Here is a 72,089-nt window from a genome sequence, read left to right as displayed (position 1 = left end):
TTGTAAACCATTTAGAGAACACATCCAATCCCAGATGGCTCCTTAATTTTCTCAAGAAATTACTTTAAATCCTCAAACATTAACCAATGATAAGCTATATTGGCAAAGATATATGTGATGGATTAAAATTGATGTTTATAGCAGGTGGCCAAATTACATAAACCTGCTCTGCTATGAAAAAACACCAATCATAAACATAACCTGCCATTTTAAGGAAATAGTTGGATCCAATCTACTAGCTGTTGCTTTTAAAAAATTTTTTAACATTTATCTGACTATGCCCTACCAATATGCTAATATCCATCTGGGACATAATCCATAAAAACAATCCAAAGCTGCCCAATGGAATGATTATCCAACTTTCACTCCCCCAAAATAGTAGGTGAAAACACTCATAAAGTCATATTTTTCTCCTTTTTGTGTGTTTAATTTTACACTATTTAAGGAACTTTGAGGAAAATGTCACTATGGCCACAAGAAACATCCAAGCTGTCTTTATACTCTACTTGGATCTATTAAGCACTTGGTAAGATGGTGAATAAATAGTTTAAAGGGGAGAAAGCTCATATAGGTCTGGTAACAGGTCCCTATCTTATCAGAAAGGTAGAATATGGGACTTCAGGGAGAATTTGAACTGACCCCAAAATTCAAAGGTTTTATAAGCAACATAGATAGTTGAGCTGACTTTGGACCTCAGGAGATGTCCACGATTAAGTGATGGAGGTTAAAGAAGTCAATGCTGGTTTACAAATATGTCCACCAATAAACTTGTACTACCTTCTGACATTTCAGTTCCACAATGTAATGGCCCTTACAAAGGGCGAGAAAGGAAATCTTCCTAATAGTCAGAACCACATTCATTTTCTTTTCTTTTCCTTAAAAGACCTACAAAATGGACAGTGGATAATGATTTTCCCATTTCTCAGAATTTTGAAAGTAACAAAAACTGAGGCATTGATAACAAGTTCTGAATGAGAAGCAACAAACTTCTGGAAATGGCAAAAGTCTGAAAGTATTTGTGTTCTAAGTTAGTGCCCAACTGCAAAGCCTTTTCTCAGTAGCAAAGTAAAGCTGACAACCTTTTCTGTGAACATCAGTCAACCTTTTTCCAGTCATTTCAGTTTGAACAATGGGTTCATACACAAGACAGTCAAGGCATCAGATAAAGAAGCTAGACCTGTGGGCATAAAGGATAGTTTTCCCTTCAACAAGACTATTCCAGCTTCCACTGTTGTTAAACACATCACATGCCATCAGTGGTGATTGATACTGGCTCCTTGTGCCTCCATTCCCACTGGGATCTGCTCCCATGTTGCCTATTTCCATGATGGAAGAAGGAACATCCTTCACCAGAACAAACACAGTAGATATAAATTGCCTTCCTTGAGTGCTCTGCTTTTTTCAATAACTACTAACCATAGGCTAATAGTTATTATGGTTCTCTATAATGATACCTACTCAACCTAGCTTCTGGCCAAAGAACACTTTACCAGCAAGGAATGAGGGAGAGGTTCACACATCTTATCCCATACCACATCGCCTCAGGTTGGCTTGCTTGAGATAGCAGTGAAATATCCTATTAAAGAGTTATAGTGCTGGCTAAGTATTAATAATACCTCATTAGGGATGTACTGTCCTACAAGATTTGATGTATTTTCTGAACCAGCAACAAATATGATACTACCTTTTCCCATAGCCAGAATACATGCATCAGGGAACCAAGAGGTGGGGATGGACATGGTTCTTCTCTCCTGCAATCCTTAAGGGCCAGTCACAAAGCTTTGCATCCTGTTTTCCCCTTTTGGCTCTGTAGGTTTAGAGGACTGAATTTCTAAAAACTAACAATGAGTCCATTGAACTTGCCTAGTCACTTTGAATTCTTTATACCTTCAAGGAAATAAACAAAGGATTTGCATACTAACTGGAGAGAATTATACTGATTATCAAAGAGAAAAAAGAGTTGTGGCCACTTGATAAAGGCAAGAAGGATTCAAGGAATTCACTGAGTTGCTTCCTAGTACTCATATAGCTAATGAAAATGTTAACAAAGCAGAAAGAAAGCAGTCCAATGAAGGTAAAGCTCTAATAACTCCAGCCCTTAAAAAAGATTTTCATTACATCTTTAGATAAAAAAAATGATGATGAGACAAGGTATTTACTTAAGACAAAAGGAATGCATAGTGAGAAAGTGAATTCAAAATACTAATTGTGGGGCTGGCGTTGTGGCTCAGCAGTAGAGTGCTTGCCTAGCATGTGCAAGGCCCTGGGTTTGATCCTCAGTCCCATGTAAAAATAAATAAAAAAAATAAATTGTGTACAGCTACAACTAAAAAAACAAATATTTTAAAAATTACTAATATGGCTCTTTATTTATTTGTATGAATAAGGCATGTAGTAGTTAGGCGTATTTCTTTCTTTACTTTATATATCAACCCATCAATCCATTTTTTGCAAACCATTCTCTTCTAATGATGCATAATAGTAAAATTGGCCTTATAATTCAGCCTAAAAGTTATACAATATTAATGGAGAATTGGAACCAAGTCCAGAAAAAGAATGAATATCGCTCAGAGATAGATCAGTGGCGCACAGAACTTTGTATCCACCCCTCTGTGGAGAGGGTAAACTGGATGGCTATATAATGCAGAGTTATAATATCCTGTGGAAGATGAATTTGGGTGGTTGTTTTTGAAGCTCAAATATGCACAGAAGAGAGTCTATGGATTCTGAGTTGACAAAATTTGGACCAGTTCAGATTTAAGCTCAAGCTGACATCATTACTTTCCCTCTCACATATTTTTGTGTGCTTCAAAGGAGAGAAACTTGAAAATCCATTTCCCAGAGCTCTTTTAACTGGATGGTTACAGAATTAGTCTGCAAATGACCAACAGGCATTATGATGCAGAAGGAAGCAAAAAAAAATTGCTTTGTGGCAAAATTTTTAAAAATGCAAAGGAAGACAGGAGCTTCAATGTGAGAGGGCTTCCAAATCATTCACTTCAGGAGCTTCAGGCAACATGAACATTAGAGATTTCTGAGATTCAAAGTAGCATCCTGGTGAACATGAGGATCCTCTTTGGGACACTGGCCTCTGATATCAGCAGATAGGTTTCCCTGGCCTTTATCCCCACCCTTACTATGGCTACACCTGTAATTTCTTGATCCTAACCCCTTCTATTTGAATATTCAGAGTGGCTTCTGGCATCTGGACTGAAATCTACTCTTTTTTGTTGTTGTGGCCAAAAGATCTGACAAGAACAATTAGAAAAGGAAAAGTTTAATTTGTGCTCAAGGTTTCAGAGCTCTCAGTGCATAGATGGTTGGCTTCATTCCTCAGGGCCTTAGATGAGGCAGAACAACATGGCAGAAGTGGATGAAAGTTTCCACTGCATTGCACCAGGAATTAGAGAGTGAGTGAGTGAGGGAGGGAGGGAGGGAGAGAGCTCCATTCTTCAGATACAAAACATATACCCCCAAAATATATCCCCAATGACCCTTCCTCTCCCAACACACCCTACCTGACTACTGCCACTACTCAGTTAATTCTGTATCATCAGATTAATTTAGTGATTGGTTAAGGCTTTCATAACCCAATCATTTCACCTCTAAACCCTGCACTGTCCCACACATGAACTTTTGGTGGACACCTCATATTTAAACCATACATCTACCAATGGGAAAAAAATGCTATAAATTTAAAATGGCCCAAGTCTTCTTTTAGACAATTTTAAATGGAAAACAAACAACATCAAAAACTACATCAATGTTGGTCCTGGTGAAGTCCTAGATCAGGACTTCACGCTATGCAAATTGTCTTCCTCAAGCCTGTGCATATGGTGTAGAAAGGGTGTTGAATTTATTCAAAATAACTACTTTTCTCTTGTTACACTTTTTAATAGAAAATGAAGGGAAAACAGTTCACACAAGCATGAACTCAAAATCTTTAATCCAATGTCTGAACCCCTTCACAGTTCCTATTCACAAGGCAAGATAATCCTCTACAGATATCTCCATAGACTCCAGTGTTAATCTCAGAAAATTCATTATTAGTTAGATGGTATTACATTTAGTCTAACAACATATTTACTCTAACAACAACTGAAATATTTTATGAATTACCCATCATCTGAATTTATTTAAAATATGGCATTTAGTATGAGGTGATATTACATAATGACTGAGACTGTGGGAAAGGAGAAAAAAATTCCAGTCTCCTGGGCCCCAAAACATTTCATGCCAGTGACCCTAATTAAGGTTTTTATTTTAAAATTAGTCCTAAAATTAATGCTGATTTAGAACAGATTCTTATGCCTCCATGATTAAGGATAATACCTCCATGGGCAATCTGAACACGGGCTGATATCTAAGTATTAAAAATTCAATACAAAAGTCTTTTATGTTTGTGATTTTACATTTAGTTTTAAAGAGATTATCCCTGCTTAAAAGAAAATACTTCTGAGTGCCAAAAAGAAATGTTATGTGGTTAAATGCTCCTAGTTAAAGCATTTAGATATTTAATTGTTACAGAGAACCCATCATTCAAATCACTGAGTATTTATTCCCATTACATGTCTTAAAAACAAGACTAAGTTAAAGAAGTTATTCATTAAATATCTATTTAGTCTATAAGCAGTAAATGAAGGGCTGGGGTTATGGCTCAGCAGTAGATTGCTCACCACATACATACAAGGCCTTGGGTTTGATCCTTAGCACTACATAATAAAAATGAATAAATAAATTAATCAATTAAAGTTATTGTGTCCAAATACAACTGCAAAAAATAAATATTTTTGCTAAAAGAAGAAGTATATGAAGCTTTTCAAACTAAAAATAATCCTGGTCTCTTGCTATGTTTTCAGCAAGATGGCAAATGACATGCGATATGGGAAGAGCTAGACAGCCAGAGTGAACTCACTGTGTCATTCGGCACAGAGTCAAAAAATCTATCAAAAAATTCTATCAAGCTTCACGACTTTCTGCTATACAATGTGACACCTACATCTACTAGTTACATCATCTTTAGATTCCAGATAAGTTTTACTGTTGACATGTTCTTCTTAGCATCAAGTGACAAGAGAAAGTGTCCAGTAAAAGTCCTGTACTGCAAGCACTCCAGAGGCAGGACAACCTAATCTACACCCAAGGAAGCATTTGGGTCAACTGATAAAAATGTAGCTAGTGGCAACCAATCATGTGAGGCAGTTTCACAGATGGCAGAGTGCCTGAAATGATTCCATAACTCGGCACAGTTCAGCCTGAAACATGCAGGGACAAGGAGAAGAGCCAGAATAACAGCAGAGCAACCATCACTGTCAGAGATAGTGCAGAGGAGAAAATGTGAGTTTGAGAAAAAACGAATAAAACTGCAATCAGCAAATATCTCTAAGAAGTAGTATTTCCTAAAGGACAGAAAGCAGAGTGGGGAAGAGAAATGCTGAATATTTTTAGGCAATACCCTTAAGTCCTTTAAAATATAATGTGATTTCATGAGAAAATAATGATAACTGCCATTTGTTGACATTTAACTATATGCCGGGCATTGTATTGGGCCTATTATTTCATTATCTTTTTCTATCCTTGGAAGATCCAACACCTGAAGACACCCGTTATCATCATTTTGTACATGAAGACACTATGGTTTGGAAGCTAAGTGACTTGTCCAAATCACAACCAGCAAGAGTCAACATTTGATTCCAAATCCACCTGGCTTGCCGTCCAACCTCTCTTCTCATTGAAAACTGTGTGAACCCTATACTTAACAGTGTATATATACATATGTAAATACACTTAAACATAAACCAGTCATATGTACATATTCTCACAGTATCATTCATACACATATCTTAGGGCATTGTGACCACTGTGCTCAGCACTGTGAGGATAAAAACTAGACCATCTCTGTATTGGCTCATTTACTACTTTGAAAATCTGAGAAGGCATTAAAAATCATGAAGAAAGGGGCACATATTTAAGAGATAAATTGCAATAGGTTAGGTTAGAATATGCAAAACATTTGTAAACCTTTTCAGGAACTTTCATAATATTGCAGCCTTTTCCCTAGAGAAGGCAAATACTACATAAAATTATAAAGTGTAGAAATCAAGAAAGGAATTTGTAAATTTCTTTTATAGGAAAAAGTTTCAGTATTCAGTAAAATTGTAGTATCTCAAAGGTAATTTTAAAATTCTTTGATATTATTGCCACATAATAAGTAGCCTTTGGGAATATTGCAGGAGAGATAGGAAAGCACATAGTAACTATCCAAATTATTCATGAACTGAAGTTTGAGTTCCCAGATAAAGAGCTAAAATATATGTACGTTTCCAATAAAGAAACTTCCAGAGGTTGGTAAATACTGTTATTGTGTTTACTTGCAATTTGAAACTAAAAATGGAGGCATCTACATTGTATTCAAGATGATAATGAAAACATAAACTACCACTTTATTTGCCCACCTTAGTCAGCTCTCCTTTTAAAAATCTCTTCCATGCTCAACTTTAGTTAATGAAATCTAGGATAACTTTCCCTGTTAACATAAAGAGAAAAATCATGTTGATAAAGGGTTTCTGTGTCTGTAGGTGACATGAGAGCAAACCAGGATCTTCTCAGTACCTGCCAAGCTTCAGCAAATCCATAGCCTTCTTTGTATCCCGTTGTTCTCTAAACTAAGGGAATTGGATTAGGGTACATGTACAAATTTTCCAGGCCTTTCTTTTATGATTTTGGGCATTGAGCTGTTAACCAAGGATGACTTCAGAAAGTAGCTTTCCATGGGAATGTCATGTCCATGTCATGTACCTTAATTTCAGTTCTGGGTTATTTTGTTTTGATAGTGAACTCCATCACTTTTGTAACAGAAACATCAATATCTATTTGTTTAAACTGATATTGTGATAACTGACATGATGGAATTCTGTTACTTTGAAACCTCACATGGAAACTACCCTCTAGGTGTGTTTTAGAAATAATGCCCTGTCCATACATTTTAAATACCTGGCAATATCCTCTTTTCCTCTTTTAACAGGGGGGATCAGTTTCATTGGTCCTTTTCAATGAGGTAAATAAATACCTCATTCTTTCCAATCTCTCCTTTTATTTCCCAAATTTATTTTATATATTTTAACAAGTGACTTTGCTGAGCCTCTTGCACACTATGTGACCAAACTCAGTGTGACTTGAAAGTCTGAAAAGAAAGCTCTTGCATTTCCCTTTTGATCATTTGAAGAGTATGTCAATCTCTTTCTTATTTTAGCAAGAATAAGTCTGGTCACCACTGCCAGGTGATTATCAAATTTCTCTTGCTTTTGCAATAAGCATTTGAGATTTCAGCTAACTGAGGGAAGGCTCCCTGAGACTCTTGTAGCAGCTGGATTCCCTGAATTATCTTCATCTGGCCCACATCTCAGTACCTCAATTGAGCTAAGGCCTCACAGCTAGATTATAACATTGCCTTTGTGTAACATGAAAAAGTTTTGTATTTGTCTGTCAAATGTAAATTTACCAAGTCTGCCATCTACCAGATAGTTTTGAGGAAAGAATGCTTTTGGAGGTGATCTCGAGCTTTGAAGCAGCAGAGGTTTTTTGTTAGTGTTGTTTTATTTTCAAGCCACTAATTTAATCCATTCCTTTAAAAAAATCTGTTTTTCAGGTCTAGAACACTTAGTCTAGAAATTTCCTTTGTAATGGTCTCCATGTTGACAAACTATACCATAAATCCTGTTTACCATAATCCATATTATTTTAAAGAGTAATGCAGAATTTGGATAAATAACGCCAGACTATGGCCCCAGTTCCCACCTAGCACAGTAACCAGAAAATCATCTCCTTTGGGTGGTTCAGTGGAATATGACTAAACGAGAGAAAGGTACCTAGGGAAGAGCCCCTCCCTCACGTGCTTCCCCATCACTCTCCTCCCCTGTGGCCTTATGATAGCAAGTGCTCTTACCTCTGTTCTGCTAACCTACCACCTCTGCAGACCTGCTCTTCAATACTGATTTTACCTCTCATCGAATTACAAGCACACTGTTTAGAAGGACTTCATCGTAGCCAATAACACTGAGGATGTTCTCTAATGTAAGGGTTATTTTAATCACTGTATTTATTTGTCAGGGCTGCCATGAAACAAACTACCACAAACTTCTTTGCTTAAAATCACTGAAATTTACTTCCTTACTGTTCTGAAATGAAGATGTCATAAATCAACATGTCACAGGCTACAGTCCCCAAGTCCCTGGTGTCCTGATTCACTTCTTACACCTCTGGTGACTCCCAGCACATCTTGGCTTGGGAGCTCATCATTCCAATCTTTGCCTCTATCATCAGACCACTGCCTCCTCTTCTGTTTGGCTTCTTGTTGGTAGGTCTGCATGGAATCTCCCTCTGCCTCTATTTGATAAGGTCTCTTGCGACAGTATTAGAGTCCACCCAGGCAATCCAAGGTAATCTTTTCATCTCAAAATTTAGACCATCTGCAAATGACCCTTTTTTCCAAATAAGGTTAAAATATAAAAATTCCAGAGCTTAGGACTTGATATTTGGTGCAGGAATTATTCAACCTACTACAGTTCAACAGAAGTTCAGGGCCATAAAAATTTTAGCTCTTAGGATCCTTAGGCAAAAAAAAAAAAAAAAAAACAATTGACCTCCATGTTCACATATATCACACTATAAACTGTACTCTTTAATATTCCTTATTAACTATGAATATTTGTCCCAAGATGGGACATTTATCCTGTGAAATCCTCTACAAAGTGATCTCTGTATTTTATGTCATACCCACATCCTACTTATTATCTGAAACACTCATTTGTATATTGAAAACTATAGTTATTTTCAGACAGGCAGGGTATCTGACTGGGAATAGTAGAGGTAGCATTCTTTTCTTCATCAACTATTTCTTGAGTTCCCTACACTGTACCAACATCTCTTAGAGAAACTACCTTTAATGCCCAAACCCCTTACTTTCAATTTACCAAGGTGTCCTAGGGATTCTTAGGAGAACATTCTGGTAGCCTGTTTTACCAGCAAAGTCCTCAGTGGAGACAGACATATATGTAGTGAGATGGAGCCAAGTCTCTGAGAGATGAGGCCCACTTGATGTACCCCCTTGACATCCCCAAGTTTTGGGACATTAAATATATTACTGGAAAGTCCTAACAGAATTCCTTCAGGAAAGTATAAAGTCAGCCAGGGTGTCAGTGAGCAAATGAAGGTAGAATGGAATGATTTACATCTCCATCCCAGATTATATTCAGATAAGGAGGTTCCATAATCAATAGTTGACTATGGTGGGGGCTGAATTCCTAAGAAGAATAAACTAAAATCTTCTAAGTCTACAAAAAACCCAGTCTACTCTGAAGATTCAAAAAGTAGCACAAAGATTTTATTTTCAGACAGGCAGGGTATCTGAATGACAAGGTAGTTGGGCAGGGAGCCATGTGAAGGAAATCTTCCTGAAGAGAAGTCAGGAATCACATTGAGCCAGAAAAAAATTAAGCTTATTATTTTAATTATAAATTGAATGTATACTTATTGTAGATTACTTGGAAATGCATTCTGAAAGACTAAAATGAAGCAAATACCTTATTACTTAATTCTTTTATGGATATTGATTATTACATAGTATATAGTCCTAGATATAAAAATACTAGAAAAGGACTCCTGACACATCATAAATAATTGTTATTAAATTATATGTATAAACAGCATAGTTTGTCATACATAAAAAATATTAAAGCATATGTAATTTTTATAATAATTTGCAAGTCAAAAAGATTATACCAATTTATATTCCCATTGCCATATCCTTTCACTATCATTTTACCAGAAATACTTCTCTGGATCCCATTTGAAGTTTGTAATGAATCCCAAGTTCTATCCATCCATCAACACCAATCACCTACTTCTAGTGTCTGTGCTGCTGTCAGCTGTGGCACTAGCTGTATTTCAGTCCCTCTAACTGATCAATCAGAAATGATCCAATGTTCCAACAAGCCCTCTCTAAATCTAATCCATTAGGGACATTCAGGACACAGCTAATACTTTCTAAAATGTGGTTTTAAGATAGAAAGATTGACACAGAAACAGACAGACAGCACATATGTCCACATCAAAATGAGAATTGTTCTGCATGGTTTGGTATCCTCTACAAAAAAACTTTCTTTTACATAAATCTTGTCCAACACAAAAGTAGCAAAGTTACCTTTCTATTTCATCAAGCACTTAAGAGACTGTTACTATAAACATTTGCTTCTCCATCCCACATTGTAAAAGACACTTTTGATTTAATACATAGACTTGTGTTGCAGTTGCCTTCCACTTAACATAAGGACGATTTATAACAGCTAACTTACAAATGTGTTCTGCACACAATCCAAAAGGACTGACCTTTGGTCACTATTAAAATTGGGACGAAATTAGCTCACTAAAAGGCAATATCATATCCCTTATGCAGCTGTTATGAATTTCCACTTGAAATATAACATATTTTAAGCCTGTGTTCCTATTTTTTCCAAGTCTGGATTTGATATCAAACTCCATACTATTACAGCAGTGGGCAAGTGTGTTTTGTAAAATTGTAAAATTTCACCCATGTTTCTTATGATAACAAGAACTCATTTATCTTGTAAGAAAAATGATCCCTCTTCCTTGAAGTTTCATCATGAATTTCTCTGGTTTTATCACCAAGTCAACATGGGGCTATTATCCAAGGCTTTTTGCACCACTGTTACAAGTGAACTCTACTTTACAAGATCAGTAGCTATAGACACTACATTGCATAGAATGTTCATTTCAGTTTGAAGGTCAAGGGTGGGGTTTCTGCCCCAAAGCCCATAACTTTCCACAGCACAGGCCATGTGTTCAGCATTAGATTCATATTTTAGATCGTGAACAAAACCAAAACACTGCAGATGAATATTCAAGATAAATTAAACAAAGACAAAGATTAACCTATGGTCTCAACACACATAGTCTGAGAACACTGTGAGGACAGGGAACACACGTATTCATAATTATAATAGACACTTTAAACAGTGCATGTAGGAGAGATGATTGTTGGAAAAGGAAGAAAATGGAGGAAGGAAGTGGAAAAAAGGAAGAGAAAGGAGGAAGGGAAGGAGAGAAACAGGGAAGGAAGAGAATCAGAGTCAACACCCACATGCAACAACTCACTTAGGTTTACCGCTCATTTGCTGCTGGTCCACCTGTCCTTAAACTCTGATGCTATTTGTTTTGATTTATAACCTTTGTCAAACCTGACTTTGACCTGGGCTCCTGGCTTTATTTTCTTTTACTGCTGATTTTGTCTTTTGTAATACAATCTTACTAGTTGGTGGTTGGGCCTGTGATCTCTAATTACTATCCTTAGTCTGCCGTTCAAGTGGAATACTTTATTTTTTCCAGGTTCTTTTGTGTACATCATTGATTTAACTTGGAACTCTCTAAAATGGACTTTAGCTAAATTTGCCATTTAAACAGAAACAGTCAAATCTCCTAATGCTGAATATTAACCTCACCATAAGTTCAACTAGCCCAGCTATTTCAAGAGAACTTATAGTCAGATTTCCCTGGAACTCTAAATTTTTAATTGCTCTGAAGGTAATTCCAAATGTTCTAATGAATCTTCAATAACAACCAATAGAACTCAAAAAGAAAAAAATGTTACATGCAATTTAGGAAGGATTTTCCCATCTGCACAAAAAGTAATTATCATGAAGGTTGTCTACACAGAACAGCTAAAGGTAAACAGAGGCTCTCTGACAGGTGAGCTTGTGTGCTTCCCACCCTTCCCTCTTTCTCCCCCTCCCTCCATCTCTCTCACTCACAGACACCCAAACACCAACAAAAGTATTTGAAAGCTTTTCTTAGATTTAGGTAGTCAGTCTTTGATAGTAGTAAAAAGAATATAACCTTATGTTTCAAATCTGAGTTCATATTTTTATTTAATAATATGAGTTCATATTATTATGTGTATATGTATCTATGATTCTAAAACAATATATTGTTTTTTCTTTTCTTCCTTCCTTCTTTCCTTTTGTAGTACTGGAGTTGGAACCAGGGCTTCACAAATGCTAGGCAAGTGTTCTACTACTGAGCAACATCCCCAGCAAAATATATTGTTGTTGTTAAATAAAACTGAGATCAGAGACTTGGGAAGCCAAAGCAGGAGGATTACAAGTTTGAGGCTAGTCTCAGCAATTTAGCAAGATCCTGTACCTTATCTTTAACAAAACAAAACAGGAAAAGGGCTGGAGATGTACCTGGATTCAATCCCTAGTACTGGCAGGGATTGGAGGGAGGGGTTGAAAGAAAAGAAAACACCCAGAGAAATAGTCATAGTCAGAAATTTAGAGTAAATAAAAGAATGAAAATAACCTGTATTCTATTACCCTGAAATTAATGCTAAATCAAATTTTAACAGGTTTTTCTATTTTTATGTGATTTGCTGTTTTTAAGTGATTCTATGAGACTCTTATGTTTTTAACTTACATTTAAAAAGATGAACACACATTAAAAGTATGCATTTTACCTGTTTTTAATTGCCAATATCTAGTATGTATTTTATATCTCCAAATAATAATAACTTACTATATTTTCTTTGCTTATTTTGTGTTGTGATAACCTGTGAACTTATTTAAATAATTGACTTTTGACTTGTTTAGAATGTTTCCACCTTAGTTACTTAACTTCTTGGTATTTTTTTTCTTCAAACCCTACAAAATGCAAAAAAAAAAGAAAGAAAGAAAGAAAGAAAGGAAGAAAAACTCAGAATCTCAAAAACCTCAAAAGGTAATTGTCAGACTACTTATACAGTGCACATAATAAGCATTAAATAAGCATAGATTCTTATCTTTTATTTTTCCTAAAGTGAGAACGTATTATTAACTTCCATACTCCTCCAAAGAGAAATTTATCAGCAGTAAAAAGAGAACATAAGTAAATATTTCGTGCATTTTCAAACAATACTGATAATCTGGATAAACAAATAGTTGACTTTTCCTATTTGTACCGGGAATTGCAAACAAATTTAAGATGGCATATTAAATTCAATCAATTTGAATTGGAAATTGTGAGATTATTTTTAGAGTACATTTAGAGAAAATAAAATTCAGTATTTCTATAAAGTGAAACTTATTTTTTTATTAATTGTTCAAAACATTACAAAGCTCTTGACATATCATATTTCTTACATTAGATTCAAGTTGGTTATGAACTCCCAATTTTACCCCAAATACAGATTGCAGAATCATATCGGTTACACATCCATATTTTTACATAATGCCCTATTAGTAAATGTTGTATTCTGCTACCTTTCCTATCCTCTACTATCCCCCCTCCCCTCCCCTCCCATCTTCCCTCTCTACCCCACCTACTGTAATATAAGAGGTTGTGAGGGGAATGGGAAAATAAACAAGGAGAGAAAGGAATTACAGTGAAACTTATTTCAGAGAATATAATTAATTTTAGAAATTAATTTCAAAATTATAAGATTAGAACTATTTCAAAATTAAATTAATTTACTTACTCAAATTTTAAAATAAATTAATGTTATGCACATCCTTTCTACTGCAGACATATAATGGTTTTTAAATGCATAATTTACTCCTCCTAAAATGTATTTTGAATCTTAATTCAATTCACATTTTTTAAATTTTTTTGAAAGCTATGGTATAGACTATCTCAGAATATACAAAGTTTATTTTAGGACCACAATATTACCTTCTAGAATATCATCTTTTTAATCTTGATATTCCACGGAAATAAATTTACATGTACTTTGAAATTAATCACGTAAAGACTTTTAACTAATTCTGTGAAGTTTTACTTATATACTGTATATTGGAATTTGGAGTGAATGAGTAATTGAAGAAGATAAAATCACATCTTTGAATGTTCTATATTGCACTTGATTTAAGGGATCATTATAGAAACAGAACTGTCCCTAACAAAGACTTCAGAACCACTTAGCACAGAAATAGCCATCTGACAAACTAAAGGGGAAGAGCTAGATGACAAAAAAAAATTCAAAACTTAAGTAATACTGAAAAGCAATCACAAATACTGTCTTCTATACCATGCCCTGGCTCTTCTTTACATTTAATCCAATAAAAAATGCTTAAAATGATCTTACAAAGGAGGATGCCAAGGTTGTAAGAGTCAGAGTGAGGAGAGCCAAAAAGAATAATACTCAAAACTCAGAGCTGACATTTCTAAAATGGGATCTAAAGTCAGAAGTAAAATTATGTTCATGAGTTGGAAGTACACAAAAGTCAAATATCAGGATGAATTAAATGGTTGATTAAAAGTGCAGAGATAAGATGACCTTGTAATTGTACCACTTTTGACTTCCACAAAGAAACATTTCATGCTCTAGCCAACTGGCACATGACCATTGTGAAAATCAACTGTAGGAAGCAAGTGAGTAAGACACAAATATAATAAACAAACCATGGTGATAAGAGTGAAAAATTAAAAACATGTGTGGACAAAAGAGAATTCGTCCATCCATAGACTGGCAGGATACCTTCTACTTAGGCCCATTTGCACACTTCTGATAAACAACATTTTGGCCAAAGTGTCTTCTGTCTGTCCTTTAAAATCCTTTTATACCTGCCTGCTTTTCCTCTCTGTAATTTAATTGAAATAAAAATAAAATATTTGAGCATCAGTTGTCTGTTTATCCATCTATCTGATGTTGGTCTAAGGGGACAAAGAATACATATCTCAACAAGAAACTGTGTTCCTTCTAGGAAGTTGAAAAAGAGTGTGGGCAATAATACAAATGGATGTCACAAGGTGAGGAGTGAGATTCTTTACAAGGGCAGTGAAAGGAGAGATTACGTTCAGTTGAAGAGATTTAGAAAAGGCTTTATGAAGCAGGTGACATTTCAGAAACAACCTGAAAACATGTAAGATTTTGGTTAAGTGGAGCAAGGGAGGGTTATTTTCTAGCTAGCATACAACCTATGAATCTGGTTGAATAATAGATAGGAGCTGGGTGTCAGAAAGGAGTCACCCATATGTGGCCAGGGTTTCACAAGCAGGAGCTAAGAAACTGCCTCAACATCTCTAGTGTCAATTTTATTCATTCCAAACAGATTTTGATGCACTTTCTAATGCTTTTTAATTTGCTCCCAACAGCTCTCACATTTGGAAAACTGGAAATCAATCTTATGAAATAATGTTTTATTATTTCTAATAATAACTAGGATGTTTTTTAGGATCACAGAAATCAAAATACTTTTCCTTTGTTGGCATCCTTTGGCTATCATTGGTTTAATAAACTTTCTAGAGCTCTGCCTCTTTTACAATGTATCTTTTTGCAGTTCTTTCAAAAATTATTTATGCACATCAAGTAAGACATGAAGCCTTTTCTAAATCTCTTCAACTGCATGTAATTTCATGAAGACTTGACAATTTTCCATGTCAGAATTTAATCTTGCATTTCCTTATGTCATATCCTAAATGAAATATACAAATCATGTGTGTGTCCATGTGCTTATATTGACATGTGCTGTGATTTTCCAAGTCTTAAAGTCATGCATTGTGCTAGATTATTGAAATATTTAGATATACATTCTAATTCATTTTCCAATTGAAAATATTTTAATTCAATTAGAAAGTAAATTACATTTACCAGATATAGCTTCATAGGAGATTTTGGAAAGTTCTCTGCTTATAATTTTCTGAAGTATCTAGAGTGCCTCTCTGACTCTAGAGAGACACAATCTTCTGTCCCTCCTAATATGAATTAGATAATTCCATTGCTCTGTAGATGTTCTGAAGGCTAAAGACTCAATGCTAAATTTATTGAGAGAATAAATCCCATTTTAGCTGTCTTGTCTCTGCCCTTTGGGTGAACAGAGACCAAAGAAATAAAAAGACATGTATTTATTCACAAAGGATACCCTCACATAGGAAATGCTATGTATTCTTGGAATCTTCTTTAGTTAATTGAAGAGATTATTTATTGAGGAAATAATTTATTGAGACCTGGGATTAAATACATAATTGATTTAACATCTCCAGAGTTACTAGCCATGCATGTTGTAAATGCTACAAATCTAGGAAGCATAACTCACACAATCCTGCTTCAGAATGTGGGCAAATCCAGGGAAGCATCTCTTTCCTTCCTCATCCCAAAATGTTACTCCTGCTGCCAGTTTTTTCACCTGTACCCTCTCATCTGATTTTTTGTCCTTGGCATACAGTTGAGTGGTTTCTCTGCTCTCCTGCATTGCCAAAGCTATTTTGAGCTTTGTGTTCACATTAATTTGAAATACTTGTTGACCTGTTGTTTACCAGATATTGTTAGGGAATAGAGGAGAAACTTTATAGTTTCTTCCTCTTTCCTGTCTTCATTGACACCAGATTTGAACTTTGTATATGTTGTCTCCCATACTTAGAAGTTAAACTTGAAGACCTGAATCAAAGAGCAGATTCTCACTCTGGGAATACATTTTCCTTGATGTTTTTAATTGCTGATTAATTTGGTGAATCACATAAGAGATGCTACAAGGTTTGGTTGCTGTTGCTTTAAAATGAATTAATAGTTTGATGAAAAATTTCAAACTATAACCCCTGTGACATGAATCTAGAATTGTTAATATGTTAGAAAATAACATTCTGAATTATACCTTAACATAATGAAGAAAATACAGCTAATGTCCTGAAAAAAAAAGAGATTTGAGAAGGCAGTTTTGTCATTTTTAGTAATATGGATTTACTAAAATCAACAATTTACTGAAATAATGATATGGAAGTGGCAAATAAAATACACCCATTTCTCTTCCTTTTCATAAAAATGATCAATTGGTCTTGTAACATTTAGAAAATTAAGTAGATGTTTTTGTGATCAGTATACTTTTGGTTTCGTTCTGTTTTCTCTTTCTAAATGAAATCACTTTTTTAAAAGAAAAAAAATTAAAATGCCACCTCATGATGGCCATTATGCTTTTTTAACATCAAAATTAAATGGACAATTGTAGAGGTTAACCCCCTTGACTTCTTAATCACTTTTAACATTGACTCCTTCTTCTTGAATAATCTTAAAATCTTAAAATTATTTTCTCTATCATCTCCCAAGATTCTGATAATTTTCTTTAATTCCTACTACACTGATATTCTGTTTAGTATCCTTCAGGTTTTATTTTTCCTCCTCCCTGTAAATATGGGATTTTCTTCTTATGATCCCAGTTAACTTTGTCCTGGAACATTTTAGTCAATCCTATAACTTCAACTACTGTCTGTTCAGCAATGAGCTTCAAATCTTTGTTTGCCTATCAGATCTCTCTCTTGAGCTACAGTCAATATGTCCATATACTTTATACATTATCCATCTCTAAATCAATAGATTCCCAGGTACACTCAGAATTTTTCCTATCTTATTTCTGAACCTAACCCTTCAACACACTGTAATATGGTCACCTTCTACCCAAAAGGCTGAGTCAGAACCTGGGCAGTCAACTTGAACATTTCTATCTTTTCCAACCCACATTCAAACTTTGACCCAGTCCTATTGATCCAACCTCTTTAAGTATCTCCCATACCAACCCTGCTCTCTCTGCTCTTACCACTACTATTTCAATTCAGGCATTTATCATTTTTACGTGAAGTACACAGTAAACTCCTAACAGATCCCCTAAGTTCATTCTGAAAATTATCTATCCACTAACCACACTGATCCTAAATCTTTTATTTTCAACACAGTGACTGCAAAGAAATCATATAACAATTTCATCTAAGAGTTGGGGGGGTATGGTAAAAGGAGGGTGACATCTTTAATTAAATAAATCATTCACCATAGAGTAACTGGAAAAATATTATCGACGAAATCATAATTGTTTTATAATGTTTATTTAGAATTGTCAAAATCTTTTAAAGGAGGCCATATTCTTTTTGTGAATATTGAACAAGAGTATGTGGTGTAAAGAAAGAAAGATGAAAGGAAAAAGAAAAGCTAAGAAACAGTTCTGAATAAAATCCAGTGGGTTCACGTTATCCTTAGAATAAAGAGTCATTATGGCCCCAGTTTGTCTGCCACAGCATCTCATCAATGATTACTAAACAGAAATGCTATATAGAATGAAAAGTGAGAAACTGCTATATGAAATCTTAATGACTTTTCAAATGCTTTGAACACACTTGAAATACCAATTATACCCCCCCATAAAGACACTGCACACACACACACACCCCCTCTGATTCCTATTTTCTTTTCCTTCAAACAAACTCTTACAGTTGCCTTACAAAATCTTCTTTGCCAAAGTCAATTTTGAAGCTAAATAAAAAGCCTCTAGCCTTTGTTTGCAATTTTATACGTTGTGTGAATACCTCTATTATATTACTTATCACAGTGTAAAGAAATGCATGGTTTGTGCATCTCTATTTCCAATGTACAATGAACTTCCTGGGGATAAAAATCAATTTTTTTATCTTAGTAACCCCAACATCAAGCCTGACATGTGAATAAATGTTTTCTAAAAACTTGAGGACTTTTAAAAAAGTTTAGTAAATAAGAGGCAAAAACAAATTCCTTAATTCCTTACCTTAGACAAATAAGCTTAGATTTGTTCCTGATGGATATACAATTAAAAAATACCAAGAACTTTGAAGAATTACAATAATGATATATTGATGACCACTCTGAAAATCTGCTTTAAAATGTCTGTTTGTCTGCTTTCCTTATCTATCTTCTATTATGCTAAAGAACTGCACAGGGAGCTGAAGAAATGAAAACAGCCTTTATTTAATGCTCACATGCTTTGCACATACTGAAAACCATCCAGTCTGAAAACCAGTCTTTGCACATATAGTAATTGTGTGACAGATGGTCTCTGGCTTGTCCCACAATTACTATATACACAGTATGGAACTAGAATCCAAAGTAAGCTAATAGATCGCAGCCAACTACACAATCAGGGAAAGACTCCCCATCAGGTCTTGTGATGAATGCTTCCTATCCTTGATCAGCTCCTGGACACTGTGGGGCACTAGGATCCAACAGGCTGTCAATCAGGGCGCATGGTCCAGTCTTCAGTCTTTTGTCAACCCCTCCCTCTACAGCATTCTTAAAATTACTTCCTTGACTCCACTCAACTCATTAGTTCTTCATTTACTTTTTATTTCACCTATTTGAAAGAAATTTATTTATATATTCTTTCAAAAAATATAGAATAGTCACCTTTGGCAAGCTCTATGCCTGGTGTGTGGGAGATTCAAATTGAGAACAAGTGATATCCTTGTCCCTATGAATTTTTTATCTTTTGGGGGTGGGATAAGCATTTTTCAAAAACTCACTTAAATCTGCACAATGCTGTTGTGGCTGAGTCAGAGAAAGAGGCTGGTGGGATCAGGAGGGCGGCACAGGAGCTGTTAAGGCAGGGGCATCAGCGGAGCGGCTGGGCCCAGGCCTTGAGTCTGCCAGTGCCCTGTGGATGCGAATCACTGCCGCACGAGCACCAGAGGCAGAGCAATTGATGGGCCAGTCAGGCATGAGCGCTCAGGATGAGGCCTCTGCAGGGCGCTCCTGGCCTGTCAGCTTCTGCTGCACTGCTGCTGCTGCTGCCCAGGGCCCAGGCAGAGGAGCATCAACACATGTTCCCAGCAGAGGCTCCATCTGGTAGTCTTTTAGTCCCCTTCTGACCTTAAAGTCTCCAGTTTCCCACTGGAAGGCCTGGCCCCAAAACAATCTCTTGCATTTGGTCTAAAGTTGATCGGTGGTTTAATTGCATTTTCACATTCAAGATTGGATGTTAAGGATTCTAGGAGTGGCTTTCACTTAGGACTGGATGGTTTTCAGAATGGTGAACTGGAGCAAGGCAGGAAAGTCAGTTTCAAGATACAGAAGAAGTTGTCTTATGGATGAAAACTACTGGACCCTTCCAAAATTGCCTCGAAACATAAATACTTTTCACTTCTAATCTGTGTGGGGTCAAAAAAAGTAACAGTCATTACCATGAAGCTCTAGGAGAAACATTTCAAGGAGTTGAAATGGAATTTAGTGGTCTAGATATTAAATTTAAAGATGATGTGATGCCAGCCAGTTACTGTGAAATTGATTTTGATAAAGAAAAGAGATGCCTTTGTTTATGCTATCAAAATTCACTACTGGTACCAGATGTACATAGTTGATTTAGCAATATGGGGTATTATTGGTGAAGCAGATGAAAATGTAGAAGTTTGTTATCTTTGGACCTACAAAAAGCTTGAAATAGATTTTAATGGAAATTTAATTGTTGGAGGAAATGTGAAACTGTTCCCAATACCAAAATACAGATGTCATATTTGGTAAAATGGAAAAATTCAGATGTAAAATTTGAAGAACGATTGCACAAATATCTTGTGATCCATCCTTTTTTCAACAGGGGATTCATTGGTTTTTAATTTTCAACTCCTTCAGGATGGTGATCTTCTTGATAGGCTTAGTTTCAATGATTTTAATGAGAACTTAAGGAAAGATTATGTCTGGTTCAGTAATGAAGAAATGGCTGACATGGATAGACTTAGGAGATGGATACGGATAGAAACAGGTGCATGGAGATGTATTTAGATCATCAAGACGCCAGCTAATATTTTCCTCTCTACTTGGTTCTAGATTTCAGATACTTCCTGTGTTTCTCATTGTTATTATTATTGCAATGATAGAAGATTTATATATTTTTCTATGCTGCTACATCACCAATGAATAATTATTTTGGAGGAAGTCTGTATGCTAGACAAGGAGAAAGGAGATGGATAAAACAGATGTTCACTGGGGCATTCCTTATCCCAGCTTCAGTGTGTTGCAGGCCTTCTTCAATTTTATATTTATTTATTACCATGCTTCAAGAGCCATTCCTTTTGGAACAAAAATCTAAATCTTATTGGTATAATACTTGGCTGAAATTTGTTAGGTCAGCCCAACTTCCTTTGTTGTGCCAATGCTGTGCCTTGTCCTATACTGGAGAAAAAATATTTTATGTAGCCTGCTGTTATTGTTTGCCTGGGAAGTATTTTACCTTTTGGCTCTATCTTTATTGAAATGTATTTCATTTTCACATCTATTATGTCTATGACTTCATAATGCTGGTTCTGGCCATCCTTTGCATTGTTACCATCTATGTGATATTGTGTGCACATACTTCTTGCTAAATGGGATTATAGGTGGCAGTGGACAAGTTTTCTCTCTGCTGAATCAACTTCAATCCCTGTTTACACGTATTCGTTTTACTAATTTTTTTTTGAAACAAAGATGTATGGCTTACTTCAAACATCATTTTAATTTGGATATATGGTGGTATTTAGCACAGCCTTGGGGTAATGTGTGGAGCACTTGTTTACATGGGAACAAGGGCCTTTGTCAAAAAAAAATCTATACTAATGTGTAAATTGACTAGAGACACAAGAAAACCTGGAAATTTGGATCAATTTCTCTTTTATGTGGGTAGATGTCAGTGCTGTTTTCATCTAAACCCTGAAAGGAACTGAGAAAGGGAAATGACCTTCCTGATAATAGGTGGCTCGTCCATGATCTCCACAAGTCAACAAAAGCACTCCTAATAGAACGAAAACCTCAGGCAGGACCACATGGTGGTCATATCAAAAACTATGTGGAGACTGACTCTGAGGCAACAGAAATTACTGAGCCAACCTTTTTCTTACCAGGCATTACCTACCCCAGGTTTGCCCAGAACAAGGGGAAATGGCCATTTAGCGAGCAACCTCTTTACCAACATGGACTGTGACTCTCCAGTAATCTTCCCACCCCTGAGACAAAAGTACAAAAGTGATTGAAGATGCTCAATCACCAAGCTGCCTCACTTCTTGCCCCTGTCCTGACTCACATCGTGGAGTCATTGAATAAAAGACAGAATCTTCTAAGGGTCACTGCTCCATGTTTCTTTCTGAAATGTTTCTGTGTGGCTGTGGAGCCACCAGAAATCTAGGTTAACTGACTCTGACCACAGGTGACAGCCTGGTGAGCTTCAATTGGTGGACATTAGCATCATGATCTTGTTTTTAATGTTATTTGCCTCAGGTCCCAATATCTACTTTAAAATTCAGAACTTTTTTCAGCATCACAGATTACTCTGAACAGGTCTCTACATCCAGCTGCCATTTTGCAATAGATATGGAAGAAAGAGAAAGAAATATGTGTACAATATTCTAAATATGAATTAGCAAAATCCAGATGTGAGGACGTCCATGGATCCCAGGGCCTGCCACTATAACAAAGAGACCAAGGAAAAGACACACAGGGCGGAGAACCTGCAAACCAAGAACTGCACAAAGACATACCAAGTGGTGCATGGGGTGTCTGTCTTAGCCCTTGAGCTTGTGTGCCCTGGTGCTGGTTACTAGGGCTAGGATGCAGCCATGTGGGATGCTGACAAGGTGCTGTTCTTGACTTGGTTCTAGGGTGTTCCACATAATTTTTCACTAAGTTACACTTTTTTCTCTGTGGTCCCCTCCCCTGCTTTGTACTTTCATTGCCTTCCATTACTGTGACAGATATATGAGGTAATCAGCTTTAAAAGACACAGGTATGTTCTGGCTGACTTTTGCAGGCTTCACTCCGTGGTTGGTTGCCCTGTTGTTCTTGGACCTGGGGTGAAACCACATATCACCCTGGCAGTGCATGGTGGCAAGTGACTCACTTAATGGTGGCTGGGAAGCAGAGAGTGGGAAATTAAGAGACCAGGATTCCTCAGTCCCATGAAAGGAGGCCCTTAACAGGAAGCTCCCCACTAGCCTCCCCCTTAAAGATCCCACTTCCTCCCAATAGCACCTGTGGCTGTGATCAAAGCTTTCTCACCTGGGCCTGTAGGGATCATTCCAGATTCAAACTTTAGTAGTGGCAGTGCTTCATTTAAAAAGGAAAGGATTGGAAGTATACCCTCCACTGGTCTTTTCCTACAGATAGAAATCTAGAAGTGGAGAAGCCAAGAGCCCACTGGGGTCATCCCAGGCACCAGGAGAGGCCACAGCTTGACCAGGGAGGCCAGAGCAATGGAGGCATGGAGTGGAGGCCAGGTTCTGGATGCACTGGAAGTAAGAACCAGCACAGCTGCTGACTACTGAATGGAGCATAAAGAAAGAGAAGATGGCACCGGGGTGGAGCTCAGGGGCACAGTACTTGCCTGGCATATGTGAGGCCCTGGGTTCTATCCCTTGCAGAACAAGAGAATTTTTTTTGAAGAAATAAATAGGAGACACAAGGTCAGGCCTCTGTTTCTCCTTCCTTTGTTGCACAACCAGACAATACAAAACTCTTTCAGCCTAGGATGTTATTGGTCACCACTGGGGAAAAACAGAAAAATGCAGGGAGATGTCAGAGAAATCTGCTTTGCAGCAATAACAGCCCCAGTTCCCCTGGCCTTCATTCTTGTCCCTGACATGGGACTGTAACTTTGTTTCTGTTATCCCATTAGCTGAGGATGCCTGGCCAGGGCCCAGCAGGCAGCATTTACCTGGTCCAGGGAAACTGTCAGTCTAGACCCCAGAAGAGTCCTGGTTCCCCTGTGTCACCAGATCACCCACTGGGAAGGTGCTCTTGGAAGGAAGGCTGTCTGAAGCTTCAGTTGTTACAGGGTGGGGACTGGGGAGTCTGTAGCCACCTGCCCTGGGAGTGAGGGAACTGATCCCAGTGACAAATGCAGATGCCTCCTCCCCCAACTCACATGGTTAGTTGATTGGTGAGACCAGAAATCTGCTGCTTTGGGAAAAGGGGGAAAGTGAAAAAGTTTGCTTTAAGAAACTGCTGATTCCCAGTTATCTTATTTGTTAAGAAAAGGGGATTTACTTTTCCATGTACTTCTGCATTTAAATCTACATTCAGAGCCAAAGAAAAGAGTAGCTCAGATAGGGATCTACAACTTGCCTTGACCTTTATCCCAAAAGACTTGCCCCTGAGGTAGAAAATCTCCTGTTAAAGTTAATTTTGCATGAGTCAATGAAGACTAATCCAATAATATTTCTGAAGCATCCTTACCATCAATATGTAGCTTGTGCTTCATGACGCTTTCCTTACACAATCTCTCTTACTTGCAGGTCACCTGGCAGAATTCCTTATCTTTATTCACCAGATCCACATTTTAGAGTTGTAGTTAGTTTTGCATTCACTCACACAACCATTTATACTGTAACCACTATTTATTTGCCAACCACTGTTTCACAGTAGCTTATGATACATCAATAAACAAGAAAAATAGTCACCTGCCTTGTGGGTGCCATTCTGATGAAGAGAAGCAGACAACAAATACAATAAATAACCCAGTAATTCAGTAAAAGTAGATCTATGGGGGTGCAGAGTATCACAAGGGATCTGATGCAGGGGAAGGGACTTACTGTATCATCTTAACATCTTATCATAGGAACACAATCTCCAGAACCTGTCTTATATGTCTGCTGAAGAGCAACCTTGACTTTAATTTCATTTAACAGTGTGCCAAAATATATAAGATGAGAATACCAAAAGCCTAGAGAAAATACAGAAGTATTACTGAGCCTATGGAAAATGAAATGAGAGTGCCTAGGATTCTCAGAAGTTATTTATTAATAAATAACTTTTTAATCATGTTTTGTTTACAAAACTTCAGAGAATATGGAAAATATTTTAAATTTGTCGCTGATATATAAAATGTAAAAATTCTATGTATTTAGAGAGTACCATGTGATGATTTGATACACCAAATAAGGTACAATGTTTATATCAGGTTAAAGACACCCACCTCCTTAAACATTTCCCCTTTTTATATGGTGAAAACATGTGGGATCTTTTCTTCCACCTTGTTGAAATATACCATATCTAAATGTTATCAATACTCACCACTTTACTGTGCAATAGCATTCCAGAAAATGTATGCTATTGGTTTTCATTTATTTATTTATTTGCCAATGAGCCTTAATTTTATTTATTTATTTAAATGTGGTTCTGAGATAAGATCCATACTGCATAGAGGTTTATCAATTAAGTCTAAATCCTCAGAGAACTGAGAAGAGTTCTCTTATTTTGACTTTCTAAAAGTATAAGTATGTTAATATATACCTATATTTGTTTCAAAAATATGGAAATGCGTTATCTCCTTAACAGATATTAAATTCAGCACAATGGCCTATGGTCAGAGAAATGAAGGAGGTTCTCATTCTCTATTTTTTGTGTATGTTGACATTGAGGACTTTACATGTGTATACTTAAAATCTGATTAAAATGAGAGATATGCAGTGATATTTTATAAACTAACCAGTGCACACTATGATAGTTAACACCCAGTAAGCTAAATAGTAAGTACTAGTTTTCCCCTCCAAACTCATGAAAGAGTAGAGTTTGAAACATAGTTTGAATATCCAACTAATTACCTGGGGATTGCCATTAGGAAAAATTCAGACTTCCTTCCCTCTATCAATGTCAAGAAGAAAGCACTTTTTCCTGATTCTACCCACCAGGTATTGGTCTAATGCATCTTCCATGGCATCTCACACAATGGTCAAACCCAACCCCAGCCAGGCTCTCCACCATCCCCAAGTCTTCACCTGTGGTGTCCTCATGCAGGCCAATGTCAAAAGCCAGCTTATCAGTTAGAGACCACCAGATGCAGAGGCAGCACAGATACTAAATCACAGAACCAGAAGTGATTGCTCAATATTTACAGTCATGGTGGAGTCCTGTTCTGACAACTGATTTGATGTGTCTCTCTCTCTGCTGCTTAGCCTTTTTCTAAAAATCTGGGTCTCTCTGAACAAAGCCCAGGTCTTTATTGGCTGAGGCAGAACAGCCTTAGCAGAGCATTCATTAGGAGCAATATTTAAAGGAAATGTGTAATTTTTCCCTCATAAAAGACTAAGGAAATGTGCTGTGTCACAACAAGACAAATAACTGAATATGTGTTTCTACATCTCTCACTTCATGTGATATATTCATGATCCCCAGCTAGAGCACAGTGTGATCTGACAGTGACAACCGGATCCCAAGCAGAAATTGAAAAACTATTCAATTTTATGTTCTACTTCTGCTTTCCCTTCATTTTTTTAACTCTCCGAAATCCATCCAGAATTACTTGGTTTTACTGTACAGGATGTTGTTTTACTAAAATGAAGTTTGATTGTGCATGTGTTTCCCTAGGAGGAATTGGTTTCTCTCCAGACTATCATTGCCTCCAACCCCTAGGTTTTCCTAACCATATGGTCATGAAGTTTTGGGTCATTTTTCAGACCAACTCTCAGCACCTTGCTAAGTGCTATAAGGAAGAGGACACAAAATGAATGTGGTATGAGCTTGCAGTACACCACCATCTGCAAAAAGCACACTCACATCCAGTAATAACAGGACCATGAAGAGGACACAGTGTTCTGGGGATTAGGAAAGGCCAGGCCCCTCTCCAAGAGCTCTGAACAATTAAGGCAAAGTCTAGAACATTCCCATCATGGAACAGGGCCTTCCAGCTAAATGGCAGCCAGTGAGTATGTGAAGGCAGGAGATGAACTGATTGGGGGGAAGTCAGCACCATAGGGATATGTCATCTATGTGAGCTGGAGACTCAGAATTTGCCACCGACTATGAAGCACTGGCTCTCATGGTTATAGGAGAAGCTTCAAGGGTCTCCAAACCTGTACTGAGTAAGCACAGAACTGTGTGTCTGACCTGGAGACAGGCAACCCACAGGGATCCCTGAAGTTCACAGATTTCAGATATAAACTGTGTTAAATGTCTGTTTTTCTCATGTGGGGGCAGGCCCCAAATTCCTTAATAAGACACCTAAAGCACAAGAATCAAAAAATGGGATGAATTCAACCTAAAAAGTTTTTTTCTCAGCAAGAGAAATAATATGTGAGGAGAATAGGGAGCCTACATCCTGGAAACAAATTTTTACCCCTCACATCAGATAGAGCTCTAATCTCTAGAGTATAGGAAGAACTCAAACATTTAAAACAACAACAAAAATTAAATTAACCAATCAACAAATGGCCCAAGGACCTGAAAAGATACTTCTGAGGATATACAATCAATCAACAAATACATGAAAAATGCTCACCATCTCTAGCAAATAGAAAAATGCAAATCAAAACTACTCTAAGATACCATCTCATTTCAATAAGAATAACAGCCATTATGAAGTCAAGCAACAATAAGTGCTGGGGAGGATGTGGGAAAAAAGGTACACTCATGCATTGCTGGTGGAACTGCAAATTGGTGCAGCCAATTTGGAAAGCAGTATGGAGATTCCTTGGAAAGCTGGGAATGGAAACACCATTTGACCAAGCTATTCCCCTTCTCGGACTATAGCCAAAAGACCTAAAAAGAGAATACTACAGGGACACAGCCACAATGTTTATAGCAGCACAATTCACAGTAGCTAGACTGTGGAACCAAACTAGATGCCCTTTAATAGATGAATGGATAAAAAAATGTGGCATTTGTACACAATGGAATATTACTCAGCACTAAAAATAACAATATCATGGCATTTACAGGGAAATAGTTGGCATTAGAGCAGATTATGCTAAGTGAAGTTAGCCAATCCCTAAAAAACAAATGCCGAATGTTTTCTCTGATATAAGGGATGTGACACAAAATGGGATAGGGAGGAAGAGCATTGAGAAGAACGTTACCACTAAATAGGAAAAAGAGGTGGAAGGGAAAAAGAGGGAGAAGGGGAATTGCACGGAAGATGGAAGGAGACCCTCATCATTATACAGAATACATGTATGATGTTGCGAGGAAAAAAAAAAAGGAAGTATATCACATTAGATGGGGTAGAGAGATTTCAGGGGAGGGGGGAAGGGGGGATAGGAAGGGCAGCAGAATAAAATAGACATTATTGTATGTATATATAGGTGAGTGTATGACCAATGTGAGTCTGCAACCTGTACAATCAGAAAAATGAGAAATTATACCCCATTTGATTCAAATGTACGAATTGTCAAGAGAATTGTACTATCATGTGTAACTAATAAAACAATGTTTTTATTACAGAAAAAGTAACAACTTTATATTGCTCTGACTTCCCAGACAAAAACAAGGTGGTGCCTGATGAAATCGTCTGTGAATTTCCTCAACAATATTACAGTCCTCAGCACTGCAGTTATTAACAGACATACCGTCTTCTAAGTTTCACAGTAACATTGAGGTAGATATAGATGCTATGATTATCCTACAAACTTCATTGAGTGTCATGGCAAGGACTTGGCCTATTCACTCTGTACTCCACACCTAGTGTAGTGCCTAGCACACAGACGTTGATCAAGCAAAGTGGTTAAAGGACCCAAAGAAATTTTCAGACACAATTAAGTTTAAAAAACCAGAAAAGTATCCCAGGTTGTGTGGTGGCACAAGTGTGCCTGAATCTAGAAGTCAGCACCAACATGAAGAGTAGACTCAACTCTAAGACACCATTAACACCGAAATGCAACAAGTAACCTCAGCTTAGCCACCACCCAGTGTGCAGGAGATAGTAGCTGGCTCAACAGACACCAGTGGCCAGATAGCTGTCAGGTCCATAGTGAACTGGGATTCTTTTTCAGTCTTAACTAATTTGTGCTTGGGGATAAATTTTAATGGAATTCATATTAAAATCCCAAAGACAATTCTTCACAGAACTAGAAAAAGCAACCATGAAATTCATGTGGAAAAATAAGAGATTCAGAATAGCCAAAGCAATACTTAGCAAGAAGAGTGAAGTAAGACACACCATAATAGTATAGCTTAAACTGTACTACAGAGCCACGGTAACAAAAAACAGCATTGCATTGGCACCAAAACAACACAGAGACCAATGAATGGTACAGAACAGAAGACACAGAGACAAACTCACAAAATACCGTTATATCATACTAGACAAAGGCACCAAAAACATACATTAAATTTAAAAAGTCTATTCAACAAGTGGTGCAGGGAAAATTGTAAAGCCACATAAAACAAAAAAGAAAGTAAAGCCCTCTCTCTCACTCTTGACAAAACTCAATTGAAAATGAATCAAAATTTAGGCACTAGAACAGACTACCTGTGCCTAATAGAAGAAAAAGTAGGCCCACATCTTGACTATGACAGCCTAAGACCTGACTTCCTTAAGGAGACTCCTACATTCCAAGAAGTAAATTCAATAATTAATAAACAGGATAGATTCAAACTAAAAAGTATATTCTCAGCAAAGGACATAATCAATAATGTGAAAAGAGAGCCTACAGAATGGGAGAAAATCTTCCCCACATGCACCTCAGAGCATTAATCCCTAGGATATATGCAGAACTCACAAAACTTAACACCAAAAAAAACAAATAACCAAATCAATAAATGGGCTAAGGAACTGAACAGACACTTCACAGAAGAAGCAACAAATACATGAAAAAAAATGTTCAACGTTTAGCCACAAGAAGCAACAAATACATGAAAAAAAATGTTCAACGTTTAGCCATCAGAGGAAAGCAAATCAAAACTACTCAAAGATTTCATCTCACCCCAGTCACAAACATGATTATCCAGAATGTAATCATCAAGTAACAATAAATGTTGGCGACAATGTGGGGAAAAGGGTGCATGCACACATTGCTTCTGGGACTGCAAATTGGTGCAACTATTATGCAAAGTAGTATGGAGGTACCTCAGAAAACGTGGAATGGAACCAATATCTGACACAGCTATCCCTTTCCTCATTTTATACACAAACGACTTAAAATCAACATATTACAATGACACAGCCACCTTATGTTTACAGCAGCTCAACTCATAACAGCTAAATTATGGAACTAACTCAGGTGCCTTTCAACAGATAAATGAATAAAGAAAATGTGGTGTGTATGAGTATAGATATACATATGTGTGTGTTTGTGTGTATATATATATATATATATATATATATATACAAAAAAAAAACAATTTTACACACCCTTATATATGATGGAATACAACTCAGCCTTAAAGAAGAATGAAATTATGACATTTGCTGGTAAATGCATGCAGCTTATCATGCTAAATGATAAGCCCATCCCAAAAAACAAAAGGTTGAAAGTTTTCCCTGATATGCTTATGCTAATCAGTGTATGAGAAGGTGGAGGAGTAGGAAAGTATACAGTTGCTTTAGATTGCATAGAGGAGTGAAGAGAGGGGAAGGAGTATATTGGGTAGAATGCATAGTAGAATGAATCAGACATTATCATCCAAAGTACATATACAAATACGTAACTAATATGATGCTACATCCCGCACAACCAGAAACATGAGAAATCATACTGTATTTACGTATGTCAAAGTGCATTCCATTGTCATGTAGAATTAGAAAAACTTTTTTAAAAAGTTGATTAAAGAAAACATACGAATTTGCAGAAAAATATATGACTATAGTATCTGCCCATAAATTGATTCACCTGGAGACAATCATGCTAATGAAGCTAAACCAGTTTACAAAAAACAATGGACAAAGGTTTTTTTCTGATATGTGGAAGCTAACTCACAACAGGAGCAGTGATAGGAACAGAAGTACAGTAGATTAGACGATGGGGAATGGCGGGAATGGAAAGGACATAAGCAAAGGAAAGACAGTGGAAAGACTCTGACACAGCTTTCCCAAGTATATACGTGGAAACAACACAGGGAATCCCACCTCCATGTACATCCTAAGAATGCAACTCTAAAAAGATAAAGTATAATTATACAAATATGGACTATATCAAAATGAGTTTTATGGGCCAGGGTTGTGGCTCAGTGGTAGAGCACTTGCCTAGTATGTGTGAGGAACCGGGTTTAATTCTCAGTACCGCATATAAACAAAATAAAATAAACAGTCCATTAACAACTTAAAAAAAACTTTAAAACGGATTTTATAATTTAAACAACCAATAAGTGAAAATTAATAAAATCATATTTAATAACACTCAAATCAACATCAAATGAATGGAAAGTAAAAGGGCTTTTAAGAGTGGGTATACTCTCTCCCACTTTTCTGCCAAATGATGACTCAACTATTGGGACAGACTTTTTCTGGCTTCTTACCTCCAGAACTGTGGGAAATAATTTTATATTCTTTATAAATCTCATAATTTTCACTATTGGAAATTAAAATTAACAAATTTCAATATTTAGACTAATTATCTAAAATATAACAATACCTTTGAAACCGGAGTTCGAAGACGAAGCTCCATGGCTTCTGCTGGCAGGTAGGGCGCTGCCTGCGAGGGGCAGGGAGGCCTCGGCAGCAGAGAGGAGTCCTAGCTCTTCATGGCGGGCCATTCCACGCAGGGCTGCAGCAGACCCCAGAAGATCCTCAACCATTTCTTCTTCTTTCGGCAGTCCTCTACGAAGTCGAGGAACCATCTCCGGGAAACAAAGCAGGCTGGAACTTCCTCGGGACTCCGGCGAGGCGAGGCTCCGGCGAGGCGAGGCGAGGCTCCGGCGAGGCGAGGCGAGGCTCCGGCGAGGCGAGGCGAGGCTCCGGCGAGGAGAGGCTCCGGCGAGGAGAGGCTCCGGAGAGGAGAGGCTCCGGCGAGGAGAGGCGAGGCTCCGGCGAGGCGAGGCGAGGCGAGGCGAGGCTCCGGCGAGGCGAGGCGAGGCGAGGCTCCGGCGAGGCGAGGCGAGGTTCCGACGAGGCAATCTGGATGGCCTGGCAGCTTCTCTTCGCAGAACAGCCTCCAAGGGGTTTATATAGCACTTGGTCCAATGCTATTGGTCCAAACTTATGCTAATTAGGACTTGAAGGAAGTACCACTGCTATTGGTCAAAACTTATGGTAATTAGGACTTGAAAAAAGTACCAATGCTATTGGTCCAAAGTTATGCTGATTGGGTCGGACACATACTGATGCCATTGGTCAGTCTCTTTTTAATATTCATAGTAGATTCATTCATAGAATCAGCCCCAAATTCCCACGCTGACAATGAATGAATGGCCTGGGAAGCGATCAATGGCAAAGCCGCAAAGTGCTTGTCTCTCATTCCCAAAGCCTTGGGTTGGATCCCTGTTCCAAAAAGAAAAATGAAAAACAAATTACAGATAAATCAACATCAGCAAAAAGGAAATAAACAAACTATCAATACATAAATCTTATTCAAAAACATACCTGCTCTAAATTCTGCAGATCTCTGTCAAGTGTCGCCTTACCCTTTACCTCTTCAAAGCAATTTTTCCCAAAACTTGAGAGTCATGGACCATGTCTTAGTTATCTCTCTTTCACACCTATGCCAGAGGTGATGTGGATGTGTGGGATGTAATCCTGCTGAGGATCAAGGTCTGATTTGGGGCCAGCTTGGGAAGCATTGCTGGTGATATCAAATAATAGTTATTTATTAAAATTCAAATTCATGCATGAAAAAAATGATATAGAACAAAAATATGGTATGATTAAAGGTCAACAAGAAGCAAATAGGGCTGAGGTTGTGACTCAGTGATAGAACCTTTGTCTCCCACGTGTGAGGCACTGGGTTTGACTCTTAGTACCTTCTATGAACAAATGAATAAAATAAAGGTCCAGAGATACCCACCGGAGCTCAGGCCCTTCCCAGATGCACTGGAGCTGCAGTGGGATGCTCAGGCCCAGCCCAGAATGCTTCTACACACCTGCAGACACCAACCAGAGCTCATGTACAGTCCAGATCTGCCCCCGCTGACCTGGGCAGGAGGCCAGACACAGGGTAGGCCAGTGTCCATCCCTCAACTGGGAGACCTGCACCGAGCTCAAGTCTGGCCCAGGACCACGTCCCCACACCGGCAGACACCTGTTGGAACTCAGGCTCTGCCCAGATCAGCCTCACAAACCTGTATGGAGCCCAGGAAAGGGTAGGTCCAGGTCCATCCCAACACTGGCTGACCCTCCCCAGAGCTGAGCCTTGGGCCGTGACTGCCTCTGCCCACCAGCAGACCACTGCAGGAGCTCAGATCCAGTCCAGAGTCACCATGAGGACCTGTGAGGACAAAACCAGTGTCCAGGGTTGCCCTGTCCTTCCAGTCATCAAGAGGCTTGCATTGGAATTCAGGCTCTGCCCAGGACCTACTCTGCCCACTGACAGACAGCTGCAGAACTTCAGCCCCAACCAAGATCAGCCTCACTGACAGGCACGGGAGCATAGTCCAAGGTAGACCTGGTACCAGCTGAAATAAGCAGGCCCCAAGAAGAGCTCAGGCCAGACACGGGACCACCTCCGATCAACAAGTGGAGCTCAAATTCGGCCAAGATTGGCCCAGCTGATCTGCTTGAAGGCAGAGGCACAGATAGGCCCAATGTCATCTCGCCACATGCAAAACCCCACCAGACCTCCAGCTCTACCCAGATCCAACTCCATGATACGGCATGAGATGAAGTCCTAGCCCAGGGTAGCCCAAGGCAATCCAGTAACCATGAGACTAGCAGTCTCTGCCCAAAGGCCTACCCTACCAAAAGTCATTTTGGCAGCCACCCAGATCAGCCTTGCTGACAGGTGCAGGAACCTGGCCCAAGGTAGGCCTGGATCCAACTGCCACAAGCAGGCTCTGAGCAGAGATCAGGCCAGAAACAAGACAGTCTCTGCCCAAAGGCCCACCTCTGCCAGAGCTCATCTGTGCCCCAATCCACCTTGCTGATCCACTGAGAAGTCCTGACAGGGTAGATCCTGTTCCCTCCTGCCTGCCAAGGTCTCGGCTTGGCACCAGAATCAAGAGCCACCACACACCTTTGTAGGTTCAAACAGCGATTCTTTATTCCCGATCTCACACCGCCTCCACACAGGTACAGGGGCAATCCCCATCTCCCGCACAATTCAAGTCCTAAATACTTTCTCTCCAGGAGAACTCAGGCAGCAGGCACACCGTACCCTCAGCAGGAATAATCTTCAACCTCCAACTTCCCTAAAACTCCTATTGTCACGCCCTAAACCCAAGGACGGGGATACTTCCTGCAAAATACACCCTAATCTTGGATCCACCCTGGTGATTGAGCAGGGTCACCTTTCTCAAACACACAAGCAAGGTCGCAGCAAATTTCCAAGGCAAGTCCATTTAACATGGGGTACGCTGGCAAGGATTTCGATGCGTCATTCCTACTTGGTAATGGCCCTCAGCACCTGCCAACAGCTGACACCCTGCTGTATCTTAGCATTCAACCAGTTAACCCTTGCAGATGTGCACAGGAGCCCTGGCACAGGGTAACACTGGGAACATATGGCCATCACCAGACCTCCACCTCTGCTCAGGCTTGGTCCAGGACCGACTCTGCCCACAGGCAAGACACTCTCCAGAGCTCATTCCCAGCCCAGGTCTAGCTGGAGAATCTGCACCAGAGCCAGGGAAAGGTTAGGAATGTTCCATTCCTCAACTGTCTGAGCCCTGCTGGAGCTCAGGCTTGGCCCAGGACCACCACTACCCTCATGCAGTCCCCTGCTGCTCATAAATAGCCCATATTTTCCTTTCTGACCTGCACAAGAGCCCAGGCAAGGGGAGGCTGAGCTCCATCCTGACAGCTGCAGACCCCCACCAAGCTCCAGCTCTGGCCAGATCCAACTCGACAACATGGTAGGAGACAGAGGTAGAGCCTAGGGTAGCCCAAGTCCATCAAGTCACCTTCAGACTGGTACCTGAGCTCAGGCTCCTCCCAGAAATGACTGTCCACTGTCAGACAGTCACCAAAGTTCAGCCCCAGTCCAGATCTCCCTCTGACAGGCAAGCAAGCCTGCCCCAAGTTAGGCCTTAAACCAACTGCCACAAGCAGGCCCCAAGCAGCCCTAAGGCCAGACACAGGACCGTCTCTGCCCACAGGCAGAGCTCAAACATGGCCAAGATTGGCCTTGCTGACCTGCACAGGATCCTGTGCAAGGGAGGCCCAGTTCCATCCCGCCACTTGCAGAATCCCACCAGAGCTCCAGCTCTAACCAGATCCAACTCAGTGTCCTGGCAGGACACAAAGCCAGAGCCCAGGGTAGCCCAAGTCGATCCAGTCATCATGAGACTGGCACCAAAGCTCAGGCTCTGCTCATGAATGACTCTACCCACTGACAATCAATCACCCAAGTTCAACCCCACCCAGATCAGCAGTGCTGACAGGTGTGGGAGCCTAGTCCAAGGTAGGCCTGGGATCAACTGCCACAAGTAGGCCCCTGGTAGAGCTCAGGCCACAAGCTCTACAGCCTCACCCCAAAGGCAGACACTTTCTGGACTCTGGTTCTTCTCCGATCAGCCTAGTCCACCTACTTGGGAGCCTACACATGGATAGACATAGTGCCATCCCACCAGTGTCTGATCCCCGCTGGAGCTTAGACTCGGCCCAATACCACCTCTATCTATGGTCAGATGCACACCAGACTCAGGCCCGGGCCAGGACTGCCTCTGCTCACTTGCTGACTCCTGCTGGAGCTTGGGCTCAGCGCACACTATCCTAGTACACCTGTGGGAGTCCAGTAGTAGGCCTGAGTTCATTTCTCCACTGCTAGATAGCAGGTGGAGCTTAGGCTTGGCTCAGGATTGCCTCTCCAACCTGCACGGGAACCTTGGCAAGTGTAGGACTGGTTCCATCCCACCACCTGCACACCTCACCTGGACCTCAAGCTCTGCCCAGGAGCCAGGCCCCAGGGAAAGCCCTGGTTCTACCTGCCACCACCTGACATCTGTGGTTCTTAGGCTCAGCCCAGGACTTCCTCCACTCATTGCCATACATCTTTGGGAGCTCAGGATCACCCCAGATCTGTGAGGACAACCTGCAGTGGAAGCCTGGGCACAGAATAGCCACAGGTCCATTCCCCCACCAGCCAACCACTGCAGGAGCTTATGCCTAGATCTGATCTGCCTGGCCAAACTCTCCTGAGCTCATGCTCAGGGTAAGCCTAGGACCATCCCACCACTGGATGACGTCTTCTGGAGCTCAGGCTCTGTCTAGATCAGCCTATTGCAACCGCATGGGTGTCCTTACCTAGGGTAGGCCTGAGTCCAGCAGACCCTCACCAGATTTGAGGCTCATCCCAGGACTATCTCAGTCCACTGGCAGACACTTCCAGAACTCAGGCAGGGCCCAGGACTGTATGCACCCATCAGCAGACTCCCAATGGAGCTCAGGTAAGGCCAGATCCTCCTCATGGATCTGCATGGCTGCCAGGACCCTAATTAGGTATGGATCAATCCCACTAGGGGAAACCCCCCAGGAGCTGATGAATAAATAAATAGCCAAAACAATAAATAAATAAAGGAAGGAAGGAAAAAGAAAGAAAACTAGTTCATTCATATTCTTGATTTTATTCACATTTACTTTCAGTAGGACATCATGGATTGACTCTATTCTTCAATGCAAGAGACTTACTTATATTACCTAAGCCTGATTTGGGTGACCCAAATGTTATCCATGTAAAAATTAAACATAATTGTAAAATATTGAAGATTTCTTCCCTGACTTTCACCAATATCAATCATATTCACCAGAATACCCCATCTGAAAAATTTGATTTCACATCTGAAATTTGGAAATAGAACCAGAATTCCCAAGCTGGCAAAGGGCTCTCTACATGAGGCAAAATTGTTCCCAGTTGGTAGAAAACAGTACTTTGATGATGTTCCTTTGGGTTTCTGAACAGCTCACTAGAGGTTAATCATATACGGAGCTCGTAAAATTCAAGAAAAAGAAACAAACACCTTAATAAAAATGCGAAAAGACAAATGTAGGCTGTTTATAAAATATCACATACCATACACTTGAGATGGCATTTCATGTCAATATAGTAATCCAAAGAATATATAAAGTACATTTGTGTGTGTGCATATCACATAAAAAGAATAAAGAGAATGAGAAAACCTAATGTTGACAGTGTTGGAAAATGGAATTGTCATGCTCTGATAATTGCAATGAAAAATTGTCATAACCCTTCTGCAGAGAAGTTTAAAATATATATCAAAATTTGAAGTGCACACTTTCCTTTAACCCAAGAATTCCAACTCAAATAACTTATGTATAGTTATTATGGCAAATTTTTAAATTTTACCATGAAATTGATCATTGTAATCAAGGTCCCCATTGGCTAGGGATCAGACTTCAGGTCCCTGGGGAAAGTCATTGGGCACCATTGCATTGCTCACACCCATGCCTTTCCTGGGGGTTGCTTACAATCATAAACAGCCCTCCTTCCAGAGATGTCTCTCTCAGCTCTTGGGCCATAGTTTCACTGGATTGGTAACATTTTTCCCATTAAACTCTAGGACATTCTTATATATTTTGGAAATTCAGACTCAAGTGTTTCCTCACATCTACAGGCTGTCTCCTGCGCTGATTTTTGTCCCCTTCTGTAGTATGGGCAGATGTTGTCCATTATCTATTCTTGCTTTTGTTGTCTGTGCTATAGATGTTGTATCAAGAAAGATAGAAAGAAAGAAAGAAAGAGAGAGAGAGAGAGAGAGAGAGAGAGAGAGAGAGAGAGAGAGAGAGAAAGGATGGAAGGAAGGAAGGAAGGAAGGAAGTAAAAAAGAAAAAAGAAAGAAATCATTGCCAAGACTAATGAGAATGACTGGACAATGAAGGGTTTTTTTCTCCTGTTTTTTTCTAGGAAATTTGTAGCCATAGGTCTCACACAGGTCTGCCTTGCCGACCTGCACAGGAGATGGTGCCCAGGGTAACACAGGGTCCATTCCTCCACCAACTGACCCCTGCTGGATCTAAGGTTCTGCCTAGATCTACATTGCCAACATGCCCAAGAGCCAGGGGACAGGGTAGCCCGGGTCCATAAAACCTCTGTGAGACCTCCACCAGAGCTCAGGTTTGGTCTGGACAACCTGCACCCACCAGCCAACCATGCTGGAGCTCAGGAATGCCTTCGCCCACTGGAACTCTCTCCAGAACTCAGGCATGGCCCAGGATCTCCTCTGGCCACAGACAGACACCAGCTGGGGCTCAATACTGGCCCACATCAGCTTCTATGACCTGAACGGGAGCAGGAGCACAGGGTAAGCCCTGGTCTTTCACACTACCTGCAGACCCCAGCAGGAGCTCAGTCTCTGCCCAGATTGACCATGCAGATTTGCAAGGGAGCCTCAGCACAGGTTAGGCCCAAGTTCATCCTGCCAACAGGATACACTGCCTGGAGCTTAGCATCCACCCAGGATTGCCTCTGCCAACAGGAAGACATGTTCTGGAGCTCATACACAGCCCAGGTCCTCCTCAACGACCTGTGCAGGAGCAAGAGTTCAGGGTAGGCCCAGGGTTATCCCACCACCTGCAGAACCCCGCAGGAGCTCTTGCTCCTCCAAGATCTGCCTTGCTGACATGCATGGGAGCCCATTGCACAGGATAGCCCTGGATTTATCCCGCCACCAGGAGATCCCCTACAGGAGCTCAGGACTGGCCCAAATCTTCTTTGCCAACCTGCATGGCTGCCAGGGCTCAGATAAAGTGCAAGTCAATCCCTCCACCAGGAAAGTCCCCAGGAGCTCAACAAGAAACAAATAGCCCAGATAGATAGATAGATAGATAGATAGATAGATAGATAGATGAATCTAGATTATGCATATTCCTGATTTTTTGCATTTCCTGTCAGTAGGACTTCATGGATTGACTCTATTCATTAATTCAAGAGATTTATAGAACCTAATCCTGAATTGGGTGGGCCAAATGTTGTCCATGTAAAAATAAATCATGATTGTGAAATATTGAAATTATCTTCTCTGACTTGTCAACAATATCAACCATATTCACCAGAATATCTTATCTGAAATACTTGATTTCACTCTGGAAACTTATAAGAAGAACCAGAATTTCCAAGCTGGCAAAGAGCTCTATACATGAGGCAAAATTGTTGACAGTTGCTTGAAAACAGTATTTTGGTGATGTTCATGTGGGTGTCTGCACAGCTAACTCACCAGAGGTTAATCATACACTGAGCTCCTATAATTCAAGAAAAAGTAACAAACAGCCTATTAAAAATGGGAAAAGACAAATGTAGGTCATTTATAAAATATGACATACTATAAACTTGAAATGACATTTCATGTTAATATAGCTATCCAAAAAATATATAAAGTATGTGTATGTTCCTACCTAATAAAAGAATAAAGAGAATGAGAAAAATCTGATATTGACAGGGTTGGAAAATGGAATTTTCATGGTCTGATAATTGCAATGCAAAATTGTCAAGAGAAGTTTTAGAACATATACCAAAATTTGAAGTGCATGCTTACCTTTTGGCCAAGAATTTCAATTTAAGTAACATATTTATTGTCATTGTGGTAATTCTTAAATTGATCATTGTAACCAAGGTCCGAACCAGCTGGGAATCAGACCTCAGGTTCCTGGGGAAAGTCACTGGACACCATTTCTCTGCTCACACCCATACCTTTCCCAGGGAGGTTGCTTAGGTTAATAAAGACAGATCCCTTTGCAGAAATGTCTCTTCCAGTCCTTAGCCATGATTTCATTGGATTGGTAACTTTTTTGGCTATTAAACCCTAGGACATTCTTATATATTTTTGAAATCCACAATGTGAAAGCATTTCCTCCCTACTGCAGGTTGTTTTCTGCCCTGACTTAGTTTGTCGCCTTCTGCAGTATGGGAAGATGTTGTCCAATATCTATTCTTTTTTTTTTAAAGAGAGAGTGAGAGAGTGAGAGAGGAGAAAGAGAGAGATAATTTTTAATATTTATTTTTTAGTTCTCGGCGGACACAACATCTTTGTTGGTATGTGGTGCTGAGGATCGAACCCGGGCCGCACCAATGCCAGGCAAGCGTGCTACCGCTTGAGCCACATCCCCAGCCCAATATCTATTCTTGTTTTGTTGTCTGTGCTATAAATGTTGTAACAAAAAACAAAACAAAAAAGAAACAAAAAAGAAATCATTGCTGAGACTAATGAGAATGACTAGACAATGAAGGGTTGTTTTCTCCTGTTTTTTTTTTTCTAGGAAGTTTACAGCCATAGATCTCACATTTAAGCCTTCCACTCACTTTAAAGTGATTTGCATGTGGCATAAGATAAGCATCTTGTTTCATCTTTTGGCATGCAGGCATATTATTTCTCACTAAATTTTTTTATGGAATTGTTATGGTTTTATATCCATAAGATCACTATATGCAAATAGAGACATTTTTTACTTCTTTTCTGATTGGGGTGTATTTTCTTTCTTTTTCATTCCTAGCTACTCTGGTTAGGGCTTCTAGTACTCTGCTGAACAGAAGTGGTGAGCTTGGGCATTCTTGCCTTGTTCCTGATCATACATAAACAGCTCCCACCGCCACTGAGGATTATATTATGAGGTTTTCATATATGGCCTTTATGGGGTTGAGTTAACTTCTGGCTCTTTCTAGTTTATTGTGTATATTTGTTATGAAGGTGTTGAATTTGATAACCATGTGATCTTCATCCTTGTTTCAGTTGATTTGGTGTGTGACAGATGACTGTTATAAGGTGCTCAGGGAAATGAAAATCAGAACCTCAATTAGACATCACACCACATGCTACAGCTCTGTGTTTTCTTATCAAAAACCCACAAAAGACATCAAGTGCTAGTGGAGACTAGGGGGATTGGAACCCCTCTATTGGTGGGAGTGAAACATGGTGTGGCTGCTATGGAAACTAGTATGGCAGTTCCTCAAAAAAATTGAACTAGAACTCTCAGGAACTGGCCACACCATTTCTGTGTATTTATTTAAAAAAAACTGAAATTGAGTTTTGAAAAAGGTATTAGCACTTCCACCTTCATTCTAGCATTAGTCACAGGAGTTGGGATGTGGAAACAATTCTAGATGACTATCAAAAGATGTATAGGTTTACAGATTATGGCTGATCACACATGAAGCTTCAAATAAAGAAATAATACCTTCAGTCCAGGACAACACAAGGGAGTCACAGATGACCAAAAGAAGTGGGCCAGTTCCACAACAAACACTGCAGGACTCCACACACATGATGTCTGTAAGATGGTCCAACTCATATACACAGAGAGTAGAAGGGGAGTTGCCAAAGGTGGGGCATAAGGACATGTTAATCACCAGAGATAAAATTTCAGGGATGCAGAGGATGCAAATCTAGAGAGCTGGGCTTGTAGATATCCAGGCCACACTGTTGTGACCTGGAAGTTAGTGAAGGAGGCTGCTTCCCTCTTCAATATTCTTACCAAATTCTAACAATAAATAAATAAATTGAAGTACATTCACTTCCACAGAGGCCTTGGAATATTTTCTAAAAAGAACCCACTATCTCCTTCAGAAATTAAGTTCCTTCGTGTATCCATTGGTGTCTACATACTTTCCCCAAATTTAACAAAGATGTTTGGTTATAAAAGATTGTTTTTACAAAAGTCATACTGTGCATAATTGTAACTGGGACACACATCAGGCTGGGCAAAGCTTTCAACAATGAGAAGATACCCAAGTCTGAGTATTCAGAGTTCAAGGGCTACAGGGAGGGCAAAGATTTGTTTGTGACCTTCCTGCCACACACACCATTGAGGCCATTATGTTCCCAGCCAGGGGAACCAAGGCATGGGACACATAGGAATCTAATTTGGCCTGATTGGCTCAAGTGTCCATATGCAGAGGTTTCTAGAATTTTCTTAATTATTTTCAGTCAGAACCAACATGGACCTGGGATTGGTTATGGCCAGATCCACTCCATCCATCAAGGCATAGGATGTGTCATCATTGTTGGTCACCCAGAATCCAGCAGATCCTCAAGCACAATGTCTCCCATGTGCAGCCACCATGAACAATGGCAGATGTGCACGCCTTTACCATTTTGCATGTTGTTTCCTCCCTGTTTGCTGCTTTTGTGAAAGCAGGGATTGACTTCAATTCATCTCAAAATCTAAGAGCCTAGAAAATGACCAGCCTGTAAGTGTGGATAAATAGCATTTTTGTTGATTTCTTCCTGAGCAAGACTTCATCAAAGCTCATTCTGAAGAGAAAATATTGTAACATTGGGATGTGCTTGGCTGCAGTTATAGAACATCCAACAAACGGTGTTAGGATTTACAAGATATCTTTTTGTCCTTTATGAACAAGAATCCTGAAGCCCTGAGTTCCTAGGGATGGGGTGGCATCAGTGTGATATCATTGTAGATTCAGGGTCTTTCAGCATTCTGCTCTTGTCTTCATCTCTTGCCTGCATCCTCACGGTCACAACATGGATGCCAAGCTCTCACTCTTCAGTTCCTAGATGGGAGAGTGAGGCCTCCTTAACTCAGCTCAACATGCAGACTGGTCTCAGTAACTTCACCAGTGGAGACCAATCACCTTTCCCATCTGAAAGCACCCCTCATTCACCTGCCACCCTGTTACCATCTACCACAACTCCTGATTATGTCCTTCACCACATAAATCTATCCCAATGTGAAGTTAATCTTTTCAATGTGAAAGAGGTTACTAACCCAAAGGGATCCTCTGTGAAGGTGAGTCTTCAGCCTGTGACCTTTTCATGGAGAGGTGGGTGATCAGAGAGGCCATTGTGCCATATCTTCACAGGCAGAAGTGGAAGGCTGGTGGAAACCAGGCCATACCAGTCCACAAAGTGAAACTATCATCATGAACAAATTTTAACACAGATCTTTGATCCAATTTTAGAAATTCTGAAGTTTGACCATGTTTAGTCCACATACCTGTGCATGGTGGCAATCAGCTGGAGCAGAGTAGCAGATCTGTGTGCTCTCCAGCTTGCCACAGTCCCCACCTGCCTGCTGCCCTGTGTGCCATCTCATCCCTCTGCTCATTCATGTTCCTGGTCTGGCCCTGAAGGTGACTGGGCTTATGTTCCTATTTTGGTGTACAAAAGAATGTTTTTCAAATTAATTTTCCTTTACTCTTTTGATCTGGGCATAGTGAGTAGATATAGTTTTCTGATGGGAGCTATGAGGTTAGAGAGGTAGAAACATCCCCAAGGTCAAACAGGTCACTCCCCATCTGCAGGGGTCCTAAGCATGTACTTAAGTTTCCTGAAATTGCAGGCTCCTTCCACCATGTGCAGAGAGACAAGAGTCAGAGCCCAGGTGGAAGACTATTTGGTTTTGCAAAAGGGACCCAGTGGAAAGGAGCAAGGGACTCACAGGGAAAGATCATGGTCAAAGACAACCAGGAGCAACCAAGGTCAAAGCCAACTTTACCCAACTTCAACAATTCCAAGCAGCTTCTGCTCCAGCTCCTAACACAACTGATCCCTGTTTGTGGCAGTATGTGGGGCCCAGAAAAGTACAGAAACAAGACACATGAAAAGAGAGTGACAGAGACAGAGAGACGTGCGCAAAGGAAGACAGGCTGAAAGGGACAGAAAAAGAGACTGAGGGTGGGAGGGAAGAGAACACCAAAGAGCAGGAGGAGAGAGATGGAGGTTGGCATGGGACAGAGTTAAAGAGCTTCAGAGAGCTGGGTGAAATTATGCTATTGGGACCGATACTCCAAGACAAGAAGCTGCTTCCATCTCCCAGGAACTCATGGACCTTTTTCCTGGGTTCCCAACCGCTGACTCACAGGACTGAGAGTTTTGTGCACATTGGATACCACAGGCCTATGTCTTCCAAGGGTCCCGTCTGCCAATCCCATCTTTGGCCTCATCTCCAAGGCTGTCAGGGATTCCCTTGCTGGATAGAACAGAAATCCCTTTCTCCCGCACTCTCCCATGGGTAGAGGGAATTCCATGGGAGGTGCTCCCCACAACCCGCGACCATTACACAGGCTCTGGGTCCTGCATTGTGGATTCAGAGCAGATGCTCTGCCTAGGAAATGCAAGGGAACATATGTGCATCTGTGGTCTCCATGGAGAATTGTGAGCAGGGCAACCTCCTGGGTACCTGGGCAGTAAAGCCTTTTTTCTCCTTTTGTAGTAGGGCCTGAAATCAGGGAAACTCAACCATTGAACCACATGCCTAGCCCTGTTTCATATTTTATTTAGAGACAGCTTCTCATTGAGTTTCTCAGCACCTTGCCTTTGCCTAGGGTGGATTTGTACTTGCTATCCTCCTGCCTCAGCCTCCTGAGCCACTGGAATTATAGGTGTGTGCAACAACAACCAGCTAAGATTTTGTCTTTGCCAAGTCACTTGTTGAATGCAAACACTATAAGTAAATCTGCAGGTGTCCTGAGGGAAAGAAGCTGCCCTCCTGGCCCCATGGAGCCTAATGGGCCAGAACACCCTTTTGGAGCCCTTGATGAAATCTCTGGGAACATTAGGCACAGGATTTGGTTGACTGAGGCTCAGCTCCCGCTGCTGTTTTTAAAATAGGCGAACACCAGCTAGGGTTCTACTATGAAGGCACCACATTTGCCCTGAAGAAAGGAAACAGTCCTGGGTGGCTTGGACAAGAATCAGATAGCATGTTAGGGAGGCAGAGGCAGGAGACTAGGCTGTGGGAGCTTGTTTGTTTATCCAGGAAAACCCAGAGCCTTGCTATGAATCAGCAGTGAACTTCCCACACTGCCTCTCCTCTCACAGCATTCACTGGGCCCTCAGCATGTTATCAAGTAAACAATATGCTTCCAGCCTGGGAGACAAGCCTGTACACTGAGTTCAAGATTCGAAAGGGTATGTGCCATTGGAGCATGCAGAGAGCAAAGATAAAGGCGTGGGGAGCTGAAGACAAGGATGACCAAATTACAGCACAGGGAAGAGTGGCCCAGGAGGGAACAATCAGGGCAAAGGTTCAGATTCCACCTTATGAAGAGTCTAAGGCCTTCAGGATGGCTCCCAACCTCTCAGGATGCTTCTTGGCTTCCAGAAGTTGGAGGACAGCATGAGGTGACCTTGTAACATCTGCTTCCTCTTCCAAAAGCAGGGTGGGTGAGGGGTGCAGAGAACTCCTAAAGGCCCCCCTTGAGATAACTTGTCCACAGCCTGATGACTAGGATCTTTGTGCTTTAAAGCCACAGAGCAGAAGGCTCCATGAAGGTCACTTAGGCCAGTATTTTTCACACATGGGCATCCACCTCTTCCCACAGTTTGTGGTGCTGCTTCCTCCCAGGGCACATCACCTACATTCTCAGCCTTAGGCCTCCTCTCTAGTTAACCTGATCATGACCTTGTTGCCAGTTCTTTTGTTCTGATAGTTAATAAAATAAATGCTGTTGGACAACTCCATGAAACATTCCTGTTTTAGTCAAATCTTTGTTGTTGTGACCAAAATATAGGGCAAGAACAACTTAGAGGAGCAAAAGTTAATTTTGTCTCATGGTTTCAGAAGTTCAGTCTATGGTTAGCCAACTCCATTGCTCTAGGGCTTAGGAGAGGCAGAATGTCATGGTGGAAAGATGTGATGGAGGAAAGCCACTCTGGACATGGCAAAAAGGGACATGCATGTCCCTCCATGCACCAGGGACAAAATATGATTGCCAAAGGCACACTCGCATTAACCCACTTCCTCCAGCCACACCATAGCTGCCCAGAGTTAAGGCCCAGTTAATCCATATCAGTGGATTAATTAGTCCACAACTCATAATCCAATCACTTTCCTCTGACAATTCTTGCGTTGCTTTACACATGTCCTTTGGGGAAACACCTCATACATAAACTATAACAGTGTCCAGAATGGACCCTTGAAAAACTCTGCCCTGGACCAGTCCCTGAGTTTATGCACAACTGAGTCCCAGAAACAGGAAAGGATTTATACAAACCACATGATTAGTGAGCCACACACTGTCCCAACTTCCCTCTGTCCTCTGGGCTGTATCATTCCATAGGCACTTGACCCTGAGGGTATCCAGTCTTTGTTCTTCAATTCCTCTGTGAAGCTGTCTCCTCCCCTTCATCTCTCCTCTCTGTCCCTCTCTTCCTATAGTCTCCCTCTTCATCCCCCTACCTCTGCCTTGTTCACAGCTTTAAAGTCAAATTGGTTTGGAAGCTTGGTTCTTTCTTATTTCAAACCACTTCCCAGGTCAAAGAACAGCAATCTCACCTTCTTCTTATGAAGGGGAAGAAGATCCTACCTGCTCGTGAATGGTTTTAAGCAGCTCATCATGTCAGAAGCCAGGAACTTCACATCCCTCAGAGCCCAAGGCAGGCTGTGTAGGCACTTAAGGACTCTGCAGTTACTCACTAAGGGAACAGGTATATATTAGACCTTATTCAAGTTCCTAGAGAAGAAGTTTGAAGATAACAAACTCGTGTTTGGGTGAGCTGGGATTCCCCTGGAGCAAAAGGATAATTTACAAACAAGCAAATGAAGGCATCACTTACAGCAAAATGAATAGACAAATACTCTTCACAGCTGTTCATGAATGGATTTCTTGTCATGCTTCAGGTCTGGTTTCCCTCTGCTTTCTCCCTGCAGCCCTCCTCAGCTCCTGAACCTGTGATGCTGCATGCTCTGGCCAGTCACTGAGAGCTGCCCTGCATGGGTCACCAGCACCTCAGATACTCCATGGATGAAAACATATGTTTATGTTCAGAAAGAAGCACACTGTGTATGTGTTTCCTGCCCTGCTGAGAAGCCAGTGTGTCCTGTGCATGCTGCTGATGGGATATGTGTGTGGTGAAGTGTGTGGTGAAGGGCATTGATTTGGGAGTTGAAATTATGTTTTCTTCTCCAGGATAAAGTAGTGATTGAGTGGCACCTTTGTGTGCCTATGCTTCTTGTATGTGTTATGCACGCATTGAAGATGAACATATGTATGCGTTGAAGGGTGTGTATGTGTGGTTTTCTTTTTTTTTTTTTTTTTTGCTATGCATGTGTACAAGTCTGTGTGAGCAAGAGAGTGTGATTGTGTTGACATTTTTGTAATTAAAGAGGGTTCAGGCTTCTTCTGGCCACACACACCCAGTGTGCCCCCCACCTGGGACCAAGAATGCAGAGCCCCCAGGTCTGGGGGTCCACACGCCTTCACATCTCTTTGCCTTCTTGGTTCGACATCACTGGTGATCTCCTCCTCCTCTTTCACCATAAGATTCCCTAAACCAAAAGAAAAAAAGGAACCAAGTCCATTCCATGCACATCCATCTTCTGCCTCTGCCTTAGTGATGCATGCTCACATGACACTCTGGCAAATCTACTACTATAGCCCTAGTCCCTGCATCCAGCATGGTGTGTGAACATCTTCCTTGCACTCCCCAGGCCTGGATAAACCCCCTGATTCATCCCCTTAACCAGCAGCCTACTAAAAACTAATACAATTTATGTATTATAGGCATAGAGCATCATGCCCAACACATACGTATCATTTTGGAAAAAAAAAAGTCAGGGATTTAGCATCAAGAGTAATCTTCACACAGTAAATTGTAAACTCAAAGATGGCAACTGGGAACAGAGTGACAGAACTCAAAAGAGAGATAAGGAAAGACTTGCATAGATAAAACACTTGATAATGTCACAAAGGTCACATTTCTATTTTTTGGAGAAAGACATATGATTCCGTAAAAGTTAGTAGGAACATTGTGAAGATGCTTAATGATGTAGTTAACAACATGAAATCCAATCCCTATCTCAATATTTCCATCCAAAAAAACTCCAGATGCTCTGATACACTAAATGTATAAATCATCAAAGTCCAGGAACAAAATAAATGAATGTTTACACAATGGAGGAGGATTTCTAAACCTCAATGTGGAAAGCAAGAAGGCAAAGTTGGTTACTAATGCGAGTTTTGTATGTATATGGAGGTGTAGTGTGTGTGGACATGTACAAACATACACCAGCACACATTGCTCTTGTACTTTGGTGGTGTTAAAATAAATCTTTGAAATAATCCAATTCATACAGACAGGAAGTAGAACGGTGCTTACTGGGATGAGTTACAGGGAAAAGTGGCAAGAGAGTATTTAATGAGGACAGGTTGAATTTGTGAGTATAAAAGTCCTGGGGATGGACAAATGATAGTGATGGCTGTATCTTAATGACATTCTCTTTGGTGCCATAGAACCATACTCCTTTTTAAAAAGTTAACATGTTAAATGTCTCATATCGTGAACATGTACAACTGCAACTGTGTTAATTTTGTTTTCAAAATACCAGGTACAATATTTTTCTAAAGATTTTTTTTTCTTAGCTGTTGTTAGATCTTTATTTTATTTATTTATCAAAAGTGCTCAGAAAGGAAGACAGGGCCTTGGACCTGCCAGGCAAATGTGCTTCAGCTGATTTCCAGTCCCAGCCCAAGTGGTAACTTACTAAAAAATAGAGTCTGAGATATAATCACACAGGAATATGTTTACAGATATGTAAAAGTATTTTTAAGAAATAAAACACCAGAGGGGATAGGGTTGTAGCTCAGTGGTAGAGTGCTTGGCTAGCATAGGAGGGGCTCTGGGTCTGATCCTCAGCACCACATCAAAATAAATAAATTAAATAAAGGCATTGGGTCCAAATACATCCCCCACTGCCCCCCACCCCCCAAAAAACCTTTAAAAATATATAAAAATCATATAAAATGATTACAATGGACCACATCAGGGTATAATAAAAAACTTTGCCACAGTCACAATGAATGACTTGTTTAAACTGAAATTATTGGGCTAAAGATAGGCATGCACTTTAAATTTTGGCATATTTTCTGAAACTTCTCTACAGAAGTGTTATGGCAACTTTGCATTTCAGTTCTCAGAAGTTGACAATCCATTTTCCAACACTGTTGAGATTCGATTTTCTCCCTCTCTTTATTCTTTGTATTTGACAGGCAAAAACACACATGTACTTTGTGTTTCCTTTGGATTACTAGATTGTGACGTGGAAAGACCTCTGGATCTTTGGTATGTCATCTTAAAAACAGTCAATATTGGGTGTTCCCATTTTTCTCAGTTATTTGTTTCTCCTCATTGACTTGTATGAGCTAGGTATGTGATGAAGCTCTGGTGAGCTGTGCAGACACCCCAAGGAACATCACCAAAATACTGTTTTCTAGCAACTGGCAACAGTTTTGCCTCTTGCATGGAGCCCTTTGGCAGAGTGAGAATTCTGGTTCTTCTTATCCATTTGCAATGTAAGCCAAGAGTTTTCCAAGGCTCCAGCGGGTGTCTGTCCGTGGGCAGAAGTGATCCTGGGTAGAGCATGGACTCAGGCTGGGTTCCAATGTGGCAGGATGAACCCAGGCCTATACTGGGCCCTGGCTGCATTACAGGTTGGCAAGGCACATCTTGGCCAAGCCTGAGCTCCTGCAGAGGTGGGCCGGTGGTGGTAGGGACCTGTGGTATCCTGTGCCAGGTTCGTTGTGGAAGATCTGGAAGGGATCCTGAGCTCCTGAGGTTGTCTGGTGATGAGTGGAGGTAGTCCTGGGCCGATCATAAGGACCTACAGACTTCAGCAGGTGGCAGGTAGAACCTGGGCCTTCCCTGGGGCCCAGCTCTTGGGCAGAGTTTCAGTTGCAGCAGGGGTCAGACGGTGGCTGGATGGAAGGTGGTGTACCCTGGGCATGGTTGCCAGGCAGGTCGGCGAGGCCTTCCTGAGCCAAGCGGAAGCTACAGCGGCAATCTGGCGGGGGCAGGATGAACTCTGACCTACCCTGTGCCCAGGCTCCCTTGCAATTCTGGCAAAGTGAATCTGGCTGGAGTCTCAGCTCTGGCAGGGGTCAGCAGGTGGCTGCATGGATCAAGGCCCCTCTAGAACTCCCGCGCAGGTGGAAGAGGCTGATCAGGGCAGAGCGGTGAGCTGCAGAAGAGGTCAGCCAGTGGTGGGATGGACCCAGGCTTACCCTGAGAACGAGCTCCCTGCAGTTCAGCTGGGCGGATCAGGCCTGGGCCTGACCTGTGCAAGGGTCTGCAGGTGGCCGGATGGAACTTGGCTTACCCTTGCCCAGGCTCCTGAGCAGCTGGCTTGGCTGATCTGGCAGGAGCCTGAGCTCCGGAAGGTATTCCCTGTGGGCAGAGGTGGTCGTGGGTCTGGATTGATATCATAGTGGGAAAACCAAGTAGAAGCCTCTGAAGTTGCCCTTACCCACCCCAGTCATGTCAGGAAATTTAAAACAGTATCATATCCCAAAGGGAATGGCAGATCCCCATTACACTTTCATGTAATTCATCTCCAGAAAAGCCACATGGATCTTGGAGGATGACCAGAGACTTGCACAAACTCACTTAACACTGGTTCTCTTTGCAACTGCTTTGCCAGATAGAAGGGCTGGAATTGCCTCAGGTGTATTGATTGCTGTTCTGATCTGATAAATGCATTCTTTTCAATCTCTATCAGATAGGGAGATTAGAAATAGTTCTCTTTCATTAGGAACAGATAACAATTGCATTACAATCTTATTCCAGGGCTGTGTGGACCTGAGAAGCAAGAAGTGGAAAGTATTTTAGAGGCCTCAGTAAATGCATGCTTAACAGATGAATCTGCCTATGCAGATTCAATGACTCATACCCTGTTTTCACAGGGAACACAGATAACATCCCATTAAACAATAAGGTGTAGCTGCCACTCAGTTAATTCACCTTCTTCATTACAAGTAGACAAAAAAGGAGTATTATGACATAGGAATTGACTCTGACCAGCCGTCAGTAGGAATGCTTTTACAGAGAGAGCAGGGAAGACTGTTTGCACCCAAGTAATCCACTTGGGTGTCTCTCAAAGGGAAATCAATAAGTACAACAGTCACAGCCTAGTTTTGCAGCCACCAAGTAAACTATTTGGACCAGATAAGGAGAAGGGTGGGCTAGAATGGGTAGGAAAAGAGGAAGACAATGAGGATCAGAGTAGCTGCTGGGGTGAGGGCTATAGTTTATTTCATTCACCTTCATCTTATAAGTTTCCCCAAAAAGAGAGCCCATCAAAATCTGACAGATCTATTCCAAGAATTTATTACAGGAAGCAAGTCAACTGCAGATTTATCATCCCTTCAAGCCCAATGACTCATTTTCTCAACCAGAAAGGTTGATGGCTATCAGCCATCAGCTGAATCCCTCTGCAAGCATTGCCCTCTGTTCAAGAGTTTCTTTACTCAAGATCATTCCCTTTCCTGGAGTTAGTGACTGACCAATGATGGGGTCAATCTTGTCTCAATTCAGATGACTCCACGGCCACCATGTGAGTAATGAAGTCTTTCTTCTGACTGCATCACAGTTCACATTCTCCCTCCACCCAATAATGCTACCTTCACTTTACAAAATTATTGATCCCAGGAGGACTTCCCAGTAGCCTTTTTTTATGCAAATCTCCACCTCATACTCTGGGTCCCAAGGAATTAAAAATGCAAAACATGCATTATTTCATTTCATCCTTGCCATAATTTTTCCACTATTTTACAGAGGAAAGTCAAGCCTCAAGAGCTTCCATAAACTTTCACATTCCCTGATTCTAGAACCTGTGCACTTAGAACCAACTGCAGCAAACTACAATCCCTGTACTAGAATTAGGCAACCCCACCCCAACCCCGGGATGAGAGTACATCAAGTACAGACACTAACTTGCAGAATGTATCTTGCCATTATGTGTTCCCTTGGACCTACCCACATGTTTCAGAGGAAGAAGCCTCTGAACTCTCCCCATTTTATTGCTGTGTGCTTCAGAGTTTGGCTACCATGAGTTCCCAACTGAGTTTCATGCTACTGTGCTTGTGGCACTGTGGAGAAGAGTCTCCCTGACATGAGCAGCTACCACCCCCAGTCCTAAAGGTCCCATGTTCCAAGGTCATTGAAGTGATTCAAATATACAGTGATCTTTGTTTTATGAATCTAGTGGTTTAATAAGAGGCTTTTGACCAGAAAGTTACATAACTGTAAAGATCACCAAGTCTGTATCATGTCTCACTTCCCTCCCTTGAGTAAGGCTAGGTCACTTAGTCTCCTGCAAGTTCCAAGGGAAATGCTCTAAAGGAATGTGGCTTAAGCAGTCTCCACTATGGCAAAACGACATACTGTCTTCAGCTGTTGCAGATAACATAGAAGCCCTTCATCTTTTCTAACAACTTCATTCTCATTTATTCTCTGAGCAATCTCTTAGTGGCTGGACTCCCACTGACTTCTGCACACACATAACATGGATAAGTAACCAGGGAGGGCAGTGAAGCATGTTTAGTCATTTTGCATAAGAACTTCCCTTGTAGACCTTCCATATATAACTTGCCTGGCAACTCCCTTTTCTACCACTGAGGCACCAATGCAGAACAAAGGAGGAGTGCTCTCAGCCCCTCCACTGGAGACTCCTGAGACAATAGTGCCCCCACCAGGTGCTACTGTCCCCTACCCTTACACACACATCTTCCAATGCCTTCTAGACTTACCTCCCCTTAAACCCAACAATGATTCTTCTGCTTCAGAAGGTATGGCTCCTTCTCATGAGACATAGCAAACTCAGTCCTGCCCTTGTTGTCCTCCTGTGTAATTTATTTATTAACCTTTTCTTCATAGCAGGTGCTTCTTTGACCCTCTTCAATAATCCAGACTCACTGTTTCCTCCCCAAGAAACCATCCCTGAAGAGCCACCTGGGTCATGCCCTGATACAGGCTATTGGGCTATAATCACCAGCCTTCAATGGAATCTGATACAGTTTTAGAGGCAGAATACTATTTCTAAGCTCAAACTCTACTATTTACTGAAATGTGATCCCAGGGAAGTCCCTTAATTTCACCAAGCTCCACTGTCCTCATTTATAAAGTGGGGACAGTGGAGCCTACCCAACACACCCATGGAGAAAGCTAGTGAAGTAATGTGGTAGAAAGTGACCTTTAAGTTTTAAAGTGCTATACAAATGTTAATTATCATTATTGTATGGTTCCTCTCCAATGAGCTCACTGAGGACACATCTTTTACTTTATTTCTCCCTGGGTCACACATACAGTGCCAGTAACACTGTAGGCTAATATTAGACACAGAATTAAAAATGAATAAACAAAAACCATTGATCTACCAGAATTAAGATAAAATCTCAAATATATTAAATCTACTGTAGACATGATTCCACAATCTAAAATATCCTCTATTGGGAAACATCCTGAAAAAGTCTGAAAGTCCATTTATAGCACAACCTTGACAACCTACACTGAGCAAAGAAAAAGCATCAAAATATATTTCATCTCCTAATACGGAGCCAACACTGCCAACAGGGGACAAGTTAGACTCTGGAACCCTTGTTCCTTTGCCCAAAGCTACCTTTAAATAACCAGCTTTTAAAAAAGTCTCATTTAAGAAACCCTTTTTAACCCATGGTATGATCAGTTCCTCTTCAATATCTGATGCAACCCTTAGTGTTTTCCATTGCTTTCTAGCTGTGTCAGATTTCCCTAGAAGACAGAAATGAAAGTGATGACTAAGAGGATAACACTTAAATTTTAAATGTTTGACTTAAACATTGATTCCCCCACCCACCCCTCCCATCCCTGTCTTCATGCCCTCCGACGGGAAACTACCATATTTACACAGCGTAAAATCTTCAGCTTGCACCATTGCATGTAAGCTTGTAATCTTTCAACACAAATTTAGTTGGAACTACACAAGGCAGAATCTGCTCGGAGTTCAGATTTTGTTCTACTTCGCTGACAACCTTCTAAAGATATAGAAAAGGGTTACGTGCCAGAAGTATACCTCTTGTGATCTACTTCCACTCTATTAGAAATATTAGGCAGGTACCTATCTTCTCTGCATTGACCATTTTCTATATCCCAATCTTGCCCCAAGTTAAACTATTCAAATCACCAACTCTGGAGTAAAGAAAAGCATCGGAAATAAGTTAAATTGCAAGAGGGAAAAATAACAATAACGTGGAGTCTTTCTTTAAAACACCTCAATGTACCCTCATATTTCCCCCATGTAAACAGGATGATATTTCTCAATTGGGTGGTTTTGTTGTTGTTGTGTTTTTGTTTTTTGTTTTTGCAAATGGTCTAAACTTGAGTAATATAGGCAACATTTTGTTGGATATCTAAAAAAAATTAAATGGTTATGGTGATGGATTGATGCAAATCATTTTCCAGACAATTTGTTCTAGATATGAATACTCTGAAACCAAAATCTGTTGGAGTTCAGCAGATCTTACAATTCTGCTTGCAATTAAAAGGCAGATTCCCTATAGGTCCATTTCTATCAATATTTCACTAAATCTGCCAAGCTAGAAAAAGGTGGATTATTGGAAAAACTGAAGTGTCACTGAGGGATCTTTTGCTTCCAGGAATGTAGTTTAGAGCATTCCTATATGAACATTATGGTTGTTGAGCGCCAGGCACTAGAACTATAAAACTAAGCAAAACCATTGCTAAACAAAAGAAGTTCATGGTCTTAGATTGACTCATTAGCATGTCATTTTAATACAAATCAGGTAATGACATAGAGAGGCAGAGGGTGGCATAGGTTTCTAGGGTAAGTGTTGTCTGGCCAAGTCTTAAAGGCAAGCAGGAACTGGACAGGAAAAGGGAAGAAAAAAGGTATCTGTCAAGGACAGCAGCATGAATGAAGAATCCAGAAGAGCAGGAGAATGGTCAGTGCAGAGAATCAGCAAGTATTTTTTCCATGGACTCCCTCCCCACCCGACCCCCAACCCTGTGGTCCATTGGGCAGGAGAGGTTCTGAGCAGTGTTCATCATCTTCCGGAATGCTCCTTGCATGCTTTACCTTGGCACTCTGGGGTTCTTTCAAACAAAGGACTTCAGACCCCACTGCATGGGGGGACCATATCAAGGCTGAGAAAATTGCCACTGCTTCTAGAATTCCCTCTCTCCCGAGAAGCCTCCTGCTCTGTGCAGGGGCAAGGTGCCTTCTCTCTCAGGTGCTTCCTTCTCCCAGAAAGCTGCTCACTCTCCCAGAAAGTGGCCTCTGACTGCTGGCCTGCTTCCCTGCAAATCTTCCAGACAGCCCATGTGCCTCAGTCCTGACAGAGGACACTGTGGAGGCTGTGCCAGGAATCCTGCTATGTGGTTTCTTTCTACTTTAGGCAGAAAGAGGAAAGTAAATCTTCAAACAGCCTTTTCAACACTGAAACTGCTAACAGCAGACTGCTGGAGAGGGGAAGAAAGCAGTGGAAGAACAGGGTAGAGGGAAGCTGATATTTTTTACACATCCTTTAGTAGTTTCGAATGGTGTACTGTTCATATGGATCACTTATTCAAGAAGTGTAGTTCTTGAGAAAATTACTATAGAAAGAAAAGTAATGTCATGGAACCCCAGAGTTTTCAGTATTTTTCAGAATGAAATAACAAGGCCCCTCTTTGTACTGGGTTGGCTTAATTAAAACCAAACTTACAGGTAAGAAGTCAGTTCATGTGGTAGTTAAGAAGATAGATCTCAGACACTAAACATACTATAAGACCATAAGTTTCTTTACCTCTCTGTACCTCAGTTTATAAATCTGTAGAATGAGAAAAATTACAATATCCTGAGGTTACATAATCTAAAGTATATGAAGCACTTAGTGTCTGCCATCTAGTAAATCACTAATCATCATCATCCTTATTGGTTGCTAGTCACCTCTACCACTTTTTGCTATATTGTTTAGTAAGAAGAAAAGTTTCAGGTAAGCGAAGTTTGCCTCGGAGAAGGACAGCACTTAAATTCAATAAGAAAAAATGAAATTGGATGTTGTTCAAATAGTAAAATTTTAGTTATAGGATGAGTAAGTTCTGATGATCTAATGCATAGCATGGTAATTTTAATTAATAATGGTGTATTATATGCCGCTTTGCTAAGAGAATGGATCTTAAGTGTACACACATACACACACAATAAGTATGTGAGGTGATAGATGTATTAATTGTGATAACTGCTTCACATTGTATATGCATATTGCATTATCACAATACATACTTTGAATATATGTAATTTATGTTTGTCGATTATTCCTTAATAAATCTGAAAAAAATGAAATTTAAGGGCTGTTTTCAGCTTTCTGGAGAAACATTTTCTTTCTCATAAACTTACTATGATATACAGGACAGAGTACAGGAGGTGATTCAGGGACCCAGATTCAAGCTTGGGTGGACACACCACCAAGGACTCTTTAAATTCTTCTCAAGAGTGTCATGGGCCCAAGTAAGCTAGTGTATGTGAAAGGGTTGCATACCTGCTAAAACCCTGCAAGTTTAAGGTAAACATATTCCCAAAGTGGTATACATAATCAACGAACAATTACGTAGAACAGCTAAGTTAACTAGAGCAAGTGATAACCATCCAGAAGTTTCTACAGTGCTGTGAGAAAAGTTTTTCTTTCTGGTAAAACCCAGCAGTGGTAAAATCAACTGCTGAGAGAATTGTCCCCTACAGGAATGCTCTCTTGGTGATCTTGCTGGCACCCCTCTTCCACCACTGCCTGGGTAGAAGAGCATTGAGACTGGGATTCCCTTTCTCTTGCACATCTGTGCGCTTGATGCACTTATCTAGAAATATCTTGTGCCCTTCAAATTCAAGGCATGAAAACATATCCCAGCTTTTTTTTAGTTCAACCCACAACAACTTTTAATCAGTTCAAAGAAATCTCAGGGATTCAAGTTTGTCGGTTTTGTGACATCAAAATAACAAACTTAATCTCTAGACTTAAGTTTCCTTACCAGAAAATTAAATATTAAATTCTAAGGGTCATATGAGCTTGGCACAAATGTAAACAGAGTTTCCACTGTTTCCTATCTCTGTCCGTTTTCTGGTTAGTTTCCATGAACGTCCACCCACTAGACCCATGCTAAAATCCACCTCATCTCAGCTCTCTTGTGGTGTTTGAAGAAGATGGCACCTGACTTGTTTGAGTTCTCAGGTGCTAAAGGCTGCTTTCCTCTCCTCCCTGGCCTACCTATCTAGGCATGGCCTTCACACAGTCACTGTTATAAATTTTCTTAGTGAAGAGACAAAGGAAAGAACACATAGATTAACTTGTTCATTCACTCAACGAATATTTACTGGGTATCTATTACATATATTAGATGTGTCTCATTAAGAACCAAATCCACCTGTTAGGTGGAGGTAGAGGTTGCTGGGGAGACTTTCCTAAGGAAGCAAAGGTTGGTTGAGATCTGAAGGGAGAGTAAGAGGTAACTGGATGGAAGGGAACAGTTGAGAGAACTGGCCTAGGGCCCTGCAATGGGAAAGAAAGAAGGAGAGAGAGAGAGAGAGAGAGAGAGAGAGAGAGAGAGAGAGAGAGAGAGAGAGACCAATGAAAGGACAACATGGTCTTTCTTCTCCTTCCTGGCACTCTGCCTCTCATTGGGTTTCTTTCTCAATTAGCACATCTCCATTGCCAGACACATTAGGGCTTTCCATAGAGATTAAAAAGTGACATTCTTATGAAAAAGAAATGCACAGCCTTTGCCCCCTGGAGCATTCACCCCCACATCCATAATTCAGGTGAATAGGAATTTCAGTAGCCAGAGCACAAAGCTTCCCACAGCAAGCAACCCTACCCGCTGTCAGTTTCAACAGGTGAGTGGCATCTCTAAAGAAACCTTGAATCAAACATGTCCATGTCTGATAGCTTTTCCCAAGCCACTGTGGGCTTATGACAGTGCCTATTAGAACTGACTCTCCTGAACCCATACTATTATTTCCATTTATGCTTGACTTAGGACAGTGGACCTGGCAGGTCAGATGCCCAAATGCATTCCGATAAGCCTGCCCTGAAAGCTCTTTCAGATCATTGGGACTCCAAGAAAGCTTTTTTGTTTGTTTAAAAAAAATGTTTTAAAAGGCATTTGTATTATTCTGGTATTCACTAGAGGAATGGACCTGAGCAGCAAGGAAATATGACCTGTTCTGGTTTTAAAATTCTACACTGTTTTGTAAAGACTTATACTTGCAAATTTGTTTTTGTTTTTTTTCACATACCAACTTGAGGACATTAAATTAAAAATAAATTTTTATAATAGTGGTTCATTATATGAGTCTCTTTACTGTTGTGAGTGCTTGAAATGTTCCTATATGGTTTTTCATGACAAAAGCAAAAAGAAATAAGCACATCATTCCACATGCTTCAGGGTCCTTGCCCCTCTTTTCCCCTTCACCCAAGTCTTCTGTATCTAGGGAACATATGACAGTTGAGCTTTCAGCTCTAAGTCTGTCCTGAATCACCACTCATTTTTCTCAGTTGCTTAGAAGCAAGCTTGATATTTTGTTCTTACATCCCAACAATACTTATAAAAAGGAACTCTTGTTCTCAGTATGTTAGAAATTATAGGTTCATTTCTTCTGAGAAGGAAGTTACATATTAATAGGCATTCTGATGTTATTTTTATCCTTTATTTAAAGGTAAAGTTTCCAAGGACATTAAAAATTGCAATAGTGTGCTGGGAGTAAATTTTACTCCTACATCTAAGAAACAAATTCACAAAAGATGACATCATAGTAGTTATATTTTGCAATACGACAATTGAAGATTTCACAACCGCCTTAAGTTTCAATCACAACACAGATAAGTAAAACATTAAAGATGAATTCTTTAAATGTCATTGACACAATTTTTTTAAAAAAATCCATTGAACATTTACAAAGTTAATAATAATGCACTTAGTATGCTTATGGAAATCATGTGGAGTGAAAATATACTAGCTTCTTAGGAACTGTTATAAAAACTCCACATTCTATCTATGCTGCTTCTGGGTCAGCAGGGGTATTCTACACCCAAATGAAAACAATCCTCTTAGTAGATGTTTTCCAGTACACTCAAGTCCAGGACAAGTGTACTTTTCCTTCCCTCCTGCCCTGTAGATGATGACTGAGGTACACACAGAGGAGGAAACATAGAGAGCTGAGGACTTCATGCCAACTTTGACTCAAGTGCTATCCCACACTAATCCAAAGCTTATCAAACCATCTTCCTGGGCTCTTGATGAGAACAGAAAGCTAATTTTTCATACTGCATCAAACATCCATGGATTATTTAAAAAACAAAACACTTAGAATCTACTTGAATATATGGGACATTTTGAACTAACAGGGCATTAGCCAGTCTTTGTGAAAACCCCCTTTATGCTTTAATTTGATTTATAGGACAATTTTTTAAAGTAGTCCTTATTACTTTTGAAATCATGGTGTACCTTTAGGATAGGCTTACAAAGGATTGTTTTATGATATTTCTTGCTTAGTGACTAGGTAAAAAAGACTTTCAATGAACCATTCGTTAAGTTCTAAAATGTCCAAATGTAATTAGGAAACCATTTGTTCCATTCCTTTTTAAACATTTCTATAAAATTCTATTCTGACTCAAGTATAATGAAATTAGCTTTTTCTGGGTCTGACTTGTTAGCCTAACCACTGGCCACTCTTTTTATTTTATTTTTACCAATGCTGGGGTTCAAACTCACAGCTTCACACTTGCTAGGCAAGTGCCAAACTGTTGAACTACATTCTCAGCCCCACTGCGTCTTAATCAGGTGATACCTGTTAGCACAGGAGTTGCATACAGCCTTCAAGAAGGACAAACTGCGCTGCCCAGACTTTCTCAAGGACCTCTGCTCCATGAGGGTTGGGGATCAACTAGCAATCTTCCAGGGCAAACAGAGCAAACCATAAATTATGGGCATCACAGCAGCTTTCCAGAGGCACACAGCAGTGGCAGGGGTCCTGGGTTGTGAACCAGCACATACTGTTAGTTCAGCATGTGTGTTGGTGTTAATGCCCCCACATCCACAGGCCTTTGTCCCCTTTGTACACTCACTCTTCTGTCTCATTTCTCTTACCCATAGCTATCCTTCAGAAGTTGGTATCTTGACCCACATTCCAGAAGGCAGCCCAGCCAACTTCTTGAAACCCAGCACCTAAATAGTCTCATTTTTGTACTAGATGACAGAAGCAAAATCCCTACCCTCCTGCCCTGTAGATGATGAATGGGGTACACACAGAGGAGGAAGCATAGACAGCTGAGGACTCCATGCCAAACTTGACTCAAGATCTATCCCACACTAATCCAAAGCTCAGCTAGACTCCCATCAAACCATCCTCCTGGGCTCTTGGTAAGAACAGAAAGTGATTTTTTAATGCTGTATATGATTTGGTGGATTCAACAAGCTAGAGTACATATGCATAAATATAGAAATGGGATTTCTAAATTCACTTGAAAAGTTAAAGATATGTGTTTATTTCCCCCGAGCCCATTAAAATGGCATTAGAAAGATGATTTTTTTAAGAAAAAATTTGCTAAGCAGCCAAGGGACTCTGCATTTGGAGGGACTCCAGTCACAGAACTGGGCAGTGTGAACCACCAAGAGTCACAAGGTTAGGTGAACCAATCAGTTGATAAGGAGATGAGTGCACATCAACACTGCCCCAGGCACCAAATTTAGCAAAGCTTGGCTTTGGAAGCTTGGAAGGCAGATTCATGTCTTTCAGGTAAGACACTATTTCCCTGCTGGGGAAACTAAATGTCCCAAGAGAAACCTGACCCCATCCCCTGCATACAATGTCATTTAAATTTCCTCCAATGGAAAAAAAAATGAGAGCTCTTGCCAAATTATTCTTCAGAGAAGCCTACTAGGAATCCCCAGCTTTGTGATACCTCTCTGCCGAAGTCTGGCTTGGCACAAATCAGGAGCCACTTGTCAAAAAGAAACTAACTTTATTTTTAGAACTACAAACGCCAAACAAAACAGCTCCAGGGAAAAACCCTCAGAGCCCAACTGCCACCACCGGCTTCCACAAGCCTCTCTCCCCCACACCAGCCTTTTCCTCCCACAATCCTCCTCCTCTTGAGGCCGATTGGCTGGGTTGCGTGGGCAGAGCCAAAGAAGTCACCCAATGAGCAGCTCCGTGGAGGAGCCAATCAGCTAGATGTTGCTGGGGCAGCTGTGAGCCAATCATCAGCTGGCAGTCTGAAGGGCAGGGAAACAGCCCAATGAACATCACCGCAGAGGAGCCAATCAGCTAGATGTTGCTGGGGCAGTCTGAAGCTTGCTGGCAGCTGGAAGTTTGCTGGGGCCCCTTTGGCTGTGGCTCTCAACATCTCCCCCTCTCTGTTTAAACAACAAGCATGTGGCTTATGGACCGTGCCTGCCTTAGGTCGTCCAATACATATGGTCCTTACCCGTCTTCGGATGAGCTGACCTCAGGGCGTCAGCCTCCTGTCTTAGGTTGGTACCATTGTAATTGGATCTTACCCGTCATTGACTACCGGTCCAGTACAGCCACACCTGTGGAGAGGTCTCAGCGGGGGGGGGGGGGGTGTGAGGTTCTTTGCCTCACCTCTGTTGACCCCCAAATTTTAGCTGAATGATCATAACAAGCAGAAGGGAGGAAGATATACCAAGTCAATTGACGGCTCCTTTTGGGAAAATTGTACCACCGATGATATCATCAGCAAAAATATCCCAACACTACACAAGTCGCTGCACCAACAGATAGTTCACAATGCATACAAGTGACACATAGTTCTGTAAGCAGTTCAGTGTAAGTTCTGTAAGCAGTTCAGTGATGGCTATTGCAGAAACTGTAGATTAGTTTTATCTTTGTCTTCACCGGCACAGGGATGAAGATAGGAATTCTGGCAATAATGACTAAAGAAAAAATTAGGTAACATTCCAGAAGACACTAAAAGAAAACAATTTTCTTAACAATTTATATTATCTTCATCGGCACTGGGATGAAGATAGAAATTCTGGCAATAATGGCTAAAGAAAAAATTAGGTAACATTCCAGAAGGCACTAAAAGAAAACAATTTTCTTAAAAGAAAACAATTTTCTTAACAATTTATATTATCTTCATCGGCACTGGGATGAAGATAGAAATTCTGGCAATAATGGCTAAAGAAAAAATTAGGTAACATTCCAGAAGGCACTAAAAGAAAACAATTTTCTTAACAATTTACATTATAATGAAGAGAATTATTAAATATAATGAAAACGAAAGGTGAGAGTAAACAAACAGATCTGTTAACCTCCTTTTTTGTTTACATATTAAAACAATTCTTAACAGTTATTTACCCAATTTAAATTAAACCATTTAAATCACGTGAATAAAAAAAAAAAATATTTGGATCCATCTTTTCATGAGCGCTCATCATATATGATATATAGAAATATGTACATTGGACATACGTACATTCAAACATATAACACAAAACACAAGTGTGCACACATAATATAATACATACAACACATAACACAATAGTAAAGGCCTTATAACTTTTTACAGGTAAAATCTCTATTGCAATGTTTAAAAACTCTATAGTCAAAAAAAAAAATAGAACTGATCAGCAAAACATTAACCTAGGTCTGTATGAGCTCAAAAAAATAAAATAGAACTTCATGATATGGGAAAGGGCAATAATAAAATAGATATTGAAAAAAGCATCCTGGTTTTGTCGCAGATGTAAGGATAGCCAAATTGGAGTTTTGGATATCAGCTATTATGGATTTGAGCTAAATCATCTTCTTTTTGGTCTGTAGAAATCGCTTTAGTTAATCTCTCTGGAATCCAAATCGGCTGCTGTTCTCTCTGTGGAAACACAAAAACAGACCCCCGACTCCAGACAATCACTGGGTCAGGATTTTAGTTAATCTCTCCGGAATCCAAATCAGCTGCTGTTCTCCCTGTGGAAACACACAAACAGGCCCCCGACTCCAGACAATCACTGGGTCAGAACCTTGGTTAATCTCTCTGAAATCCAAATCGGCTGCTGTTCTGGGTCAGAACCTTGGTTAATCTCTCTGGAATCCAAATCGGCTGCTGTTCTTCCTGTGGAAACACACAAACAGACCCCCGATTCCAGACAATTACTGGGTCAGGACCTTTCCATTGTCCTGTTAGAATATCTTTCCAAAGTACCTTGGGCTTATGTACATTTTTTGGACACATATGCCTTTCTGCAGCACTAAGTCCTGATGAATCCAAATTTAAAAAGTTTAGAGTAAAAAGCGTTATTTTAAGTTTATCTTTGGGGAATATATACCCCTTCCCAATTCCATCTTTTTGCTTTAATAAGTACATTTTAATAGTTTGATGAGCTCTTTCAACTATGCCTTGACCCTGTGGATTGTATGGGATTCCTGTTATATGAGTAATGCCAAATGATGAGCAAAATTGTTTAAAAGAAGTAGACGTATAACCAGGGGCATTATCTGTTTTTAACTGTTTTGGAATGCCCACAGTGGCAAAATTTTGTAAGCAATGAGCTATAACATCTTTAGTTTTTTCGCCGGCATGAAGGGAGCCCATCAAAAATCCAGAAGAAGTATCAATTGTAACATGCAAATATTTTAATTTTCCAAATTCTGGCAAGTGTGTGACGTCCATCTGCCAAATATGGTTAGGCATCAATCCTCTAGGATTGACTCCAAGATTAACTTGTGGTAAAAAGGTCACACAATTTTGACATTGTTTTATTATTTGTCTAGCTTGTTCCTTAGTTATTTTAAAACGCTTTTGTAAAGTATTAGCATTGACATGGAATCTTTCATGAAAATTTATAGCTTCTTCTAGTACAGAGAAAATATGTATGTCACGTGTAGTTTTATCTGCTAAATCATTGCCTAAACTAAGGGCTCCAGGCAATCCTGTATGTGCCCTGATATGTCCTATAAAGAATGGATCTTTTCTGTCCCAGATTAAACTTTGTATAGTGGAAAACAAAGAGAAAACAGTAGAAGAAGGGGAAATTCTACCAGCATCTTCAAGGGATACTATAGCATTAACTATATACTGGCTATCAGAAAATAAATTAAATACAGAATCTTTAAACATCACAAAAGTTTGTAATACTGCATTAAGCTCTACCTTTTGAGCTGATTGTTTGGGTACTAAAAATGTAAAAGTTTGATCAGGTGTAACTATTGCTGCTGTACCATTATTTGACCCATCAGTGAATATATTTGGAGCATTCATGATAGGTGTTTTTCTTGTCATTTTTGGAAAAATTACAGGATGCAATGACCAAAAAGACAATAAAGGATTAGATGGTAAGTGGTTATCAAATGAAACATTAGATTTGCACATTATTATTGCCCAAGTATTTAACTCATTAGCTGATTCATCAATTTGATTCATAGTATATGGAGTAATAATTTTATGGGGAGAAATTCCAAACACTGCCTTTGCTGTTTTTATTCCTTTGAGTATTAATTGTCCTACAGCCTCAGGATATCTAGTAAGAATAGTGTTAGGAGAATAAGATAAATGTATCCATAATAATGGACCTTCTTGCCAAAATACTCCTGTAGGAATATTTTTTGTTGGTAGTACAATAAATAATAAAGGCAAACTTATATCAATTCTATCCAAATGCATATTTTCCATATATGTTTCAATGATTTTTAATGCCTTTCTTGCTTCAGGCGTTAACATTCGGGGTGAATTTGGATCTGATGGACCTTTTAGGATATCAAATAAAGGTCCCAATTCTCCTGTTGGAATACCTAGATAAGGCCTTATCCAATTTATGTCTCCTAATAACTTTTGAAAGTCATTAAGTGATTTGAGTTGATCTACTCGTATTTGAATTTTTGGTGGACGGACCATGGTTGAGGATAATAGAACTCCTAAATAATTAATTGGAAAATTTAATTGCACTTTATCTATTGCTATCTCTAGATTATAATTTTTTAATAAGTTTGTAAGTGTGGCATAACATTCTAGCAATGTGTTTTTAGCTTTGTGTGCCAATAACACATCATCCATATAGTGAAATATTTGTAGTTCAGGATTTTGATTTCTAAGTGGCTGGATTACTTTGTTAACATAAATTTGACACATAGTTGGGCTGTTAGCCATCCCTTGAGGGAGTACTTTCCATTCATATCTCTGATCAGGACCTTCATGATTTAGTGCAGGGATAGTAAATGCAAAACGTGGACTATCCTCAGGATGAATTGGAATTGAAAAAAAACAATCTTTAATATCTATAACTAAAACATACCAAGTTTTTGGCAAAGCAGACAATTGAGGAATCCCCGATTGAGCAGGTCCCATAATGACCATTTCATTGTTAATGGCTCTTAAATCTTGCAGTAATCTCCATTTACCAGATTTCTTTTTGATGACAAAAATGGGAGTATTATGGGGAGATACAGAAGGTTGTATATGTCCTTCCGCTAATTGTTGTTTGACCAGATCATGGGCTACTTGTGTCTTTTCTTTAGTCAAGGGCCACTGAGGAACCCATACTGGTCTTTCTGATTTCCATGTAATTTTTATTGTCTCAGTGGCCCTTTGTGAAAATCCAACCCATGTCTGTCTGTTCCTTGATCTATTTGTATTGGTGCTGCTATACATTGTTCTTGTCTTTCTAATCTTTTTCCTTTCCTAAAACCTTGTCTAGCCATAATAGTGGGTGCATTTTGATTGATATTATTTGTTAATGTCAAACCTAATTGATCTAAGACATCTCGTCCCCATAAATTTACGGGAAGATGATCCAATACATATGGCTGTATAGTTCCTTCACATCCTTCAGGATCCTTCCAATCTAATAGCATTGCACTTCTATCGGGATTAGTCGCCACTCCTAGGCCTCGAAGCGATTGAGTGGCTTGTTGTAATGGCCAATGTTTTGGCCATTCTTGACGAGAGATGATGCTAAGATCTGCACCTGTATCCAGTAGCCCATTAAATTCATGTCCTTGAATATTTAGTTTTAGCATGGGGCGAGAATCTAAATTTAAAGAAAGCATAGCCCAATCTACACCTGTGGAGCCTAATCCCTTGGAACCTCTTTCTACAACATGACTGGAAAATTTATCATGTAGGCTTGGTATTATTAGTAACTGTGCTATTCTATCTCCTGGTGAAATTACTGATATACCCTTTGGAGAACTGGCTATAATTTTTATTTCACCTTCATAATTGGAATCAATTACCCCAGGACTTATCAAAAGTCCTTTTAGAGTAGAAGAGCTGCGTCCCAATAATAAGCCTACTGTTCCTTTGGGAAGAGGTCCTTTTACCCCTGTGGGAATGATTTGAACTCCCATCTCTGGAGTTAGTACTGATTTGGTGGAGGCGCAGATGTCCAACCCTGCGCTCCCTCTGGTTTGTCTGATGAGGGATCTGATGTGCTGGGCACTACCCTGATGGGGTTGCTGGGGTTGCTGGGTTCCTCCAGTGCTCCGTATATTTGTGGTTTGGGGCCCCGGAGCATTGGGGCCCCCTGTCCATTTTTTGGCAACGGAGCCCGATGCCTTTGTCCACGATATTGTGGATAAACACCTTGTCCTTGTTCGTTTTTTGATAATGGAGTACCCTCTATGGTGGTTTGAGGACGGTATTCATTAGCCCAATATAATGGAGTACCCTCTATGGTGGTTTGAGAACGGCATTCATTAGCCCAATGTCTCCCTCTACGGCATCGTGGGCAAATACCCGGTATTCTACTTGTTTGATACCTAGTTTTGTTAAACCCTCCTCCTATGGGGCAATTCCTTTTAAAATGTCCTGTTTGTTGACAATTGTAGCATGTTCTTGGCCTGGCATCTAAAGCCTGTTTTACTGCAGCTGCCACAATTTGCCCTTGTTCATTAATGTCTCTGGCATCTAAAACCTGTTTTACTGCAGCTGCCACAATTTGCCCTTGTTCATTAATGTCTCTGGCATCTAAAGCCTGTTTTACTGCAGCTGCCACAATTTGCCCTTGTTCATTAATGTCTCTGGCATCTAAAGCTTGTTTTACTGCAGCTGCCACAATTTGCCCTTGTTCATTAATGTCTCTGCATAATTTAATATATGTGTTTAAATCTTCATGTTTCCATGGTCTAATGATATCTCTACACCAACGATTCGCTTGGTCATAAGCCAGTTGTTTTATAAATGGCATTGCTTGTTCTGTATTCCCAAAAACTCTGGTAGCTGTTTGAATAAGCCTATCTACAAATTCAGCGTAAGGTTCATTAGCTCCTTGTATTATCTTAGATAATTGACCTTGTAAACCTCCAGGTTCTTGTAAAGACTTCCATGCCCTAACTGCATCTACAGCAATTTGTAAATATACACCAGGATCATATGCAAGTTGTTGCTGCCGATCCTCATAAGGTCCCTTTCCTAACAACATATCTAGATTTCTCTGAGGATAACCAGCTGCTGCATTTCGACTAGCCGTCTCCTTGCAAAATTCCTCATTGGCAACCTTCCATAACAGGTATTGTCCTCCATTTAGCACAGCTTTACACAAACTAGCCCAATCTGCTGGCGTCATGCTTAAGTTGGTAATGGATTCGACCAAGCTTACAGTGAAGGGTGCTTGAGGACCATAGGTTGCTACAGCCTCTTTTAGCTCCTTCACTGATTTGAAATTTAAACCCTGGTAAGTTCGCTGCCCTCCTACCTCAAATACAGGGCATACTTGAGATCCTGTCTCAGGATCCAAACTATCAACTGCGGGGGTTGGGAGTCTCTTAGCATATGGAGGTGGTGCTGTTGATTGGACACTTATGCCCTCTGGTGATAGAGTGCTGTTAGTAGCAGTCTCCTGTAGAGGTGGCGCTGTTGGTTGAACACTTACGCCCTCTGGTGATAGAATGCTGTTAGTAGCAGTCTCCTGTAGAGGCGGTGCTGTTGGTTGGACACTTACGCTCTCTAACAAAAGGGTCTTATTAGCAGTCACCTGTTTTAACTTTTCCCCTGATAGATTTTTCTGCTCTAAACTTCCTTCCTCTGTCTCACTATCTCGAAAGACCTTCTCTTTTACTTGAATCTTTTCCTCTTTCTGACTAGCTCGAGCTTTTACTTGAATCTTTTCCTCTGTCTGACTAACTTGAGAGACTTCCTCTTCTACTTGAATCAATATGTCTTCTTCTTCCTCTACCTCTGTCTGAACTGAAGGCTTTGGACTAAGCAAACTAGATACCAACGTCCACAATGACAATGTGCCAACTGGCAGAGTCCCTGGGTTGTTCTTTTCTATTCTTTTTAAATCTTCACCATGATGGTTCCATTGTGATATATCTAACAACCCCTCCTTAAAAAGCCATGGGCTATATTCTTGTATTACATCAACGTATGCCCTGACTGCTCTTGGTTTTACTGGGAAGCTTCCTTCCTCTAACAATTTACTTAACACTCTTTCGGTTTGTTTTTTACTAATTGCTGATCCCGTATTTCTACTATAATACAACCCAACAAGATGACGCCAAACAAAACCGAGACAGAATCCAATAAAAAGGGAACCACACAAAATCATTATAACAGCCTTTCTATCCTCCTGACATATGCATCCGTCCTTTCTCCCTATCTGTTCCTCAAACGCAAATAGTTTTTCCTCAGATGTGAGTGGGTTTTCTTCCCTCTCACTCATCTCCAGGGACAGGCAAGTTAAAACAAAAATGAAGCAAAACAAAAGAGGAATCTTAGAATGGCTCCCCATCCTCTCGCCCTGCCCTCAGGGGCGAGCAGTTTACTTACCCTCAGTTGCTCCCCGTGCGAGCCACCAAATGCCGAAGTCTGGCTTGGCACAAATCAGGAGCCACTTGTCAAAAAGAAACTAACTTTATTTTTAGAACTACAAACGCCAAACAAAACAGCTCCAGGGAAAAACCCTCAGAGCCCAACTGCCACCACCGGCTTCCACAAGCCTCTCTCCCCCACACCAGCCTTTTCCTCCCACAATCCTCCTCCTCTTGAGGCCGATTGGCTGGGTTGCGTGGGCAGAGCCAAAGAAGTCACCCAATGAGCAGCTCCGTGGAGGAGCCAATCAGCTAGATGTTGCTGGGGCAGCTGTGAGCCAATCATCAGCTGGCAGTCTGAAGGGCAGGGAAACAGCCCAATGAACATCACCGCAGAGGAGCCAATCAGCTAGATGTTGCTGGGGCAGTCTGAAGCTTGCTGGCAGCTGGAAGTTTGCTGGGGCCCCTTTGGCTGTGGCTCTCAACACCTCTCCCTTAACAATAAGTGACAGAAGAAGAGGGGAGGTGATATCGGTCAAATTATATTGTTATACTGTGTGAATGTAACAACAGATTCCATTATTATGTACAACTATATTGTGCCAACAACAACAACAAAAAATGGGAATAAATAAATAAATAAACAAACACGTTTTTGAATACTCATAAGAAGAGTGAAAAGACATTTGCCAAACTGTTAACAGTAATCTTCTGAGTGGTGAAATAATAGGTCATTTTTGTACTTAGTTCTTTATCTATACTTTCTAATCTTACAAAATAATCATGCTCTACTAACAAACAAACAAAAAGTGACCAAGACATTTGAGAAAAGCCACATCTTGAAAAGAAATAGACCAGAAAAAAAGAAGAAGATAAAAAATAGACTAATTAGACATTGATAACATGTTATAAGATAATATTAATTTATTCAGAGATATAAGAGAAGATATGTTCACCCAGCAGGACACTGCATCTGGCCCCTGACTTTCAATGGCTCAATTTGAAATTTTTAAACTACACAATGGTGCAAAAGTAATATACATTCAGTAAAAAACACTACAAATTTTGAATTTGGATCTTTTCCTGGGCTAGTGACATGTAGCTCTGTATTCTCTCATCATGCTGGGAAATGGGAGCAAACTGCAGCTCCCAGACAGCCAGTTGGTCACAAGGATAAATACCAGCACTCTATAGTGTCTGGGTGCTAAGCTATGATGTCTAGTAGGTTACAGGTACTAAGAATGTTCCTAGCTTATAATATTTTAACTTACAATGAATGGGTTTATCAGGTGATATGACTTCATTGTAAGTTGAGAAGCATCTGTATTTTTAAAAAGAGAATTCTTGGGAATTCTAATGTTATAGGAGAGATAAAGCTAAGAACTTGAGAGAAGGAAGATTTTAAAAAGTGGTTCAATCCAGAACAACCAATAGCCAAAGAGAATTAAAAAAAAAAAAAGCTAAGCAGGGTGGAGTACAGGGCCACACAATGCTCTCTGAATGTAGTCAGGGCTGATGTAACTCAGTACATCATAGAATGTTGAATTCTGAGCCAACAATGAAAAAAGAAAAAAAATAACTACAACAAAATTTGTTGCCAAGTCTTCAAAAGAAATGCCAGACCCAGACACTTCTAAAACTGAAAGTTAAGGTGAAACAAACTTAAGGGCTGAGTGAAAGTGATTTAAATAGCAATTAGGGCCTTCATTCCTCTCCTGTTCCACCTCACTGAGCACTTCTTCTCCACCTCAACAGAATATGGCAGGTTTATTCTTTTTTTCTTTTTCTTTTCCTTCTTCATTTTTTTTGCAGTGATAGGTATCAAACCCAGAGCCTTGCACATACCAGGCAAACACTCTACCACTGAGTTATGCCCCTAATCTTACAGGTTTATTCTTAAAAGGAACTCTTTCGAAAGTGGAGGTCAACTGGCACAGTGGTTAGTTTGAGAACAGTACCAGGAAGCTTGGTATTTGAGACCCCAAAATGCTGACATCTCAGTTCTCTTTCTCCAGCCTCCTTTCCTAGTTAGCTACTAAAACACTGGGAGTGTACTTGTAACCACAGCAGAAGAAAAGAATAGTTTCTTTCTGGAGAATCTGATTAGCCCAAGAAGAAAGACCAGAATGGATTCAACTAGAAGTTTCCTAGAATAAAAAAACTCCCCTAGCTCACCCTCTAGATAGGCTGAAAATCAACAAGACGAGCTCAGAGCCCCAATCAGTTATTTAGTCCTCTAATGCTTATCAAGGGTTACCAGGTATGTAAGGAAAACTTACAACAACAACAAAAAAACTATAGAATAAAACAGAAAATCAATTTGGAGGACACAAAACACACAGTGACTGAAACTAAAAAAGTATCAAGAATACACTCAGGGAAATAAGAGACAATGATATGCTATGATAAAAAGAATAGAAAACTATTGAAAGGAAAATTCAAGTCAAAAAAGAAAGAGAAGAAGAAAGGGTGGGGAAGAAGAAAAACTAGAAATTAATAAACATTAATGGTAGTGATGAAAAACTTTCAAAAGAAAGATCAGAAAATAAAATTGAGGTATTCTAGCAAGGAGAGTAAAATAATAGAAAAAATAAAAACTGAAAAAATTGGAGAATCAATTCTGAAGATCCAACATCTAAATAATAAGTTTCAGAAAGAAGAAACAGAAAACTAAGGGGGCAGAAATCATCAATAAAATAATTCAAGCAAATGACTCAGAGGCAAAAGATATGAGTTTCCAAATTTCCTGAAAAGGGTATTGGGGCCATAGAAGAGTGGATGAAAAGAGATTCTCCCTGGGGCTGGGGCTGGGGCTTAGTGGTGCAGTGCTTTACTCTCATGTGTGAGGCACTAAGTTCCATCCTCAGCACCAATAAAAATAAATAAACAAAATAAAGGTATTGTGTCCATCTACAACTAAGAAAAAATTAAAAGAGAGAGAGAGAGAGAGAGAGAGAGAGAGAGAGAGAGAGAGAGAGAGAGATTGAGATTCTTTCCCAAGAACATCATTGTGGAATTTCAGAATGAGAACACAAAAGATATCCTCAAAAATGATTTTTTTACTTGAGCACTGGAGCATGTTTGCTCCCAAAACAAGAGAGTAAACCAAAAAAGAGGAAAAGATGAGGAATACAACTTGAGAGAAAAACCTAGGGATAGTGAAGGAATAGTGGTGGGTCTGTGTCAGGTTGTCAGCTCCTCAATAGCCTACAGAGCACGCTCAACCTTAAAGGATGAAGGGGCAGAGTGGCGGGGAGAAGAGCCTGCTAAAGAGGAAAGAAGGAAGGAATAGACTACCAATGTTGGTTGACCTCACATCTGTTAGAAGGTGCGTCTATTAGAAAGTGCATACCCCCCCCAAAAAAGCAAGTAGTGGGGGGAGCAAAAAAATCACAAAAGAAATGATCATAGTCCACAATAATAAACTAGAAATAGTATTTGCATCAGTAAGTTATGTAGAGATGTTTATCTAGTCAAAAATTATATTATCTGGGTGGGTAGGGCAAGGAATAGAAGAGAAGATGGAATACTAGACCTGGAAGCTCATCTATTGAAATAGGTGCTTATGTCTAAAGTCACAATTGCAAACAGTATAATATAGCCATATTATTTAGAAGTGCCAAGATATATACAACAGAAGAAACAGTCAAAAGATTTAAAAGCAGTTACCTCCAGGAAGAGGAAATGGAAAAGTCTGAGGAGTAATCCAGGGAAACTGCTGTGTTTTGCTCTAAACTTTAAATCCTATTTAACTTTTTGATAATGTGCATATACACCTTTGATGATTAACTTTTTATTTTTATTTTTTTAAAGAGAGAGTGAGAAAGGAGAGAGAGAGAGAGAGAGAGAGAGAGAGAGAGAGAGAGAGAGAGAGAGAGAGAGAGAGAGAGAGAGAGAATTTTTTTAATGTTTATTTTTTAGTTCTCGGCGGACACAACATCTTTGTTGGTATGTGGTGCTGAGGATCGAACCCGGGTCGCACGCATACCAGGCGAGCACACTACCGCTTGAGCCACATCCCCAGCCCCGATGATTAATTTTTTAAAAACTTTTTTTAATGAAACAATAAAAAAG

At 40.1% G+C, this 72,089-nt stretch overlaps 1 pseudogene; it reads left to right on the top strand.

The window, feature by feature from the left end:
• The first annotated feature begins 19,506 nt into the window (after positions 1-19,506).
• Positions 19,507-21,377, top strand: LOC144373990 (transmembrane 9 superfamily member 3-like; annotated as a pseudogene).
• Positions 21,378-72,089: the final 50,712 nt, after the last annotated feature.

This window comes from Ictidomys tridecemlineatus, unplaced genomic scaffold (genome assembly GCF_052094955.1).
Source record: "Ictidomys tridecemlineatus isolate mIctTri1 unplaced genomic scaffold, mIctTri1.hap1 Scaffold_54, whole genome shotgun sequence".
NCBI classification, from domain to species: domain Eukaryota; kingdom Metazoa; phylum Chordata; class Mammalia; order Rodentia; family Sciuridae; genus Ictidomys; species Ictidomys tridecemlineatus.
This window is presented reverse-complemented; position numbering and strand designations above follow the sequence as displayed.